This window comes from Pelmatolapia mariae, linkage group LG6 (assembly GCF_036321145.2).
Source record: "Pelmatolapia mariae isolate MD_Pm_ZW linkage group LG6, Pm_UMD_F_2, whole genome shotgun sequence".
In the NCBI taxonomy this organism is placed as follows: Eukaryota; Metazoa; Chordata; class Actinopteri; order Cichliformes; family Cichlidae; genus Pelmatolapia; species Pelmatolapia mariae.
In genome coordinates this window covers 40,328,480-40,400,568 of record NC_086232.1, presented here as the reverse complement: position 1 = coordinate 40,400,568, position 72,089 = coordinate 40,328,480, and the positions used below count along the sequence as shown (strand labels likewise).

Here is a 72,089-nt window from a genome sequence, read left to right as displayed (position 1 = left end):
GCCTACAAATTTGAAAACTGGCCTTTAAATAATATGTAAATGTGTTGCTTTATTCAGCAGATTTTACACTTAGCTTAATGATAGATTCTTGATCTCAATGGGACTAATGAAGACAAATAATGATTACATTTATAAAACCAAAGTCTGGCTTGTAATGACTTCTAAATTTATTCCAGAAACTGCCTAAAACCCAAAAGTCAGCACATGCACGAAAACAAGTAGAAGTAAAGGGAAATCCATGTGAGCAAAAGCAGGCACTGAAAGTTTCAGAGTTTTTCCTTTCCCCACAAATTACTCAACACTCCAACTTTGTGTAACTTTCGAAGACAGAGAAAAGTGAGACATATTATTATTCAGCGCTGGGACAGCAGGGCAGAGACGGGGTGGAGCACGGTGATGATGTGAAATCCCTGTAAGTACGACTCTTCTTAGTTAGCAAGTCTCAGGGGTCTTACAGAGTCTGGTTCTTTTCTGTCTGCATCGTTTGTGAGGATTGGCACGCACGGGTGTGCTGGCATAGTCATGTGTGTACGTGCATGCACGCGTATGGGTGTATTTGTGTTACTGTTGAGGTGACAACAACCAAAAATACACTAGCTCTGCAGGCCTGAATTATTCAGAGAGTGGAGACAGAGCTGCGGGTGGCGGGGGGTGGAGGTAGATGGATGGATGAGAGGTGGTGGCGGGAGAAGAAAAAAAACAAGTACAGCAAAGACGAACAAAGTCAAGAAGAGCAAGAAGCGAGAAAGCTGAGAAAGTGGGCACTCGTCAAAAGCAAAAAACACACATGCCATGTACAGAAAAACATATTTTGTTACAGTCGGCAGAGGGTCTAGAATAAATTCATGCATCTGTAGACTGAAGGTCTTAAAAAAACAAAATAAAGCTATATATCTGTACTTCTTACACAAAATTTTTCTGGGTTTCAATAACTGCACACAAACCATGCATCAGCAATATCTCTCAAGCACATGCATACCTCCTCCTTCTCTTCCTCTATCTCTTTTATTCTATGCATGCAGGCTCCCCATTGCCAATCACTCACATTGAAATTCCATCTGTTTTTGCAATCTGGGAGCACAGCTGTCAAACATTTCTGTCTCCCTGGCCGACACGGGGGGATATATCAGAACCCAAAAGGGAAACTGGAGCGTGGAGTCACATATATCGCCTCTTAGCATGGGAAACGCGTGCATCTTACATCCAAAGAGGAGTATAGGACTGCCAGGGAAGATGTTATTAGCATGGCTGACTCTGCAGGAGGGCTGTTCAGATGTAGTGTAAATAAATTTATATTGTATGAGGAAAAGAAAAAAATAATACAAACTTTAGGATGCCTTTTTATTTGTGTTAACTAATTTTTACAGAAGCACACAGCAAGTCAGATGTTTACAGGTAACATCTGTAGGAGGAGCAGGAACATAATTAGCTACTTGTGTTTTGTAAAGCATCCAGGAAAGGAGAGGTCTGGAAACTCGCTGTTACCGTACATCTCAGCCAAATCCACAGAGTCCTGTTACCAGTGGATGTCTTCCCATTAGTGTGTGGAGGAGGAAAGTCTGCATAATAATGGATTTCAATCCCTCAAGTAGGCTTTGTTTTTCTTTTTTTCAAAATTTCTGCCTAAAAATTATCCTCCAAATCTGTCAGTTATGGCTACACAACCATACGGCCAAAATGAAAGATACGGGGCTGGATAACCTTGGATAATGTTGGAAGTCTCGCCATAGTGGGATTTGAAGTAGTCCAACAATTACTTTTTCAAGAAAACAACATATACCATTGCTTCAGTGATGTGTTTGAAAAATTCAATGCAGCTCCACCAAATTAGATGCAATAGAGGCAAAGCACCACCATCACCACCAGCTGAAGTGATGACAGCTTTATATCTTACAGTACTTGATCTATTCTCTCAGTGAATACTTGAATACGTGATGAGATTAAGATTTCAAACATCACAATGTTCATTTACAATTTCAGAATAAGGCAAAGTTTGCTCATTGGCTAACAGCTTGTGATTAACAAATTTTGTAGTTGTAATACCACTAGTCTATATTACTAATAGTAGTACAAAACGTAGTAATAGTTGTACCAAAATAAGAAGGAAGCATCAGAGAGGCCAGTTACATCCTAGTGAAGCAGTCTGGCAGGATATAAATATGTTTGTCAAGGAGCATTAGCAGAATTAGGTTTCACTGTTGTCCATTAGCGCTTTTAACTGACTGCTGATGAAAAGGGTGGAAGGAGGAGGAGATCGACTTGTTGTGCGTGCGTATGTGCGCTGGATGTGTGTGTGCATGTATGTTTAGTGTCTGTATACAGTACGTCTGAGCGAAGACATCAGCAGTGTGAGCGTATAAACCAGAAGACAGATGCATTAGGAAAAAGCTGCTCCTGTGGTTGTATTTTTTATTAACGGATTTCCTAATAGATTTTTATATGATTTTTCAGTTTGATTTTAACTGGAACATACTTAGTGAAGCTAAATACTAAAGCTACTTATATTATTTTGGATGCAAACACAGTTGCTGGTTCACAGAGAAATGTCCTTACAGTTATATTCTCTCTGGGTAGCATGACTTGAATAAAAGTCAAAAGAAAATATTAGAAGTGGTAATTATTTATCAAGCTCAACTGGTGAATGAAGCATCATAAAAGATGAAAGATAAAAGAGCCTGAAAAGGTATGTTTTCTTAAAACATAATATATGACACTAAAAAGAGTGAAAAAGCACAAACGATCACCTTAGACAAGAATATTCATGAAATGGAGTCTGCCAAAACTCAGTTTCAGAAATCATTAGGTCGGTGGTAATTAATGTTTCTCATTTATCATTTAATAAATGCAATCCATTATTGCACCTCCCAGTTATTGTCTCCATTCATCATTTCATCCATAACATGTCAAAAAATATGTAAAAAGGTCCATTATAGCACCCAAGCTCTACATTATGGTATTTTTGGTCTAGCTTTCTTAAAACAGCAGTCCAAAACTGAAACATATTCAGCTTTAATTATAGAAAAGAAGCAAACAAAGCTGCAACTAATTAGAGAAACAGGAACTAAATCACTTGGCGGGTAGAGGTGGCTTTGGCTCAGGGGTAGAGCAGGTCATCTACTAATCGGAAGGTTGGTGGTATCATCCGTGCTCCGGTCTGCATGCCAAAGTATCCTTGGGCAAGATACTGAACCCAGAGTTGCTCCCAGTGTGTTCACTGGAGTGTGAATACGTGTAAATAGAAAAACACTTTGATATGTTTGGAAAGTGCACAAAGTTACCATTGAGATTATTTTGGTTGGTAAAAAGATATTGTTTTAAATGGGCTTTGTTCCAAAACGTGATGCAAATGCCACAGCTGAGGTTTCTGTTGAATGTTCGCCCTCATCGTGTTACAGTAAAACTCAGCCTGTCTTGTCTGGCAGCTTTTGCAATCAGAATTCGGATCTTAAACCGATGTTGTGCCACACACGTGCTGTAGGGTCTTGCCCGAACACAAAGAAGCTCATGGAGTGGGCCAGTCTCCAGACCTCAATCCTATAGAAAATATGTGAAGGAAGCTGAAGCTTTGAGTTGCCAAGCGTCAGCCAAGAAACCAAGACCAAAACCCTCCTTAGATGTGTGAAAACCTGGTGACCAATTACAAGAAACGTCTTACCCCTGTGCTTGCCGAGGGTTTCTCCACCAAGTACTAGGTCATGTTTTGCTTCAGGATCAAATACTTACTTCACTGACATGCAAGTTAATTAATGACTTTTATGTACTGGATTTTTCCTGGATTTTTGGTATTTCTCATATGATATGATAGATGATATATGATTTTTGATATTCTGTCTTTCGACTAAAATGAAACCACCATAAAAATTAGAGACTGTTCATGTCTTTGTAAGTGAGCAGAAATCAAATTGAGCCGGAGATAAAATAATTATTTCCCCCGCTCTATATGAAGCTATACATCTTAACACTGCTGCAATCTCTGCGAATTAGAGTGAGCTGCACCTCAGATGACGACAATGAAATCTCTAGAGATCCACGAGATACAGTGAAGTTCTCTACGAGACAATGAATGAAACCCAGAAAAGCTTTTACAAGGATTAGATTTGTGTTTTTTGATCTGCAACATCCCTCTGATGTGTTAGCCTCCTTTATCTGCCCTCTGCTTGCTATGCTCTTGATGTCATGGTGACCGCAGGGGATAAGCTGAGGCAGGTGTCTGTTGGTCTTTTACCTCCATCACATGTTGAAGCGTGGGATACCAAAGGAGTGTGAGAATTTAATGGAGTGAGGGAGCACAACTGAGCTAAGGCGTGAATTAGCTCTGTGTGTGTGTGTGTGTGTGTGTGTGTGTGTGTGTGTGTGTGTGTGTGTGTGTGTGTGTGTGTGTGTGTGTGTGCGCGTGTTTAAGTCTTTCCACGCTAACATTCTGCTGCAGTGCATTCACACATGAGCCTTCACTGCAGAATCCAACCATGATGTCATCTTTCCCTTTCAACTTTTTTCTTTGTGAATCTCTAAAGCTGCTGAAGGCGGGGTTTATTTCAGTCGTGATGCAAGGTGAGAGGATTTTTATCAGGCGCGAGAGAGAAGAACAGAGAAGAACACAAGAATTATAGAACACAGGATTCAGATGCACTTGTGTTTAGTTTGAAGACATAAAAAAATCCAAGGTCATTTTACAGACTTATAACTGGAATAACCAAGTTAATGGGGAAAAAGCCCCACAGATATTAAAATCGGTTTTCCTTTAGTTTCCTAAATAAAAACATTTGCTGCCTCTTTCCATCATTGTATGCTAAAAAGAATAAAAATAAAATCCAGCTCCCAAAAGAACAGTTCAGTTTAACGTTTTTAAAAATAAAGGACCATTTTTGTCATGATGGAGTTTATCAGTCTTTCAATTTGATATTATTCATGTTAAAGTTTGGTGTGTGTCCTCTGTATATCTTACTCTATCATCTGAATTTTTATTTTAGAATATGTTTAGTTCTCTCTGTTTTCCTGGTATTAGTTTAGTATTTCAGTTGTCGGTATTCTCCCTCTCTTAAGTTCTCATTTCTGTGTTGATATTGAACACTTCCTGTTTTACATCGATAATGAGTTTCTTCTGTTTAACTCTGTTTAATTTGACTTTCTCCTGTCTCAGTGTTTTGTTTGTCATCACCTGTTTCTTGTTCCCCAGCTGTATCCATTTTCCTTGTCAGCCCTCAGTAGTTCTTGCATAAGTAGCCATATCTTTCAGTTGCTCGTTGTGCAGTCGTACCGTTCCCCCAGGTGCTCCCGGTGCTTGTTTCCCTTATTAAAGGCTTTGGATTCTAATCAGCCAAAATAAACGGTTTGTTCTTCAAAATTCTACCTCAACTCTTGCATTCAGGTCCTAAACCTCCACATTGCATGACTCTTCATATTCAGAAGTGCAAAACTTTTTTTTTTTTTTGGGTGGGGGGGGGGGGGGGGGGGGGGGGGTTGACATAGCTTGAGTTCTGAATGAAATGATTCGATGTAAAAAATAAAAATCAGTTGATCATCTAATTCAGAGAAAACAGAAAAAAACAGACTGAATCACATTATTTCAAACTGGGAATAATAGTATTCCCAGTTTGTTATTTTTAAAAGGTACACATGAAAGAAAATTTCAATGTTGGTAGGCACAATTTCAGCTAAGACATGATTATAAAAAATACGATTCAAATAATAGGAGCATAAATGAATTACATTTTTAATGGGAGCATGATAAATTATATCAACATCTATGGATCATTAATGATTAAATTGCACAAAATCTGTGATATTTATAATATTGAATAGCACAAAATAATATATCAATGATTAAACAAAATATGCAGAGCAACTATTTAAACCATTAATTGCCAGACATGCCAACAAGAATTTAATTAAAGTAAAGAAACTAGTTAGATTCAGGTTAACAATATTAGAAAAAACAGCTGCTATGTGGTGACAATATTAATAATGTCTCTGACTTTTTTTTTCTTTTTTCTGCAACATGTTCGTGGATAGACTGATCAGCGCCTGTATGTGGCTTTATGAATTACAAATACACAACAGTGCCTTAACAGATTTACACTTTTATTACGTTCACAGGGTTGGTGGGCCTCTGCAAATGGAAATTGGGAATCCGAGTTGAGGGTTACGTTCCACATGTAACTATATATGTTTTTTTTTTTTACACATATATGCACTGATGAGCACAACTTGCCATGTTGTTGTCAACAGGTTGTATTCTGATATTAAAAAAAGGTTAATTAAATAAGATGATTCATTAAATAAAACATTTTTTGCAGTTAAATCACCATTCTGCAGCAACTATATCACTATTTGTGAACGTATTTCTAAATTTTTGGTTTAAATTCATGAAGCTGTAACTAGTTTCTCAATTTAAGTGGCTAATATGAATTTCTGTGCACGTAGACATCAATAGATTTGTAACAGACAACAACAACTTTGCACTTTATTACTGTTTGTCACAAACAAATTTGATGTAACTGCTAACTTGTCCCTATTTACTTGAAAACTGATAGCAGACTGACATCTAATTGCTGTTTTCCCTAGCATGACTTTAACATAAAGGCTGTGCTCTCTGATTACTAATTTGTAAGCAATTAAATAACTGGTTATTTGTATAGAACAATCAACACATTACTTTTTCCATTGCAACAAAAAAACAATTTGAATACTCTAATGTGGTTCTTTGTAATCACTTACATTGGAGGGGAAAAAAACTGTGAAGTCTGACAGTGATAATAGAGTTGCTAAACTGGGGACACAAAATAAAAGAAATATGTAGGACCAGCCCTTCTTATCTCACATTTCTAGTTTTCATGGATCAGACTGAAATCAGTAATTAGGTTTCTCATTTCTCTCTCCATGCCTCTGTGGCACTGTACAACAGCATCTATTCTTCACCCATTCTCTTCATCTAATTATTCATATTCCTACCCTGTGCTTAATTTGTAAATCAGCTGCCAGAACAAAGACAGGGAGATACTCCAGCGGGTCAGAGGAGAGATAAAATGTCACAGAACCCATCAAACAAATTCACAGAGCTTGGAGGACATCAGAGCTAGTCAGCTCTAACACTGCCTGATATATGTGATTCATGTAACCAATGGCACAATCTACACAGCTTTAACAAAGCTCACACCAAATAAAAGGAAGCCTGAATGCAAATCTTTATATATATTAAAAAAAAAGCACTTAGATGCTAAACTGACTTTCTGTGCACAAAAAACTATGAACATCAAGGTTTTTTTTTTTTACATTTTATTTATTAAAAATCCCCAAAACATCACAATGACCTCAAAAGTTCAAGCACTTCAACTGAACGAGGTGCACACTCCTTTAAGAATAAATTACAGTTATGCAAAAAACATACCAAGTTCTAGGAACATAATACCATAAATAAAGTTAGTTTTAATGTTTCTGTACATCCCAGCTGGGATGTACAGAGCAACTTTGAATGACTAACAGTTTAAAATCATCCATATTTATCTCATACTGATCCAGTTTGCTCCTCTCCTTTCACTCTAAGACGCTTTTCCTCTGATTAAACGGCGCTCACAAGCAGAACATTTGAACAGATCTGACCATATCAGGGCTCTCACTGACAAGCAAAGGACTCGCAGTACTCATGACCTCATTACTTGGGTCATGTTTAATATGATCACTCACCATTTTAACATATTTGATTACAAATAAAGAAAAGCACAACAGGTCCCCCTTAAAAACCCTGTCAAAATGAAACCAGTGAAGGATGTTTTTCATCAAGTCCTCCTTCGGAATTTCTTTCTTACTTATTGCACACATTTGTAATGGAGGTCGTGTTATAAATATATAATCTCAAGGCCCAGTCAGTAATAAAAATGTAAGTGCAGTATCAGGGACAAACTAAGGAAGGAATCTCTTTACTTAATATTAAACATGTTCCGTCTGGTTCAGCTCTCCTCTCTTTTTGCTACATACAGATTGGTAAAGGCAGAAGAGCCAAAACAACTCTTGAATACCTGCTAAACCTTGATATATTCCCAACCAAGCCAAAGAAATAGGAATGAAAAGCAAGCTCTCAGGAATACACTTTTAAGCAAAATATAACAAAATGCTTCCATGTTCAGTGAACAGTTTGAGGATGATGTGAATCATAGTTTTTAACCTTCAGCCACCAGGCGGCAAGCAAGGACCTGCAGAAGATATCAAGCAGTCCAGTTCCAAATGAGCCAACATCTTTTCGAAAAATTCCCTATATATTTCCAAAAGTTTAAAAGACCTGGAGAAAAATAAAGAGGCGCTAAAGTTACTAAACAGAAGGCTCACAATGGAAACATCAGCTTACTGACCTTTGCTTTATTGCCTTTCCTGGCACAAATATTAAGGACTGTAAAAATCTTGCATTCCTTTCACAATAATGCCCTGGCTGATCTTATTACTGACATTTGTAACATTCGTGCAGCACCTGTTCAGGAACAGTGTCACACGTGTCACCCCAGGCTAGCATAAACTCTGTGTTTTGAAAACAGGACAGCTACATTTATGACGGTGCACTAACTTAAAATCTGTTTGTGTGTATGACTCGTTGTAGGTTGCAGCTTATTCAGGAACTGCTCGTCCAAACAACACAAGTGACTGAAATCATTTGTGACAGCAAAGACAAAAAAATAAATACAATGAAAGGCAAACATGTCAACCTATCTTTCTGAGAACCTGTTTTTGGCCCCGTGAGTGATGCAGTTTTCTAAATGCTAGAACTTTTTGGCAGACACTCATTAATATTTTACACCCTTCAGTCTTTTTAAGCGTTAAGGTGCGAGAGACTTGGAAAACTTGGACTCGTGTCAGTGAATATCCCCTGAGGCCTGTGTGTTTATGTTTGTCCTTCCCCTTACATACTGAGTGGAGACAGCACATGTCACTCTAAAGGGAAAAACTGGTTAAAGAGGACAACTTTAGCCAAATTATGAGAAGTCCTTATCTAAATAACATCAAACTCAGCACAGCAGTTCCCAGCAACACACAGTGCATCGAATGAACTGTTGCTAAGCTACAAGAAGAAAAGACAGGTGGACAGAAAGGGATTTCTTGAATTATTCGTAACATCCAGCAACCAGTTTTTCACTCCAGCCATCTCACATGGTCATGACATCTTGGTACGACCAATTAATGTCACAAACATTTGTGTGTCACATGCTCCAAAGTAACACATTACTGCAATCACCATTTTTAGTGATGCAATAATGTAAATGCAAATATAAAAATCTGTAATCACACTACAGTTACAATCATTATTACTTGTATAACAAGAGTTTATTAGTTATCTGCACGATGGGACGATAGGACGAAAAAACACGTCTTTTTGGAAAATGGTGAAGCAGTTTCTGACTTGAGGATTGGAGATGAGGACATGAATTTTATTTTTATTACACAAAAAGGAAAAGAGTCCAATGGTAAAGTGCAAACTGTGTCAAGGACGGAAACAACTGCTCTATACTTATAAGACAGCATCGGCTCTTTGCAAGCATCTGCGCAGACAGCATGCTAACACAAAGCTAGTCAGGACCCCAGAATGATGTTAAACCCAAGTGTATGCTGACCCCAGCCCAGCAGCCAGAGCCTGAACTGAACAGGTAGCAAAGGCAGCGATGAGCAGTCGACAGAGACATAGTACACATGTAAACACTAAAGAAAGGTCGTATGTGTGCCCTCAATACAACACTGGTTTGTGTCGGTGTGCAGGATGTAGCATAATGGTTATAGTGTTAACTAGTAACTATGTGATAGTGTGTTTCAGGTCATGTTATGGAGTAACATCAAAATAATGCAATAAGTAGTGTAACAATTTACTTTCTCAGGTGAATTATTAAGCAACGTAATGCACAACTTTTAAGAAAAGTAACAAGTAATGTGTAATATATTTTGAATACAACCAGCTGAAATGAGTTTTGTCTGTAGGATGGCAGCGCTCAGCCTTACAGATGAGGAGCTCAAACATCCACAGAGAGCTCAGAGTAGAGCTGTTACTCCTTTTGTGTTAAAAGGAGCCAAGTGAGACAGTTCAGTATCTGATCATGATGCCTCCAGGGCACCTCCATTTGGAGGTTTTGTTGGGCACTTTGAAGACCCAGAAGAAGATCTGGAACCCACTGGAGAGATTATATTGTTGGGACCTCCTGAGAGTTACTGCAAACCCATGCTGGGGAGAAGGACATCTGGAATACCCTGTTTAAACTGCTGTTACAGCAACCCGACTTCAGATGAGCAGAAGATAATGGATAACGAATGGTTTAAATGTCTGGCCCAGTACATTAAAGATAAGATTTCAGTCAGGCTGAACCATCAAAGGATCAGATCTCCACTTCCTCACACTTTGCCTTGAAAATCAAGGCACAAATATCTGTATGTTGTTTGTTGATTTCAACTCAGCACTTTGGCCTTAGCGCCACAATCTGACATTAGATGTTGGACTTCCTCAGACAGGAGCGTCACACCACAAACCTCCAGGGTTGAGTGTTCAGCCTCATCCTGTTCACATTATTCTCCCATGATTATTTCAGAGACACAGAGAGAACTCTATCGTGAAATCTGCAGAGAGCGCAACCGTTCTGGTGAGATTATAAACACTGATGAGAGGAAGAGAGGATTTATATCTAGAGGAAATCAATAATCTTACAGCATGGTACACAGAGAATAACCCACTGCTCAACACGCTCGCTGGAGCTGAGGTGGAGCCGATGCAGAACAAGAGGCTGACTAGATGGTCAGCCAAGCAACCTTTGGATGTGAAGTCCTACCAAGTATGTGCAAGTGTGGGACTGACACAGAATCTGTTTAAGTGTGGGTAGTTATATATATTTGCATCTTTAGTTTGACCTTTAATGTCCATGATGAATATTTGCACACAAAAGCCTGTTTTCATTTTCTATTGTCAAACGTATTCAGTTATTCAGTCTTCCTGTCAGGTTGATATCTTTTTGATTTTGCTTTTTTCATGAGATGTGACTGTGATTTCAAAAGTCTGAGGGATGAAAATTTGCCTGCCAGCGAGAGCAAACAGAACTCTGGACGTAACATCGCAGCTGGATCTATGAAGGAGAAAGTACCTGTGGCAGAAGCCGGGAGAGAACACAAGGGCAATACTGGGAGACACAGAAGGGAATGTGGATGTCAGAGACTGAAAGCAGAGCAGTTGGGCAAAGAAAGGAGGATGAAGAGGGAGGCACCGGTGACTGGACAGAGGAAGGTAAGATTGTCCCTGCTTCTCTCTGATGTCCACATTCAGTCCCTGCTGCTGCCGGCTGCCCCTCTTCCCACCAGCTAAAACACATCACACTTTGATGAAATAAACACACACACACAGGAGGAGGTGAGTTAGCTGCTGCTACTGCAGCTCCCCTGGCGAAAAAACTGATAAAACTGATTTTGAGTGTGTGTGTGTGTGTGTGTGTGTGTGTGTGTGTGTGTGTGTGTGTGTGTGTGTGTGTGTGTGTGTGTGTGTGTGTGTGTGTTTACAGTGCAGTCAGGTGGCTTGCAGTAATCATATGGTGCACTGCAGAAGCACAGCACAGCCTAGTGGCAGAAAGAAAAAGATGAGGTGAAGTTTGTTCCTCCTCTTCCTCAGGAAAACATTTAGTGGTTGTTTTTGCTATTTTATGTAGTGAGTAAAACTTTTAAGACATTTAAAAAAGCACTTAACTTTCTATCCCAACTTACCCTGTTAACAGTGCCAGCATGCACTGGGCAGGAGGCAGAGTACGATATAGCTGAGCAACACGAGAAAAGGGACACTAAAAAATTCATAGTGAACTTAATCGCCACCACTGGGCAACAATTCAGCTCACTTTATTGGGTTGTCTTAAATTTTTGCAGGCTGCAGTTAAACAAAAGGAATCAACAGCACATTGAGCCTCATGCATAAATATTTTTTATCAGTGGCATTTTTAAAACCAAAACCAATCAGTGCAGAGGGCTCATGGGAAATCAGTAATGTCTATCAGAAAAGAAAAAAACATTTGAAATCAGGTAAAAAAAATTGTTGATTGTGGACACACCTCCAGCCTCCGTAAACATTTAATCAAAGGTTTGGTTGCCTCATGGCAGTGTGGCAGCTCAACTGAAACACTGAGAAGAGCTAACAAAATGCACTCTGGCTTAAACTGTATTTATCTTTCACTTTAAGGAGTGATGGAAGTACAAAAACAGCGTCTCACCTTTGCAAAGTAAAGGAGGAAGGAAATTTTGACTAGTGGTGAGGAGAGAACACTTTTATACAAATGTATCATTTTGCATCTATAATTAGCGAAAGACTCAATATTCACAAACCAGGAGGAAACTCTTTAAAATACAAACAAACAAAATGTAACTTAAATAGCAACAGACAACATACCAGATATGCTCAAAACAACCGTAATATTTGTGCCTTTTTATTTGATTTTATTAATTTTGATATCAAGTATGAAAAGTATTTGAAAAAAAAAGTATTTTAACATATCAAAAATTACAATAATAATTAAAATGAAAATGTTCCCTCTCAGTTAAAATATTTAAATAAATAAATATTTAAAATTTAAATTAAAAAGAAAATTGAGTGCATGTTTTGATCTATGAAGGCTTACTTTGTAAGCACAATGCACTCTGTGTCAATGTGGTGAACTGGTGGCACTACAGAGCTGTCATTATGACAGCTGATTTTAGGTTTTTTAAAGTAACCAAAGCATGGTTACATGGCTCTTAGTCAACTAAAAGAGCTTTTACTTGTTGTTGGTCATAGGGAACGTCTACAGTAAGTAAAATGTTATCAGCCTAATTAAAAAAGTTCACTCTGTTCATCATCCATTCATTTCTGTGCATCTCAAATATAATAGCAAAGTATGAACCATATACTTTCCAACTTTGCGAAGATCCTGTCTTCCTTGCAGTTAAAAATATCTTCAGTGTCACACTATAGCTTTGTTGCACTTGTGTCTGACAGCCGGCATCATCTTATCGTTTGAAACTGTCTGCACAGTTTTCTGCGCCGGGGCTGGAATTCATATAAAAATACAGCCAAAATTGGAACATCCCTAATTTGGCTGCATATATTCTTCTTCTCTCCATTTTTACATGTCTCCCAGGCCCTGCTGCCAATAAAGCACTGCATAGCATGATGCTCACACCTCCTCGCTTCACAGCAGGACACTGTTACACAAGTGGTGAGCGCTGCTCGCTCCCTGAAACAGTGTTCTGCTTCTAAGATGAGAAGTTCAACTTTTGTTTCTACTGTTCACAAAAAAGGCTTCTAGCGTTCCTGCAGCTGCTCTGCTGAACACTCATGATGGCTCAATGCACTTTTACAGTGCGCGCGCGCGCGTGTGTGTGTGTGTGTGTGTGTGTGTGTGTGTGTGTGTGTGTGTGTCTGTGTGTGTGTGTGTGTCTGTGTGTGTGTCTGTGTGTGTGCACGTAGGCCCACCTGTCTGATTGGCTCAGGGACCCGGTAGCGGCAGCATGCGTGTGTGAGGCGGACAGCTGTGTCCAGGCTGATCTTGTGGCCCACAGACACGTACACTGGCTTCGAGCTCTTGTCAGAGCTCCGCAGTGCCTGAATTCAAAGACAGAAGTCTGCTGTAACTTTTCACCATTCATCTTGCTCTCCAGTTGTGATCATCATAAAAAATTTGTTGCGTTTGACTTTCAGCAGGGAGGGTTTTCTTTGAAGTCAGCAGCAACAAGACAACACCTTTGTCAGAGGTATTTGTTTCTATTTTCTGTGCATCTGTCCTTTGCCGCACCTTTCCGAGCACTTTGCCTGAGGCGCCTATGAGTGGGAAGCTGTCTCCTCCTCTTTGCAGAGCAGCTATCTGTGGAGGCAAAGAAACAAAAATCAAAGTCAAAACAGATGTACAGCTTGCCAAAACAAATGGCAGCAAGCTGAAACAAAGTATTAACCTCCTGCAGAGCCTTCACACTCGCGTCACTTTGTCTCTAACCTCTGCATGATCCCACTTTCTTGTCCAACTAGAGCTTCAAAATGCTAAAACAGGACCAGATCTTTATTCTACTGAAAGGACGGTGGGTTATGACTTTGAAAAAGAAAATCTAGACAGTCTTGTTCCCAGAAAAAAGCATTGCACAAAAAATATTGTTTTAAATTTTAATCTGGCACAAAAGCGTACAATAATAAAACTCCTAATATAGATTAGAACAATTAAATAAACTGTATTTTGAAAAAATGTTTTTTCAAAAATAGAATTAAAATTAATCTAATTTTTCACAAGTAAATAAATAAAATTATGAATTTAATCATTTAAAAATGAAGGCAAAGATTTTATTTGGACTTTTTCTCTTTTTGGAAAAATGTCAGAATCTTTTTTCTAAAACTGTGTTTTGTCTCAACAAATTCAAATTCATGACATTTTTTAATATTCCTTATTTTTAATTAACCGCCACATATCTAAAGTAGTCTGCAGACTGAGTTTGAGTAAACTAGAGGCTTAGGACCATATTTCAAGTTGTGTTTGAGTTTTGTGAAACGAAAGCATGTGATCGTGCAAAAATATAATTATTATGTATGAGATTCAGAGAGAGAGATTTTGACTCAGCTAGTTACCAATATGTCACTCACCACCAATTGCTAGGAGACGGTCTTCTGTCAGAATCACTTGGATATGCCATCTGTGCAAGCTGTTAAATACAACCTGAAGCAGGACCGTGCAACAGATCGAATTTAGATTTCAGCTGCAATGTTGTCTGCCATCAATTATTAAAATAAGATAATCAAGATAAAATGGTTATTGTGCCACATTCTGCTCATTGTTTTCTGTCGCCGCTCCAACTTTCATTTCCTTCTGTCGCCCCCCTGCCACTTTGATGGAATATAGTTTCTTTGTTCTCAGTTTGTTTGCTGTCTAAGTTTTGGTTTTCTTTATTCTGGGTTATATTTTAGTTTAAGTTACTGTTTGCATTTATAGAGGTTATGTTTTTTCTTCTATGTGTTCCCCTCTTTTAAGCTGATTCATGTCTCTCTGTTCAGTTACTGAGTTATTACTTCCTTACTGTTTTATTTTGGTAGTTATTTGTGTCCTGTGCCTTGTTTATAGTTTCACTTCCTTCCCATCCTTTCCTGATTGCCTTCACCTGTCTCTCCTAACCCAGCTGTTTCCATTGCCTGCATTGATCTTTCACAAATCACATCACTGCCACTCTGTGCCATGTTTACTTTACCTAACAATTCTTTTCAAGCAAATGTTCTGTTAAAAAGACAAGTTTTTGTCTTTTGTTTTTTAAGTTTGGTGACTCAAATATTATTTTCCAAAGTCTCTGAGTAATGGTATTATATAATCACAATTCAATAGTGGCTAAAATACTTGTGATGAGAACATTTGTCCTAACCTAATCTATGTTATAAAGTTTGGACTTAATATTTTAGACACATTAGACAGTAAAAGCAAACAGTTGATGTGATCATTCAGGCGTTAGACTAAGTGTCACTGAGATATAATGAAACAGCCAGACAGGACATAGAAACAGTCCTTGAGTCTGAAAAATCTTTAAATGTATATTTTTTCCAATTAAGCTAGTTTTAAACCTAAAAAAAGAACTAACTCTAATAAAAGACTAGAAAATTATTGATGTACTAACTGTCTCATCTTTGACGTCTCATGAGAGCCCAGACCAGATGCCTCCATTTTTGATTGAAGGATGTTGGACTCAAAGAAAGATTTTAAATAACCTCTCTCTTGATTTCTGTTAGAGCTAAAGTTTTGTTCTCACAGTCAAAGAGACGGTGCAAAGTCAGATGCAGTGATGCGGGCTGCTGTTGACAGGTGTGCTCTGGGTTATGGGCCAGAGCGATGAAGGGAGTTTAGCCTCCATGATGGATGGAGTGTCTGCTCTACTATGACTGATTACAGCAAGCAGCCAGCAGGGAGACAGGAGGGGCCGCACGGGGCATCCAATCCCGGCTGGGATGAGGCCAATAGTGTGTGTGTGTGTGTGTGTGTGTGTGTGTGTGTGTGTGTGTGTGTGTGTGTGTGTGTGTGTGTGTGTGTGTGTGTGTGTGTGTCTGTGAAAGAGAGGGTTCGATTCAAGAATAGGACTGAAGCCAGTGCACCAGAAGTCAGAAACACGGGGTAAGTCATCAATAACACACTAGTTTGAGTTACAGCCAGGCTATCAGCGAGAGAAGAGACAAAGAGAGACAAACAGGGAGAAGGAGATGAAAGCGAGAAAGGGGATAGAGTGTGAGAGGAGGACCGATAAACTGGAGGTTAAGGGAGAGAGGAAGAAAGAGAGGAGAGGCGACGAAGACCTGAAGGACTCTGAGCAACACAAAACTTCAACAGAGATACAATTTTCCAAAAGTGTACTGAGGACAAAAAGGAGGGAAAGAAACATTTTCTACCCTCTTTCATCCTGTCTCTTTTGTCTAAAGCTCGGCTCACACAAAGGCCCACTGCATCACGTCCAGCACAGGGACATCATGTTCAGCTTCAAATAAAAAACAGCGAGCAGAGAGAGAAGGACTTTCATGTTCATGGACACTTCAAGGGGACGCATGCATGTGCTTTAATGACGACAGAAGGCAGGCAATACAACTAATGATTCTCCATCTTAACAAGTTATCCGGTTCTTATTCACTGCTAAAGATGAAGAAACAGCTGTCTGTTTTCAAGGCCTGTGTCGCTTTGCTTTACTGACTATTACTGTATATAAAAGATGAACTTAATCATAGTCACACATTGTATGTGGACTAATGTCTTAAAGCCTCGCATCTGGCATTCTGCCCGTTGTTTTCTTGTTTTTCGGAGTCAGCGGTGACCACTTTTGACAAGAGGCTGGAGGTCTAAAAATCAGCTGATGCTTACTCGTTTGCTTTATTAGCAAAGTGAATCTATAAGTGCAGCACTGTTCATAACACTGCCATATTAAGCAGATAAGCGCACAAACACGACTGGAATTGATGTTAGATGAGGTGAAGCACAGCGTCAGTTTAGCAGTGAGGCCCCTAAAAATGCTATTTTTATACCTAAAATACAATTTAAATAGGCGAGTTACAGAAAATACACCACTCTATGTGCAATAAAGCTGCAAATATAAAGTTGGCATTTTAACCATGTACTGTAGGCAGGTGTAGCTTTCTGAGTGAAGCCAGTGCATGCTTAAGTGTGCTGAAGCTGTTTTCTTTTTTCATGGCAGCAGTGGGTGACTCCTCCAGTTTAAAGTCTGACTGTATAAAACCATGAAATTCCCCTCCTGCTCACATGTATGACTTCAGTAAACACTTTACTGATGAGTTTAAGATGTCTTTGATGTAAATTATGGTCGTCATTGGACTCAAAAAGGATGATAAAGCAAGCTGAGCTTTAGGTATACCTTGTGATTAACAGCCATCAGTATTTGGTGTCATCCACCGTATAAGGTTTCACATTGGCTGGGACTTTACTAACTAATTGCTGATGTCATGTTGGCTATTCCTAACTTTACCATATGATCTTAAGACTGAAGTCTAACTTTTGTATTCAGCCTCAAGCAGCCATTTGATGAACTGCAGTTTTTGGCACTTCCATGTTTCCGTTTTCAGTCTTGGAGGCTGACATTCGTTTACAGGCTATTTTCTTTGAATTTTTAAACTGATTTAAATCAGAAACTTTTGAATAAGTTATTAAAGCAGAATTCATATAATTTTATGCATCTCTATTAAAGGCAACCAAACTCAGAAAAAAATATCCCTGAACAAGTTACATTTAAGTAAAAAAATGGTGAAAATGTTTTGACCTACATACAGGTGTAATACAGGTGTGATCTTTTACATTTTGTACCTGACAAACTTTGGGTGACACCAAGACCACTAATTGCTATCAAGCCCAAAATAAACAGATAAAATTAGAGCGACATTAATCATCTCAGATGATGCATTGAGTATTTCTTCTTCAGTCACCTTTCTCACTCACTATGTGTTAATAGACCTCTCTGCATAGAATCATACTTGTAATTAATCTCTGTCTCTCTTCCACAGCATGTCTTTATCCTGTCTTCCTTCTCTCACCCCAACCGCTCGCAGCAGATGGCCCCGCCCCTCCCTGAGGGGCTGCCGGAGGTTTCTTCCTGTTAAAAGGGAGTTTTTCCTTCCCACTGTCACCAAAGTGCTTGCTCATAGGGGGTCATATGATTCTTGGGTTTTTCTCTGTATGTATTATTGTAGGGTCTACCTTACAATATAAAGCGCCTTGAGGCGACTGTTGTTGTGATTTGGCGCTGTATAAATAAAATTGAATTGAATTGAATTGAATTAAATTGAATAGATGTCTACTGTTTCTTAATGAAACTGAAACCTCCATGCAAAAATATATTTGTTTTACAGTGCGTCTTTAACATGTATGTACATTATAGGTTCTCTGAGCACAGGCTCATCCTGCAACATATTATGTGCATTCGTACATTAACACAATCCCTGTGCTTTACAGTGTTTCATTTTCACCTTTCCAAGGAGGCCTCTATCTGATAAAGACACACATACACACCTTTACTTTCGAGGTTTGCACATTTAATTGCTGCAACTAAGAGAAACTTCTGTAACCTTGAGAGACACTTCTCAGACTGCATATTGGCTTTCAGAAACTCTGTTTGCTGGAAATGTTGAAAGAAACTCTGACATCTGATCTAATCGAGTATGGCAGCGTATTGCTCGTCAGTGGTACGTGGCGGTGTGCTCGTAGCTCCAGTAATGGCTAATCTTGTTTCAAACGAGCTAATTTTCTGAAATTTGGTAGGAAGCCTGATATGGCTTGTGTTTCACAGATTACTTCACAGCTAATTTCCCACCAAGCGCTCAAGCGCCAAAGCTGGTGTTCCCTTGAAGCGTCGCAATCGTGTGCGTGCCTGTAGACAAATTAGACAGAGCCCCAGAGAGTGACAATTACATCAATATGGGCGGGAAGGGACTTCTAAAATTTCACGCTGATCCAAAGCTAATAGCTTGAGCCAAACATGCAGCATGGCCGTGTAATGCCTGTGCTACCTGATCCTGAAAGTAAATGAGCCACATGTATTTGGACACACATTGTTTCAGTAGATAAGTGTGACTGAATCCTCGGGGGTGACCATGATAAGTTTAAACAAAGATCAGATTCCCCCCAGGGGGAAGAGACGGGCGCAATTTTTCTGACGCCAAAGCCACTAACACTAATTCATGAGATGGATACATTGCAGAGAATTGAATTAGCATCTTACACGACTACATGAAGATTGCCGGGGTTGTAATCACACTATGTATCTGATGCTAATTGAGAAGTGGATCGGATGTCTGTCCACTCCTCTCCGAAACTTTGGAGGACCACTCAGCATTAAAATGCTCATAACTGCAGACCTTTAGATTCTATTTAGAATTTGCATAATGGCTTTTCAGAAGTGACCACACTTAAGCTCAGCTAATTCACTGTCAACTCAGACAAGAAGGCCACAGGGTTCGAGCTTTTTCTGTGAGGAATCTGGAAGTTTCCGAGGAAGATGAAGTCTTAAATAATCTCCTGGAGCTGCATGAGCATGTGAATGTGTGAAGTTCATGTAGGATTCAGACAATGCATTTTTATTGATCTTTTTTTATGTATCAATTTTTGCTTGGTCGGACCGCCTTCTGCTCCTCCTGCCTCAAAAAGGAAATAGCTTTCACAGTTTTCACAGGACTGTGCAGTTCTCTGAAAAACAAAATAAACTCCATGAATTAGTACCAATAACTTCCTATAATTTCTATGGATGGAGTGAAGGTGTACTTACACAGATTCCTGTAAAAACCTCTGACTGTATAAGTTGTTTTACTCAGTTTGCGCTGGTTTTGTAGCAGTTCCTTAGTCTATGCCACATGTAGTTTTCGGTTCATTCCTACTCATTAGTTGCATTAGGTTTGACTTGATGTTGCTTTTCATCCTTATTACATTAAAAAGAGGGAACAGTTTTTAAATATTTTCCTATGGCTTTACTGGTCTGTCCCTCTTCAGTTCAGTTTGGCCTGAAGTGAAATGAAACTGACGCACCTGCTCGGTTCATCAGGTAGATTTAACTTTAAAGTGCTTTGTTTTTTTCCTCAGCAGGTCACTGAGCTGCAGACTGAAACAAAGGGAGCATTTGCATATTAATGAAAACCAGGTTTTGCTGTCCCACAGGTATACTTTGACCAGTACGCATTTGTCCCAGCTTGATTTGTATTCAAAAAGTCACATTAGCATTAGCTACACAGCAAGGCCTTGGCTCGCAATAAAAGTCACAGTGAGAACAGAATACACACAAACAAAGCGCACTCTCTCTCTCTCTCACACACACACACACAAATATATAGAATTGGAAGTTGTGAGTTTACATGAACACAAAGTCACACACTGAAAAACAACTGAAGACTCTGTCCTTTGCTTCGTCCCTCTCTGACATTTCTTTGCTTTTCTCTTTAGATGCAGCGAGCAGAGAAAGCGATTACACTTTGAAAACTTAAATAATTCATCCAGTGACTCCTGTCAACACTGGGAGCTCTTTTACAAGAGAAACATGTGTACACAACTAAAAGAAACATTAAATATGAAGCAGGTTTTCTTCATCTCTTTAACATCAAAGAGCTCTGAAGGCCAAACCGCAGAGTGACGAGGCTCTGCAGCTCGGTGGGATAAACAGACGTTCAAGTCTTAGACTTCTTATAACACTGAAAACCACAATGGATACAACAATGCTGTATGACTGGAGACCTGAGCATAACAAAGTCCACACATTGGCTCATCAAACCTACAGAATCTAAGTTTAAAACAAAGAAGATCTTAAATTAAAAAAAGAGGTGATGTTTTCTCACTTGTGACTGATGCTCCTCACTCTTGTTGACTCCTTGCACCTGCAGCAGGTTTTTGGCCACGCCCACACAGGGCAGCCCTGACAGCACTCCCAGGTGACATGCCAAGCCAAACTCTGCAACGATCCAAACAGCGACAATCAAGTCACATCCAAAATTAAACAGCGGAGCGTAAACGTGCTTCACCGAACTGTGTGATGCAAAAAAACGTTACAACAGAGGGCTTCACGGTGATTCACTCAGGATTGATTTTATCAGGTGTTACACCTAACAGTCCCTTTAGTGAAAGCCAAAGTTTATACAGCTTGTCCTCAAACCTCGCTAGACTCACCTTGAACTCTTAGTATTTTTAACAAGCTCGAGTGGAGCTGAATGCAAATCTCTGAAATAATGATCAGTGAAAATCAGACTGAAATTTTTAGCCGTCTCTTTTTTTGAAGATGTGCTGCTGACGAGCGTCATGGTACGACCCAGAGACCGAACAGCAGCATCGGCATGCACGTCATTTTTTCCATTTTCCTTTCACAGAGATGAGTGTACTCTAACATCCCCAGCCGGCTCATGGAAAACAATCACTGGACATAGGTTATGTGTCACTTCTTTGGCCACACAGACATACAATCGTTGGTCACTTCCCTCCACCCTCGACAGATCTGAATCCCTACAGCTGTCTCTTATGTCACAAAATTAAGTTCAAGCTGAAGCTGTGTTGATATAACTAACCAGGGGCGCTCCAGAATTTTTTCATAGGGGTGGCCGTGTGGGGGTGGCACACCAAAAACAGGGTTTTCAATTTTATTGCTGTTGTCAAATATAGGTTACTTGAAAAATACGGCAAAAAAAGAGAGAAAAAATAGAATTATATATCTAGTTAATTTCCTGCTATTAGATTTGATATCACTGAAAATATGTACATATGAAAACCAAATAAGATTTTAAAATCCAACCATCCCTTTAAAGATTCGTCCTCACTCTTGTGTTCACGTTTTTTAAAATTATTACCAACACAGAGGTCACAGAGGCGGCATTGGGGGGCGGGCAGCAAATTTTAAGGGGTGGCCAGTGCCCGTCCTGGCCCCCCTTTGGTGGCGCCTCTGAATCCAGCGTTAATCGCATAGGCCCAGATGGACAAAAAGATGACCTTGAGGGAAAACTGGACGATGATTGTACAGGTACAGAGAAACTAACAAAAACATTATCCATTAAATGTGTGTTTTGTTTAGATTTTGGTTGTTCGTTCGATTTTTTACAGTGAACTGTTAATATTTTTAGCAATGTTATTAAAGGTTTATTACATCATGTTATCTTTAAAGTAAAAACAGAAAATCTAAAATCCTCTGTTCGGTCAGTCGCCTCACCTCTGTAATGAAAGAGACCATTCCCATCCACAAACACCACCTGTGGAGAGAACACACCTGAAATGAGTTCGACTGCAGGAAGCTCGATATTACTCGCTTTTTCCACAGCAGACTTTTCCACGTGTCTGAGGATTGCACAGGTGAAATAATAAACCGGGCTACTTCATCAACAGAGGCATTATTAATCTTTTGCTTCTACCTATCCTATGAATGATATGATCAACTAAAATGTCCAGAATGAAAGATTTTTGTTGTTATCTATTGTGTCTATAACCCTGAGATGGCAGAAGATCTTCAAAAGCCAAAGTTAGTAAGAGCTCCTCAAACTGATATTGGAACGCTTCCAGCTCCAACACACCGATGAATTTTTGATGCCAAAGGTGACTCCACAGACATATTTCTGCTTGAATCATAAGTCACCAGGAACACTCACTTCAAAGGTTGCAGATAAAGGGAGCAGTGACTGCATCTGTCCAGAGCTAAATGTCACTGGAAGTAAATCTCAGTTTGTGTGTGTGTGCATGAATTTCTAAGTGTGAATGTGTGTGTTTCTGCACACCTGCGTGCACGAGGACGACAGAGGGACAGAGTGGGAGGCGTGTGGGCTGCGACAAACAGAAGCGAGTGGGTGAAGATGAACAAGAGGCGTCGCTTTAGAAAACAAAAAACCGAGAGGACAAACAGAGGAGCTTCATCGTCGGAGCTGCACTTAATGTGCATGAACGTGATGCGAGGTTTTAAAGCACTTGTACAAATCCAGTAATGTTAGCAGGTTGTCGGACTTGTTGGATTCATAAGTAACTTTTTCCACCTTGGAGGATTTATCGGTTATTAAAACATTTCCAGCTCACTGTGGCCTGGAGATGGGAATTATATCACTTCTTCTAGTACTACTACCATAAATATAATAACAATAGTAATCACAATAATAACACTCAGGTCTTACTGAAGAAATTTTAACTACTTAGTTTACCCAAAATCCTCAGGCTCAAGGTTTCTAACCTTATCTGTAGGAATTATGCCAAAACTGCAGACCAAGGCTAACAAGCACAAACTAAAACGTTTTCTTTTCACTCTATTCTGAATATGAACCATCAGCATCAACAAAATAATGGAAAAAGAGTTTGTTTTACTTCCTGGTCAAATAAAAATGCAAAACAATATATATATTTTCCTTTGTCTGTGTAGCTTTGAGTACCGTAAATCCCGGACTACAGAGCGCACCTGATTAAAAGCCGCATGCTCTAATTTTAGAAAGAAAATCAGTTTTGTACGCGTTTCACTCGTAATATGAGATATTTACACAGAAATATTACACGTGAGGATTTTTAACGTTTAATTTAATCCGTAAGGTAACATAAACATGGTAACATAAACGTTATGGTAACATACAAAAATACATACTGCAAATTCTTTTTTTCCTCGAACAGCGCCTGTAACACGGCTACCTTTAAGTATACGTACGTGTTGGTAACACACAAATTACGTTGCTTATGGTTTCTTTACGTAACAGTGCACAAACAACATTACAACGTCTCTTAACAACCGATAAAAATATATACCGTATATATACTACTTATCATTTTGATTGGTCTACTGTTATCAGGCAAAATGTTTTTGGCCGCATGAAAAAAAATATGCATTAGCTGCACGTCAGTATAAGCTGCAGTGTTCACAGTGTGGGAAAAAAGTAGCGGCTTATGACCCAAAAACTACGGTAGTTAATCTGACAGAAACGAGTCAGATACAACAAATACAGTTATGATGACATTAAAAAAGTGAACAGAACCCATTTCACTAGTCACTAAAACAGGGGTGGGCAACTCCAGGCCTCGAGGGCCGGTGTCCAGCAGGTTTTAGATATCACCCTGGGTCAACACACCTTAATCACATGATTAGTTCGTTACCAGGCCTCTGGAGAACTTCAGGACATGTTGAGGAGGTCATTTAGCCATTGAATCATCTGTGTTGGTTCAAGGACACATCTAAAACCTGCAGGACACCGGCCCTCGAGGCCTGGAGTTGCCCACCCCTGCACTAAAAGGTCATTATTCAAGTTCTAGCACGTCCATACCTGAGGAAGGAGTGCGGGCTGGTTCTTCTTCAGCCTCTGCAGAGCCTCCAGGAGGAATGGAGTTTCTCTGAATGCCAGAAAGCCGGCTATGTAGGGAGCCGTCAGGGTCACCATCTGACTGTCTTCATACAGCACCTGGCAGGAGGGAGCAGAGACTGCTTCATTTCTTATGACTGATTTTTACTACACTGTCAGATTATCACAATATTGCATTTCTCCATCGCAAGCAACAATCTCCAAAGTCTCCACAGACACCCACACTAACATCTTCATCACGTTCATTCATCATAAAACCTTTTTTTGTTTTTTTAATAACCCATCTTTTTTAAATTTTGTTAGGGGCATGGCTGCTTTGATTGACAGGTGGGCTGACACAGGCCAGTATCTGCCAGGTGTCACTTCTGCTGACCTAACAAGTGTGTTACTGTTATTAACCTTTAAACCACGTTGGATCATTGTGCAGGATATCCTGAGTCCATCAGTCAGATGACCTCAAGTATACAGAGAAGTTCATGGTAGACTCAGTGACTGCGGAGTGCCCAGGTCCTGTGGCTGCACAACAAGCCCAAGCACAATCATCGCCCCTCCATCACCGTGCTTACAGTTGTTATGAGGTGTTTGTGCTGATATGTTGTATTCGGGGGTTTTTCCAGATGTGGTGCTGTGCATTATAATCAAACATCTCTACTTTGGTTCTGCAACTCTTGTGGTTTGTTCAGATGCAACTTTGGGGGTTTTTGGAGAGCAGAAGAATACACTTGGCAACCATTTGAAAAAAAAAAAAACTATCTTTGTTCATTTTTTTTCTTTTAACATAACATTTGCATGCTAATTGAGGCCTGGAGAATCTGAGATGGAGCTCTTGGGCTTTTGCAGTTTCTCTGACGATTGCATGGTCTGACCTTGGGGTGAATTTGCTGTGACATCCACACCTGGGATGTTTATGGCATTGTGTTAACACACACCTGAATCCTGCAGACCAGCAAACTGCCCAAACTTCTGCTTTAACAGAGGTGCTCACAATTGTTGATTAATCAAGTGCATTTGATTAGCAGCATTTGCTGCTTCTCAGCCTTTTATGTTCTAAGGAAGCAGTAAGTCTATACTCAGCTTTTCACAGCACTGCACAGAGTCCTGTGAAAACTTACATTATTGCATGACTGTACATAAATGAGTCAGTCAGGGACACTGTCAGGGTGCTTTGGACAAATGCGTCCACCCTAGTGTATATGTAAGGGTGAGTCCAAAGGCACAGACAAGCTGTACAAGATAATCACCAACATCGCCCATCTGGTACAAAATGAAACATCTGCTCCCTGTTGATTAAAGGCTGTGAGTATATTCTGAACATCTGACAATTTATTTCATTTAAGTGACCTGGTGAATTAAGTGGACACAGTTACAGTTTAACTGTATAAACTCTTAAAATTATTATTTTTATGCCTATTTTGGTGTACATCTAATTTTTAATCTCATCCTCGGGAGGCCTGTAGTGCAGAGCAAGTTCAACAGCAGGATATCTACTCATTGTCTGACAACTACAAGAGGCCACATGAACTTGTAATGAGTCAGCCCATATTTTCTAAATCCCGTTCAAATTAAACGGGCGATCACCAATCATGAACATGGAGAGGTCTAGAGCCACAAATTTCTCAGAAGAATACACAACTATAAGGCTCAACACATACGAGCCAAGCAAAAGCAACAACATTGTTTCTCCATGCTCCAAGAAAGTTAGCTTACAGGAAGAGGATCTAAACTAGTTTTTAATAGGAGACTGAACTCAAGGGCTGCACGGCATAAGATAAATGAGGGTTATTTTGAACTGTGAATCATACAAAGATACTTTTGTGTCCATGAATACAAATCTGGAGCAGAAAAGGGCCCCTTTGTTTATGTAAAACACCATCAATATTGCCTAATTAACAGTCTTTGTATTGCCATGCAGACTACATTTTGAATAGAACCACAGCGGGTTGTAAAATCAGCACAATATATACTGTAAACAGCCTTTCCCATGTTGGCAGGATCCATGTATTTATGTACCTCCCTCGCTGTCCTGTCTATTTTAAGCAGCATCGCCACAGGTAAACATGTCTGCCATGATCTCCTTCCGAGTATCCTGTGAGGTATCAGCAGGGTCCAGCAGACCCTCTGAGACCATATGCAGATTACAGGTGCACAAGCTGTCGCAACTTTCTGACCAGCATAAAAAATCCTGTTCTGCTCACAGTGAAGAGATGTGCTAACATCTCGAATGATGTAACATCCAACAGCATCACGTGTTATCAAGGCTGTTATCGGGCATGAGCTACAAATAAAACACACAAAAGCTGTCCGCTGAGTCGAGCTCGCAGAGCCTCAGAGCAGAAACGTTTCTGAATACCTGCCTTGTTATCTGGCTTTAGAAATGCCAAACACCTTTCAGGATATGTCATTGTCATATTGTCGACTGCCGTGACCTTCATCTCCTCCTGCAAAACAAGCGCTGATACATCGCCGCGTGCGACGCAAGACAGCATTGAAGGCATATTTATTCAGTGAGAAACAATAAAATTATAAAACTTTTGCTTTTTTTCTGTGTAACTTGCAGCAGCAGTGAGCACACAGTGGAACGTGTAACTAGCATTCTTTTGAGCCGCAAATAGCCTCAGGTGGCAATGTTGGAGTAAATTGAAAACAAGCAGGGAACATAATCACATTATTGAACAACATTTCTGAACACATTTCATTAGCCTCACTGGGTCCATGTATCAACAATGTATGGTGACATATGTCATTAATTATAATTGGAAGGTGCCAGCAGGCCGTGTTAATGCACAGATAAATAACTACGAGGAGCAGTGCTGGTGAAAGGCTGCTGGGAAAGTAAATGAAATGAAAAGCCGGACTGGGAAGGTCACTTTGAGGAGCTCTATTGCATATTAACACTTTCACTGCCAGACTACTGTTTTCATGTGTATATTTTAAAAATAAGTGCATTAGGGACACAGGATACATACAGGATGGCGTTCAGGCACAGCTTTCCTGTGTTTACAATTCTATTTTACTATAAATCAGATCATAATTTACAAAATTAGAGATCACGCTGCATTAAAGAAAAATTAAAAGGAGCAGCTGAGTGCATGAACTCACCAGGAAAGATTTTATTCAGGTTATAAATGAAGTGAAACGAAAGGTTATTGTCTTCTTCTACACAACTGGATCAGAAGCTATATCTATGCATGAAGTTTAATTATATTTAACATTGTAATTACTTGACATTAAACGTATATATTTATCAAAATGTTTTTCTCAAGGCCAAAAAAAAAATTTTGTCTTGGAAAAAAGAAGCCAACAGAAGAAAGCACCAGCTCTGAGGAAAACAAATATGTGCTCCTCGGAGTTTGCATTCTAATATGCCTAAAATAACATTGTTGGCATATGACTGTTCATAAGCCCCACAGGCAGAAGCTCACAGGAGAAGTTATCAAAAGGTGAGGGTAAAACATTTAAAATCACTTCAGTGGCTCCCTAGAACATACCGACAGCCCCGGCGAGAGCAAGAATAATTTCTTCCTCATGCCGCCAGCTTTCAGGAGTCATAAAAAAAGCTGTGAATTCAAGGCGAGGAAGCAAGAGGAGAAAAACACCCATAAGTCCTTTGTATTCAGTGCCCAAACAAAGTAAATGCGACTACTTTAAAGGTTAACAGCTGGCCTTGCACAATATTCCAGCTGCACGTATTACAAAGCCTATTACAAAGCCTTCAAAGGCCAAGCATTTTGTAACGTCATGTGTTTCCTTTTCATTAAAGGTGTCACTGGTGAAAAAAAAAGCAGCCTGTGGAATTCAATTTCTGATCCTCAGCCTTCTCCTCGAAGCACTGCTGCTGTTCCCACCTGTCACCACTAGAGGTCAGAAAAGCTTAGATGTTTTTAACTCAAGTGTTTATTGAACTTTCTCACAAATTGAAAAATAGAAATTAAATTTTAATTTACATATATGAGTTTTAATCTGTAATCTTTTATTTATCTTAAACAAACAAAAACATATAAAGGGGGTTAGGGTTATAAAATAACACTAATGTTTTATGAAATATGATATATTTGGCATTACAGGGTTATTTTATCTGTGTTTACTGGATGTAGCGCCCAGGTAGCTCACCTGCAGATCTGGGTAGCTGAGTACCACGAGCTGGGCACAGGCATTGACGTCATCCCCTTTGATGAAGGAGAGGTCCACCCCACCAACTCGCTCCAGACCTGAAAAGTCTGGGCTCCTCTGCCAGTCCTCTGTGTCCTCCTCCAGCACCTGCTGCCTCAGACGTGCCTGCTCACTGCATCAGGAAAAAAATATATAAACACACTGGCTGGCAATTACTTCATGAAAAAATATGAGGCCAGCATGTAAAGTCTATAGCAGACAAAAGGGCTGTTAACAGCAACAAATCTGAAAATCTCACAGTGACTTGATGAACCCAGGTGGTTCGACTCCTGCTGTGGTTTGTAGAACTGCAACTAATTTAATTATTTAAAACAAGGGCTTATCTCGACAGCTTTCAAAACCAGTGACATTCACATCATGAATTTTTAATAATGTCTAAAAGAAGAATCAGTCAGCTGATAATATTGTACTGTTGAAATGTAAATATCTGTAAATGCTGTAATTGTGTCTCTCTGCAGGACAGCAGGAGCTCCACACGCTCACATTAATCAGAGACATCAGGACATGATATAGACTAACATGATGATATCGCTGGTCTTGTCTTTACAAACAAGTAAATCAATGAAAGGCTGATGAGGTGTGGAGGTGGCTCAGCTCCAAGAGCTGCCTGTGTCGTGCCAAAGTAGTTGGCCCTGACAGAAATTGCATCCCCTGCACATCCCCTGTGTCAGCACAGTCGCTGCTTTTTACTGACAAATGACATTTTTACAAACTGTAAGACAGGTAAGACAACCATTTACTGTGAAACAATTACTGCTGCTCTAATGTAGGGTGAACAAACACTGAGTTCTTTAAGATACAGAGATACAGAGAGAAAAGAAGAATATAAACAGGAAATAAATACAATCATGATGAAATTAAATAATATGGTAATGAAAATACTGAAAATATATATTTTTAAAGAATAGAGATCTCTGGTATTTTAAGATATCATCACTCTTCAAGTTTAATTTTTATCATTTTAGGATCCCAAAATATGGATGAGGTCGTTATAACTGTATCCTTGCGTTAAACGATTATAAGTAAAGCCTAATATGATTACACTCTACAGCACTGGTGCTGTTTTGGCATTTCACCATCCACTGAAGCTGACTTCTTCTGGATGGGACACTTTGGAAAACTTTGAAGATAAAGAATCAGCAGCGTTTGGAGCAAAACGCGTCTAATGGACTTAACTGCAGAATAAAAACTGGGTCGTATTTAAGGTGTGCTGTGAGTAGCTGAGACAGAGCAGCACTCTGACCTTTCCCACTGCTGGAGCAGATCTTCTGCGGGAGAAGCGGACATCTGTCAGCCTGCTAATGAAGACACGACCAGCTGTGAAATTACTGTTTTTAAGAAAAGAAAACACCAACTGACAGCAGCAGGGAGCAGGCTGTTTACTTCCGTACTGCTGACGTCGCTTTGAGGGCGGGGTCACTGGGACTATCCGAGTAAATGCTGCCATCTAGTTGTTTAAACTGTGAACTACATCAGGTTTCTGCTCACACCGCATGCAGCAGGATGAATTAAGGTCCGAAATATGGCTCCTCATGTGGCAGTTCCCCATGTTCCGCCGTTCAGAGGATCCCTGTTCGGCTGTCTTCTGGTACCTTCTCCACATACTTGAGACAGCAGGTTAGCAGGTGGACTCGCAATAGCTTCTGTTTCCTAACTGAACAGCTTAATATCCCTGTGATTTTGCCTTTTACCACCTCAGACGCCATGCAGGATGGTCGTGGACTGAGGTTATTACAGTTAACTGCAATTAAAATAAAAACTCAAACCAGCTTAAACTAAAAATGATGACTACATGACATGTTCATGTCCTCCACAAAATGTGGTATTTGAAAATTTCCTCTAGTTACTACGTGAAACTAAACTTAAAAAATTACAGGACAAAAGCTATAATATAAAACTAAATTACTTTAGCCAGGTGAGAATATGGAGCAAATCTAGAATGACTGACTGTAATTTTTCAGTCAAACATTTTATTAATCATTGATGAAAAAATATATGGGCTCTTAAATGAGGACTAAAATAAAAAACACTGGAAGAAACGGTCCGTGCAAATCATTACACAGTGATCATGTTGGACCACCTTTGTTCTTGATAAAACAACTGGATCCGGATGGGACTCATCTCCCGCCACAGCACAGCAGGGGTCACTGGATAGTTTGATGAGGATGAAAATGATGTGAATCATCTGCTACGGCCTTCATAGTCCCCAGATCTAAGCTCATCTACAGGAAACATGTCTCCAACCCCAGTGTGTCAGTAAATAAGAGGATATGTTCTGGAAGAATGGTCTGTGGTGGCTCCATTAGATGTGCAGAATTAGAAAATAATTGTTAAAGAGCACTGAAGTTATTTAAGACCTTACTTAAACAATTTATGTTAGTTTTTGGAGACATTCAAGAGTTAAGGGATAAATTGAATAGAAGATATTTAAGTAGCATTGTTTTGATAACCCTGTAAATTTTTTGTCCATTTTTATCCAGACAGGTTCTGAAATATGAAAAGCTACAGTCTTTGTTTTACAGTGAAAAGCTACACAAACAAACAAGAAATAATACATCAGTGTGGAGCTGCCATAAAATCAAAGTCATAAACTTCACAATCCAAGGAAATAATCAGCCCGACCTTCAAGACAGACTCAATACAATGCATGTTTTTTTTCTTATTTAATTTAATCACAAATCCTTACCAGTAGAGTAAAACATATTCAGCGTGTGTTCTGCATTAGTTGAAGTACCAACACAGATTTATTTACAGTCTACATAAAAGTCTGTGAGCAAGCCTTTCGTCTCTGTGGCAGCGACGCCTCCACAGGTTCACTCCTTGAACTTCCACTCCTGCCGGCACATGGGGCACTGCTGCTGGACCTGCTGTGAGTTCAGCCACTTCAGGATGCAGTGCATGTGGAAACAATGGGAGCACTGACCCCAGACCAGCGGGCAGTCATCCCCAGGCACTTTGCCTGCAAAACAAACAAACAACAACAACAACAAAAAAAAAAAAAAAACACACATTAGAGAGACTGGGCAGGATTTTGCATTCAGTTGCTGATTAGCAGATACTTGTATCCTCTTGTAATACTAAAAGAGGATACAAGTGTTTCCCCACACAGACCACTTAAGTATATTTAAGAACTCATTTCATCCATTTGTGTGAGCAGTGCCATCCCCGATCAATTTAGGCATTTGCTCTTATTTTGAAAGTTCAGTTGCCGCTAATTAGCTACCCGTGACCTTTCCCGTGTTGCCTTTTCTCCAGTGAGTGGCTCACAGGCCTAGCTGCTGTTGTGGCGGTCTTCAACATCAACCTAAAGCACCTACAGACAATACTACAAGATACTGCAGCTGGAGTTGATCTCCAAGATGGGTCACTGGAGCGGCCATCAATCCATTTTCCACCACCACTTATCAGTGATACAGTCAAGCTCTTCATCCTAACTCGGGGCCTCCTCCCAGTTGGACATGCCTGAAACACCACCAGAACAACCTCAACTGTCTCCTTTCGATCTAGAGGAGCTGAGGTTCTGCTTTGAGCGTCTCCTGACTAAAGTGCTCATCCTGTCTGTAAGGCTGAGCCCAGACAACACAAGAAGCTAATTTCTCCCACAGATATCCAAAATCAATTTCTTTCAGTCGCCTCTCACAGCGACACCTTTTCCTCCATGCTACCGTGTCAACAGCGTCTGTGCTGTTAACAACCAGGAAGGTTCCTCTCCTCTTTAGTCCAGAGGATGTGGCGACCATGTTTTCCAAAAAACAATTTCAATTCATCTGACCTAAGAACAGGTTTTCTATTTCCCCTCAGTTGATTTTGAATGAGCCCAGAGGAGATGTTGATCATCATCATTATAGTTGATCATGTTCACATACAGTTTGCTCTCTGGATGACACAAACCTGGATTTGTGGATATTTGTGGTAAAACTGTCTTCACTGACAGTGATTTCTGGAAATGTTATTGAGCCCTTGCAGTGATTTCCATGACAAAATCGCGTCTGTTTTTAAATGCAGTACAGCCCAAAGATCAGAGATATCCAATATTGATTTTTGCCCTTAACCCCTTCACACAGATATTATGTGCTGTAGACGATGCGATATTCTGAGGCATTGCAATTTTATCTTGAGGAACATTTTTCTAAAATTGTTCCACAAGCGTTTTTTTGTAGAGTGGTGAATTTTTGCCCGTCTCTGCCATCGTTCTCACTACTTCGTTTGTATAAACAGGAGGGCCAGGATAAATTTGGCATTTGTCGGTCGGATAATACGTAAAGCGTTATATGTATTAGAAGCAAACCCACCAAAGAATAATCTTGTTTTGTTATGTTTGCATCTTTAATGCAGCCACTCGTTACTTAGTGCTATGTTATTAGCTCTGATACTCACAGTCAGGACAGCAGCCGTTAAAGGCCATCCTGCAGATCCCACAGTTGTCATCGTTGGCCACCCAGAGCCAGGAGGCAACCCCGTTCCACTGTTTGATTTTCACCTTCATCCTGCGGATCTGACAGGAGCACAAACGCATCACACCGGAGCAGCTAACGCTAGCACGATAGCTAATGTTGACACACGATCTCTGAATATTAATGTTCAGCAACACGTTCTTACTTACAAGGCAGCGACCACCGTCTCCTTCAGGTATCTCACACTCGTTAGGTTAGGCCGTTTCTTAGCAAAAAACAAATCATTTAGCGCTGGTTTGACTGACGTCTACAACATAAAAGTGATGTTTTAGCAACCCGGGCAAAAAGCGTTTCTTCTTCTTCTGCTGAAAGACTGCCAGGCTGTGTCCTGGGATGGGGCATGCTGCCCTCTACAGTCAGTTTGGGGGAAAACCTCAAACTAAAAGAGCACCAAAGATCTGTTTTTAAAGAAAACAATCCTCACATCACCAGGTAAGTAACACAAAGGAGCTCCTGCCAGATGTTTCACGAGCTCTGTAACGATTTTGAAAAGGTGATGGTGTCATTCTAATGTTTACACTTGCTTATTTTTTTGACAAACATACTTATTTTAATGAACCTTTATTCCATCATTGAACATTTGAGGCAATCTCATTCATTTGGACCTATCTGATATTTTCTATAATATAAGAAATAATAACAATTATTTTTTTAAGGGGCTAAACAGAATTGAAATTGAAATGCAGCATATTTGGAAATTAATAAATAAATCCTTATTGTTAATGTTTAAAACAACTAGTTTTTGCAGCAACATCAAAACAGACAAGAGCAGTAATATGAAAATATAAAGATACAAACAGCGAGGTAGTATATGCAAAATAATAGTGCATGATGATTATAATATACAGTGCAAAATATGAAGAATGAGGGACACAGGTTAATTCACTTGTAGTTCTTGGGGTAGGGGTTTATTGCAGTAGAATAGGAGAAGAGGGGGGATGTATTTGACTGCCTGTGGGAAGAAGCTGTTTTGTAATTTGTAATCTGTTAGTTCTGCTTCTGATTGAGCTCTATTTCCAGAGGACTGTGGCATCGCTTCAGGTGATGTTGAGGATGAATCCATTAAACTTACAGGTGGCTCTTTTTCTTCTTCTTTTTTTGGCACTCATCCTGCGTAAATCTCACTGAGGGATGGTAGTGTCACACGTCTGGAACCACCCATGCAGGTCTTTTCTGTTTGTGATGAACCACACCATGCAGCACTAGATGACGAGGCCCGCTATTGTTGACTGAGAGAAGCTGGTCAGCGGGTGATGAGAGAGGATCTTTAACTTCCTAAGGATGTAAAGCCTTTCCCCACCCGATGGGAGATGTGTGGTGTGGGTGAGATCGACCAGGATGTGCACACCAAGGAACTTAAAGCTCTCCACTTCCTCCACCTGTACGGCTGGAGCAGAGTGCTCAGTATGCTTCAGTTTTCTGAAGTCTACATTGCTTCTTTGCTTTTTGCTGGGTTTAAGTCCAGATTATTGTGACAACATCAGAGTCAGAGGCTGAACTCGTCACCTGCTATCGTGCCATTATTAGCAAATTTGACAGTGGTGTTGGTATGGTGTATGTGTAGTCATGGGCTAAGAGCGAGCTGAGGACAAATATGCGCACATACATGAAAACCTTGACGCGTCTCCATTTCGTTTTGTTTTCTTTAAAAGCAATTGTAATGATAGATGTCCACTAGATGTAGTCGGTCTGCAATTCAATGTGCTGAGGTAATGCTCACACTTACAGCACTGGGAGCACATCTGGTCTTCCTTCTCTAGGACATCAATGTGTGCTACACTTTCTATTCCTTCATCTTGTTAAAATCTTATGTATCCGTTTCTATTTTTTCTAACATTATTTTTACATTAAGGGAAACAAGCACCACGTGATGACGTTAATTTTCCATTTTACAGAATCTGAGATGATGAACTTTCAGTGATGAAATGCAGGTCACTGAGTGCAGAGAACCTTTGATCATTAGTGGAGCTGGAGATGCAGCATGAGGCCCGTATTTGTAAATTCACAGATTAACCATGTCACTAACAGATGACTGCAAGGAATGTAAAAGCAATTTTTAGTTCTAGGCAATAAAAACATTTTGATACAGAACGTAAAAGACCGTGACAGGAGTCTGCAGTTTCTTATAATTCAAGTTTAATGCTGAAAAATGTAAAGCCACCATTTTCTCATTAATCCAAACACATCCTTTTTACACAATATCTCACACAAAGGTAAAGAGAAGATATGCAAAGATGAACAGGGAGCAGAGAGACTGACGAATGTGATGAACAGTCACGACAGACAGTTATAGCCCTCATTTTTCAGTGAGATGTTGGTGAGAGGTGCTCACCCTCCAACAGCTAAAGTCAGAGAGGCAGGTGAAATTTCTGGTGTTCAAGAGAATGAACTGAAATGGAAATGAAAACCCATCCCATCTGAGCACGCTTATTTATGCCTACAGCTTCAATTTAAAAAAAAAAAAAAGAAAAAAAGGTCCACTCTGCTTTCTAAGATCTACACACAAAACTGGAGTGTGAACGTGTGAGAGTAGTAAAAGGAATATAAAGCAGTAGTCAGTTTTGAACTGTTGCCTCATCAGTCGAACCTGTGAAGAGATGAAGATCAAATCACCTGAAGGAATAACCAGGTGAAGTCAAGTGTGCCGTCTTAGAGCAGGAAGAGAGAAGAGTGGAGAAACACATTTTACAGGCATCTTCCTCCCCCCACTGTAATTAACATTCACCCCTTTACCCCATCACACACCCGTAGCCCTCATCACGAAGAGGGCCACTCAGTAAAACAATTCATGTTATTGCAGTTAATGACATGTAGATACCACAAGTTAACCAGTAACTATTTAAAAAAGCAGTTTTGTGTATCAAAAACAGGCAGGGTCCTTATTTATTTATTTATTTATTTTCGTAGGAGGGAAAACGAATATGAACACACAGATGCCACAGCTGTCTTGCTCACGAGGTCTGAGCATTTCCTGTCATCCAGTCCTATAAATAACGCCAAATTTTGTGCTTCTTTTTGATGTTTCACTGAAAGAAATGCTAAAACCAACTTTCCACAAACGAGAACTTGTTTTACCGTTACGAATGTCTTTAATTTGGTATACTAAAAAGTAGTCCCGAGCTAACACTGTCATATACCAGCTAAAGAAAAGGAGATTCATATTTTATTTATCATTAAATATTTGATCTGATATTCGGTCCGAGTGCTCCAACATGCTCTAGAAAGACTCTAGAAACCCATGTGACCTATACCTGAACTGTAGCTACAGAAACCTACAGAGCTGCTTTAGGTGGGACTTGTTTTGTTTAAAGAGTCCCACAGAATAAAGACAGACTGCAGGAGTGAGAGAAAGACCAACACTGGCTCATCTGCAGCTCTCTTTTCAAGTCAGACTTTGACGGGACAGTAGACACGTTAAAGTGATGGAGTAATCCTGTTGCGTTTTACAGCAGAGTGTCACAAAGAAGCAGCTGCCGGACTGTAACATTATTTTAAGCATTATTAACTGTTTCAGCACATGTATCATAAACACAGTTTTAACGTAACAACCCAAACTGCTCGAAAATCTGTTGAAAATTCAGCGAGGTACAATGATCCGTGATCGTGTGCAGATGTGTGCTCCCCCCGAGCAACATGGTGCTGCGTGGAGTCATTACAGTGAAGAGCAACAACCAGTGTGGCATCTGTGTGTATATATATATATATCTATCTATGAGGAAAACCCCCCGCTTTTATTTTTTTGCCGTTGTTGTCAGCTGCACTGTGTAACCATGGCAACAGCACCCAATGACTCTTGGCAAAGTTGAACATTTCTGCCCTCGACGGGGAGTCTGATCTGTGCGAAGTCATCAATGCTTATCAACCAAATAGAACACGTTTTAAAAAAAGAAAATGAAATGTTCATTCGACTCACGATCGCTTGTCTATTACAGTGGTGACTAAGTGATGCTTACAAAGGCTAAAATGGTATTATTTATTGACACATGGCTCTTAAAATGGCTATATCTTAAATCTTAAATAAGAGATCCGTAAACCCAATCACCGCGTGAGCATGCGGTAGGCCGCCATGCCTCTTCACCCATCAAGTGTCTCCAAAACACAAACAAACCAACACTAGCACTTGTACAGTATCAATGTGGTCTACTGGCGCGCCGTCAAATGATAAATCATAAAGAAACATTCACCCCTAAAGCACACTGAAATCTACATCACTCTGGAAACGTAACGATGGCAGTTCCGCCCAATTCATCACAACCGTCCAAATTCAGGCATTTCATTGGTTAGCAAGCGCCAGCCAATCAGTAGCACATTCACCAATCAGTGACAAGGCATTCCTTGACTGCTTCATTTAACTTGAGTTCCTCAAATGTGCAGACGCTCGACAGAAAGCAAACTAACTGCGGCCGTTCCACGTTAAGATTATTTTTATATATATATTTTCAAAGCATGAGGTAGGGATGCACCGATGAATCAGCCAAGTATCAGCTGATAAGATGGCGTTACTGACTTTTGCGCTGGCTAAATGTTCAAAAACTGTTCCATGAAGAGCTAAAACACATGCATTTTTTTTAAATAAAGTTTTTTTTTTCTTTCCGTTTCACCTGGAACAAAAAACAAAATAAAGACTGGGAAAAAAAAAGTCAGTATCAGTGCTGGATTACGGCCTAATATTTCAGAGTCAGTGCATCCCTTACTACGAGGACAGAACACGTGTCGAGGAGAAAATCTGGCAAATTATTTTTGTTTCACTCCTGACAAAATGTCTGCAGACAAGAAACGGTGGTGCCACAGAATTCAGCCATTTACCAACTCAAGTTTGCCCGTCTGTGCGCCTGTACGCAAGAAAAAGTTCATCTGCAATCAGCACCCGTGATGATGTTGGCCCAGCGGTGCAGAGCAGACTTAAAAAGAAAAAGACAACATTTCACTCCACAAGAAGAGGTAAAGACGTTGTTTTTGAAATACCAGAACCAAAGTCAAAGGACAATCATGATGTACTTTTTGACACGACTTTAAAATAACCTTTCAAACCCTGAAAACACACCGAGATAACAGGGCGGTGTGTGCATGCCGGTTAGGACTGTAGCCAGAGCGCAAACAATTCTTAAGCAAAGTACGGCCTCTGTGTTGTATAACCAAAGATAAAAAGGTAGCACTCGCACAAGACCTCAGGAATAAGTCACCTTTACCAATCATGTCAAACATGAGTCAAGTTTAGTCACATGACAGGAATGACTCAGAAAACGTGGGATCTGTCAACTTACGCCTGAAGTATTGTGAGTGCTGCCTTTTTATCTTTGGTTATTCAGCACTGGGCCTACATCACTTTGATAGTTCAAGTCTTTGACTCTCATAATACTCATTTCTGAATGTCCTTTATCAACTTTTTTATTCCATCCTTTCAAACTTTAAAGTCATGTCAAACTTCTGAAAGTATTACTGAAACAGGAAATGACATCACTCTAACATCAGGTACTTTGGTTCTGCCAATTCAAAAACAAAAATGCATGAAATGTCCCGTTTTCAGAAATGTTACTGGTATAAGTTTTGTCATCCTGTTTTCTGAAATGTGGCATTTTTACTTTTGTTACTGCGTTTTGCACCTTGGGGCCACCGTAAATGATCCTCCTCATACATTTTCACGTTAAATAGAAATATTTCACACAGTAGAAAGTCAAACTTGTGTTATTGCTTCTAGTGGATTTACTTCGCTAAGCGTCAGATCTGGGTCAAATATTCAAAAGTTGTGATGCAACCTGTACAGCAATGCAATGAGTGTCAGAAAGCTCAACTCAGCCACAGGAGCACGCCGGGAAGATTTTACCTGTCAATTGCCAAAGTTACTGACACCTGTACTGTTGTGATACAGAGAGCTGATCTTATTTGACCCAGATCTATTAAAAGATGTTCACCCCACCCACATTTGACCTATATACAGCTCACCAGAGACAATAAACCCTCCAGTAACAATATGGCAAACACTGTCAACTTTTTGCATGTCAAACGTTCTCGTGTGCGTTTGTGCCCGAGTGGCGTTCGTATGTAACAGCTCATCCAGTCTTTATCAGCAGACGCACATGAATGAGGTATGCGTCGCCTCGGTACTGTGTATGTGTGTGCACGTGTAAATGCATATATGTAACAGCGCCTCCAGTGTCGTCATCCCGTTCCTAGCTCCTAGGATGAGAATATTGCTTCTTTCTTTCAGCTTCTGGTGCCTAAAAGGCGCCACTCCTCACCTCCTGACCTTTAGCCGCTCCATCGTGCACAAAACATTCTGCTGATGGTCTTATTCAAACTGTTGCCCAGCTGAGATGCCAGGCATGGAAAATATACGACCCTTTGTGCAAAAATCAGCCCTTTAAATTGTACATTTAGTTTCTTTTTGCCTCAGAATTGTTTAATTCTTTGTCTTCCGTTTGTGCAAGCATGCATCAGTTCCACAGAGACTGGCTGTGCAATAGGAACAGAGTCCAAAGATGATGGTTTAAGGGTATGGGAATAGGAAAAGTTGGCGTCCGTGTTGACGGTATGGGCAGTGGAGGGGGGACGTGGGTTTTGGAAATTGAAGTCCTCTGACACCAGTTTCTACCTGGAGATCATGGAGCTGGACTGGGATTGGTTGGAGTTGGTGGTGGCGGCGCTGAGCTGAGAGAAGCCGCTGTGGCTCGACTCCAAGCTGGTCATCGATCCCCTGAGAGAAGAAACAAACATGCGGTGAACACGTGAATGCACACAAAACTCACACTTCAGCTAATTTCATGTGTACGCGACACCTGTGCAGCCTTAAGACTGCTTGGCACTAACTGAACGCACTATGCGTGCATGACCCGTGCTCATGATGCAGAACCATGCAGTCAGAGCAAACCTAAAGGAGGGAGAATCACTCTGAACCCTACAACATTCAGGCCCTGCCACAGGCTGCAACAACTCGGGGAACGGTTTTACACCAGCCGCTGTGTTTAATTTTAGAATGAAAAAAACAACAACAACAAAACAAAACAAAAAAACAGCCAAAGGTCAGGGCATTTCGTTAAAGGCAGGAGCCACTTAAAGGGGATCCATTGTTCTTTTATCATTTCCTGTCATATCTGTATTAAAAAAAGTTTGGGGGTGGATGTTCATGTTAAATATGGCAACGTTTTCCAATAAGGGAGGTCCATATAACAATCCCTGGAAGCTCGAGACACTGTAATGTTAGCAGTCATCTCAGGCACAGAAGCCACACCCACGTGCTGTCCAAACTGTCTGTTTACAAAAGGCACCAATCAGAACAAAGCTGCTTGAAAGTGGGAGGAGCAGCAAGGCTCAGTATAAGGTAAACAAAACGTACAAGCTACTCTAGCAAAATCTAAAAATAAAATATGCAGCTGGAAATGAGCGAAACCGGCCCACTTTAATGAGGCTTCCTGTGGCAAAGCATGAGGCACCATTTTTCTTCTATTACTTTTGAATGAATAAAAGAAACATTAGGTATTAATTCCCATGTAGTAGGTAGACTGGTTTTGGATTTATATGGATGCAATATAAAATTACCATGTGCACTGACAAAACCAATGTCTGTCATGGTTTCATATGTACCTGAATAAATTCAAAAGGTTGGCTTGTATTAAGCCAAATTAAAATAATTTACAAAATATGACACATGGCAGTTTTATTAACCTCATCCATTTTGTATGAAGTTATTAAATCCTCCATAAAAATGGTTATGGATGATTATGACCCGCGATACCTCAACTTGTATAAATGTTATTCATTTTTGATTCCTTTTAACTGTTAACCGTAATAACCCATCCTAAGTAATTGGAACCGACCTAGATAAGTCTGAGGGACTCACCAGAGAATTAAAAATGAATAAAAAGAGCAGCTTTAAAGAGGATGACTTTAGTTCACAGGAACCCTTTAACTCCCAACTCTACAATATAAGGAGCCATAAAAAGGTAATAGAGGCTTACTGTTATGGCATGTATTAGACATTACAGACATGGGAAGAAATATTGCCCTAAATTCTACATTTACTTGACTCAAGAAGGCATTTCACATACTCAGAAGTGTAAATGTCAACCTTTATCAAAACATCTTGTTAAAAACTACTAGTATGAGTTAGATGATCACGCCAAGTCTGTTTTTGAAGATAAAATAAACTGAAGCAGCATGTGCACTGAAAGCAAAGTGAGACAGAGCTGGTAGTGCAATGTGATGAGTGAAGAAAAGCAAATACAAGTCAGAAAATGACAGTGTGTGTGCGTGTCAGTTGGGCGGCTGTTTGCTGAAGTTAACCAAATCAAGTAATCCTGAGAGTTTTAGTTATGCAAGCAGGGTGATTAATGCCAGCAGGTTGCACCGGATTCTTTCCTCAGTGTGAAGAAAGCAACAACATCCTGTTAGCCAATGCTAACAAAAGTCGTAAGCAAGAACAGATGCAAATTAGCATCTCTTTGCAGCATCAGAAGCAAGACTGCCATGGAGGGAGGGGAGGAGAAGGGCACTCAGATTAGCAGCCAAAAGCAGCGATGATGATGAGCTAGTGCTAAAGAAAAAGGGGCAAACACCGAGCCACTTACAAACTCTGCACATCACAGCAAGCCGTTCTTCACAGGAAGAAGACAGAGCAGGAGGAGGGGATTGTGAGCGATAGAACAGGAGTGGATTGGAAAGAAAAAGCTTGATTAAAGTAGTCTTCAAGGAAGGGAACAGTATCCTCATCTCAAAACTGTTGGCCTGGAAAACTCGTTATACTCCAAAGGCATTTCAGAAAGTCATCTTAGCAACATTACAGATTTTATTCATTCAAGTACCAAATGTCATACGTGGCACTATGTGGAGGATTGTAGAGAGGGAAAACTGAAAGAAGACAGGAGTGAAAATGAGCAGTAATAAATGGATGATGTCTAAAATAAAAACCTTATCACAAACAGCAAAAATAAGAACACATGACATATTTACACATCACAGATGCATATAAATGCCTCCATCGTTCACCCACACACTAACCTGAAGTCCTCAGAGCCCAACACCTCAGTGTAGTACATGACTTTACACTTGTGTGAGGAGACCTGCAGGGTGGCCAGCACGTCATCCACTCTGGGCAGGTTGGTGGCCGAGCAGGCCGCCATGTTGTGGAACTTCCACTGGAGGATGTAGAAACCCGGCCACCTCGTTATGTGGGAACCCTGAGGAAAGGAAGGATTCAAAGTGCAAACAAGCAAAAATGAGGATCTGTAGAAGTAACAATGATCCAAGAAGACATCAAAAGTTCACGACCATAAACCAACCTGCACACTCTCGCCCTCCTTGCAGGTGAGCGGAGACTCGACCATGCTGTAATCCTGACCCAGCGTCCAGGACTTGTCAATGAGCTGCACGTTGTTGCCTCCTGGGGAGGTGATGCCATGGGCTCCTAGGGTATCTTTGCGTGGTACTTGTGGAGCTCGCTTTGAGTGGTAGATGTTGAAAACAATGTCGCCTTTGCACACATCGAAATCCCAGGTAATGACCGAGGAGGCATCGATGATCTCAATCACAATCTGATGGGGGTGGAAGAAATTAAGCAGGTTTACATAAAGTGCATGGGCTGTATAAGATGATGTTTTTGGCATTAAAAGTGAATCAACTGATTGCAAAAAGAAGTATGGCTGTGAAGACGTGTGGGAAAATAACTCTTTACCTGTCACTTTTGACGATCTAGGCCAGAGGTGTCCAACTCCAGGCCTCAAGTGCCGGTGACCTGCAGGTTTTAGATGTGTCCTTGACCCAACACAACGTTTTTAAATGGCTAAATGACCTCCTCAACATCTTAAAGTTCTACAGAGGGCTGGTAATGAACTAATCATTTGATTCCGGTGTGTTGACCCAATGTGATATCTAAAACCTGGAGGACAGCGGCCCTTGAGGCCTGGAGTTGGACACCCTGATCTAAGCACTAGTTTTGATGCTGTTAGTATCCATTAATCTCTGTGCACATATGTAAAATATGTATGTACTCAAATATGTGGGAAAACGGTATAACTTCAAGAGGGGAAAGAGAAGTATCTAAAACATATGACATATGACTGAGAACCTTCACAGACATATGACATATGATTGCAGTTTTTAGGCCCGGTCCTGCTGAAATTAAGATCAAACTTGCTACTAGGAGGAAACTGGCTTGTAGTCTAAAAGCAACTTGAAACATCAAGCTCAGAAAAATACCACATCCTCTTGAGAACCGAGAAAACAAAAAACTGTTTTTGTGTGTCCACTACAGAGGACATAGATGAATAGTTTGGGTCTCAAAAGGCTATAAATGCCAAATCCTTTCCATATACAAGCTTCAGGTAAACAGCAAACTAGAGAACTCAGTTACCAAAAGCAGTGAGATAAAATGGTTCATTTGCGTGTGACGGTTTGAGACCATTAAGATAAAAAGCAAAACCATTTCCAGATGGGTGATTATGTTTGACAGTGTCCCTTTGGTATAAATCATGCAACATGAGGTTACGCCACATCACTGCAGGCAGATTATATTTCAAAGTCACGCTACATGTGTTCCACGTCTGAATTCAGAATCTACCTAAGATGCATTTAACAAGTTACAACCACTAGGTGGCAGAAAGTTTCACAACACCTCCATCAGAGGCACTGTGGGGTTCTCTGTTGTCCTGACCTACTATTCATATCAGAGCGACACAGGCCTTCCATCTTTTACTTTCCGTGCATTCAGCCTCACCTCATGTGGAGCTCCTTTGAAGATGCTGGCGCTTTGATAGATCATCTCAGTCCACAGACGGATGTCCTCGTTCTCGACCTCCTCGGCTGTGCGGTACATGGACTTGGGAACCAGGCCACCCTCCGGTACCTCACACTGCAAAGAAAAAGCACACGTGTACACTGGGTCAGTAAAGGAAATCTCGATGTGGGTGGTGTCATGTTCTAGGATCAAGTTTTACGCTCAGAGTTTAAATCTTACAGTGACACTCACCATGCACTCTCCTCCCAGGAAATCCGGAATGATCTCCTTGTCTATGTAGTCCACGAGACCTCCAGCACCCTGATAGTCATTGCCTGCGTAGATCAAGAACTTCTTGCGGGTGTTTTCATCAATAAATGGGCTCACCTGAGGGAGAAGGCAGATATTAAATGCATGACCTGACTGCAGTAACATGAGGAAATACTGGTGCAGCATATGAAACTTGTGTTTGATTACAGTCCACATTCCTTTCCCACCCTAAACCTTATAAATACTAAAACAAGGAAATTGTTTAACCAGTTTCTTGGTTAATATATTAAAGCAATAATGTAATAATGCAATAATATGCAACAATTCTACCTTTAAATAACCAGTGAAACCCATGTTTAAAATACACTGACTTAATTAAGTGTGACCCTAAAGTCAGGAAGGTAAACACTATAAAACAAACTAAAGTCTTTTGTGACGTGCTTTTTGCATGAGCAGTCAATAGGCAGCAGAGCTAGGTGACCAGGTGTCCTACTTTATGTGTGACTGCACAGCATTTTTATCCCTTGTCCCTCATTCTACATATTGAGTCAGTGCTCTACATTTAAAATGGCTCTACTTTTTAAAAGTCAACACTGCAGGACAAAGCCTGGCTCTTTTCCAAAGACTGTAAAGAAAGCAGGAAAGTTCATCGTGCATCAAGTGCAGGCTAACCTGTAACCTATCTTCTGCCGCCTAAGCTATGTGTAACAGGGAAAACTGAATCCTGCCAATTCAAATTCACAAACTAGACACGTTTTGTCACAATATGATGGAAAACCAATAAAAAAAAAAAAAAAAAAAAAATACAGTGACGGCTGGAAGGTGATTCTTAGAGACAGCTCTTCATTTTTGCCAAGGTAAAGCGATCCTTCACATGCCAAACCTGTAACCTACAAATTTCAGTCTATCTGCACAACTGTCTTGTCCACACTACCAGATACAACCATACTCTGTTTCCTGGGATCCTGTCACCTTAAGTAGAACCCAGCAGAACTTCCGGGACTGGAAAGCTCTTATTTCCATTTGGGGCCAACGATGCTGCTGTTGCCACTGCTTAGCAAATACTACACATTTGTGAATATTGGCAACTTCTGCATGTGTCAAAATAAGGGTGTGAAACAGACTGAAAATTCACTGTACGCATAATCCGGTGCTGTAACAGGATGACCCCACAGGGTCTGAGTTACTCTTATCCTGGGTCTCACCAGTGTCCAAAGGACTGGGAAGACTCTTGGAGCTCTCAATATAAGCAGCCGTCCTAGAGTCTCAGGGTAGTTAGCCTCCACAACCTCGATGATCCTCAGCAGCGCCTTGACTCCTGGTCGCCATAGGTGACGCATGTTCAGCCCCTCCAGATCTACTAGACATGTCCAACAGCTAGAGAAGAGGACATGAGAGGATTAGGGATGTGTGTGTATAAGGACAGCCACAAACCCATAAATGGGGTACGGCCTCTTTTTGACCACTTAGCACTTGTCACTCTGAAGTGAAGCTTAAGTGGTGAAGGCAGTGCTTGCTAATTCTGGAACCCTCCAACCCTTGCAGCACATTCTTCCTTTCCTTCTATCTGTCCTGGCAGAGTGCTGTGACGTGACAGCCTCTCATAGTTCACATGCCTTCCTGCGCAGCTCTTATCCCAGGCACCTCCTCCTCCTCTTGCTGCTGCTTCAGAGAGCTGACAGATGACAGATACCATCTCTGTTCCCTCCCTCTCACTCTGTCAGTTGCCATCTGAATGAGTCCCCTGAAAGGCGAGCCTCATGTGCGCTTTCCATTTTGGGGGAGATAAATTCTGCTCCGGACTCACTCATAGTGTGTGTGTTTGTGTGTTTACCTGTGCCCAGTTCTGACTGCTGAACCGAATCTAAAACGGCTTGCATGTTTTTAAGCTGCTTTTAACCTGCATTTATATTCACCTACGACCACATTCAAAGCCGTTTTACACAAGCACTGGACTATACCTACCACTGATGCTGATTATTTTTCTTTGTCAACACTGACACTGTGTTATTAGTTCATATTAACTGTCTAGATCACAGGCAGTATGGTGAATTCTGTCTTCATACTCTCAACCACTACGGAGGCTTCTTAAAAAAAACCAAAAAACCCCATCTAAATTCATTTAGACTGACATAATGTATAAAAACAGCAAAAACAAACAAAAGAAAAACATGTGAACCTGCAAGTTCTGAAACTCCAGAAGCTGGAAATAAAGTATGCTGAAATGGTTCCTTCATATGCAACAAATAACTGATTAGCAAAAATTACCATTATTAAACCCTCTTTTTTAAACAGGTATTAGATACATGTAAGTAAAAACAAAAGAAAAAAATCCATCTTAACAACACAGAAATGGTACAAAAATAATAATTTTCAGAATTAAGAAAATCGAGGGTGATGACATGTAAATGTTACCTTTTAAAATGTTCTAATAAATTATTTTTTGGTAGTACATTACTTTTCCAAAGCAGCAAAATAATTGAGACCAGTTTTTCTAAGGTCAGTCTGAATAAGAGGTGCAGCCTCTGTCGTACTGTCGTGTGATGTGAGACCGAGTACTGTGTTTAAAAGTAACCAGAGAGCAGAGATAACAGTTTTTGAAATGGAGCCTTTTAAGTCAACGTCACACAGGGCTACTTCTCTTGTTTGTTATGGAGGACTATCAAACTATTGTACGATGCAACATCAAGCGAGAAAAGTATCACTTGTGATGAAGCACAGCACAGTTTAACAAATAGATGTTTTATATTTATATAAAACATCATAATAAACAAGCACAGACAAAACAGGAAATTGTACAACGGTGTTATGAGTAATAGAAGAAAGAGCAATTTGTTTCTGTATATAGTACATATATATTTATATCAGGTCTTTATCTTCAGTTTTCTTGAGTTGTTCCACAAGGAACAACTTGTGAATTGAGCAACCAGTCAAAGCCCTGTTTGAATATGTGATGCATTTCAGTTTTACTCTTTTCTTGAACTAAACTCAAAGGCAGTCTGTAGATTTAAAGCAAGTACTAGTGGAATATAACGTAGTATCACCTTTGAGAGGCAGAGATATATTGGTTTACATATATGGTGAATAATAGAGGTCCAAGATTTTTTCAAAGATCTAACATATTGACAGGTTGTAAAGGTTTACCTGATTGGCCGACCAAACACCTTTGTGTTCTCCTCACAGCGTCTCAGACCCTCCTCATTGATAGAAAGCACCTGCAGTGACATGAATTGTACATTTGACACACTTGGCTCCCAGACTCCACTCCACAGTGACTGCAGCATTATAAATCAGCACCATTTACACATCCTGTGTTCAGTATATAACCTGGTGTTAATTTACCTGTCAGGAAATGCCACCGGACATTAATTCCCTAACCTGTAATCCAAAACTGACCTGACCCAGCGCTTCCACCCGTGTATTACTAACCCAGCGGCCTGCCTGGCCTGAATTGCCCACTTTTTCTCTCTCTTGCACCAACTGCGTGTGTAGAAATGCAACCAATAGAACAAAGCATCAGGTTGATAACAGGGGTAAATTAATGGAGTGCGTTATCAAATTATCCTGTGCAGGTCAAAGAAGCAGGAGTTAACAAATATTGTGGCAGAAACCCTGTCTGACCTATAAACTCATCAACCTGCACTACAAACACAAACCTTAACTGCAGTACAGTGTGTGTTACATACATGTCTGAGCAGAGACTCCTCCCCGAGAGCGCGCACCAGTCCTTTGGTGTCCATCTGGCCAAGCCTCAGGATGTACAAAGGACGGCCGTCTGAAAAATAAAAAATTAAACAAATGTTTACATGATATATCACATGATTTACATTCCACAAAGAATACAAGCTAAGTGGAAAGGTCAGCGTTGCTGGCCATCTGCTCTTGTTACATAAGACAAGTTATTGTGTACACTGAGTAATGCTTTCATGTTTTCTCCCTGTTGATACAAGGCTAATACTTGTGGAAAATTTTAAATGAGAAGATTAAATTGGCTCTGATGTGGCAACATAAAAGCTTTGTTTGACGTTCATTCTTTTCCCAAATAAGGAATCCAAGGAATCTACTCCAAAGAAGACTGTCACTGTGAGTGTGTGTGTACTATTTGGGTAACCAAGGAGCACCAACAAGCTGGATCATTTTTATTTTACACACTTGGCTGAGAGCTGTGGGTTGCTAAGAATGGTTGAGATCTGTTTACACTGTAAAGTCACTTAAGAAAACATTAGGTTGAAAAACTGCAAACACGACTGCATGATTGTGTAAGTGGAGTCTCCTCTACGGAACAGTGCAAGTTTAGCTCTGACATAACCTACACAAGTGTGTGTTTCCATACTGATGCACACACAAGATTTCAGTATGCCTAATAAAATTATCCTTAGGTGCGGCTGTAAATACCAACCCACCTTTGTCGTGGTGGTGCCAGCCGCCGGTGTAGTAGTCTTGAAGAACCTGTGGAGAGCTCCAGGTTTCCAGCAGGTAGTCCACCTGGTGCTGCTTCCTCCAGGTCAGAGACTGGCACAAGATCTCCCGTGCTTTATCCATGTTGAAATCTCTGGCCCGCAAGAAACGAAGGATGTGCTCATCTTTAGGGATCTGAACAGAGTTGGAAATGGTTACACTTGCCACCATAAAACACATCACTGTTATTTAAAGACATTATAAAGCTAATTTGTGAACAGTTAATGTAAAATACAACATTATCAGTAGCCTAGCTAAAATAGAGTAGTAGTGCTAAATATTACTTTTAGCAATAACTAACTCAAATGTATCAAAATGTATTAATAATGTATCCAGTCATATTTTGTTATTATTCCTTTTTAGAAACAGTGCAGTACCTTTCCCTTGTGTGTCTCCTGAAGCCACTTGCGCAGTCTGATCAGGCAACTCTCCTGCAGGGGTGTCAGGTCACCCAGGTAACGTTTGATATAGTCTGCATCCAGCTTGTCTGCAACATAAACCCCCCCCCACAAAAGTTAGACTACTGAATAGTAAATTAATGTGTAATAAACTTTTACTGAAATACCACCCATAAATCACAAATTCTAATCAAAATCTTAGATTCTGTAAACAAAGCCTTGCCCTAGCTGTCAACAGATATGTAATTGGATGTCACGATTCACAATAAGAAATATGTTTTTCAGAAATTACATTCATAACTGTAAACAACTTTTCAAGACGCTGAATTCCATTCTCACACCCATCCCCATTCTTGAGCAACTACTTTTCCTCAGTTATTTAAATTATTCACCAAAGTTGTCTAACTGTTTTTTTCAATGATGCTTGCAGATGACAAACTGTTGCAGCAGTGGTATAAACCAAATAAAATGTCCCTCCAAGTTTAGTTACACAATACGATTTCAATATTAGCCATTTTTTGCAGAGTATAATTATATACACAATTATAAAATAAGCTTCTAGGATTCATTTTCTGAATCTTCAGGTACGGACCTTCCGGTGTCCCCGCCAGAATCTCTGCAAGGCTGTCGTTCTGAAGTATGTTGCTGTCCTGCTTTGCATCCTGTGAGGTTCCATCCTTGGCATCCGCAGACAGTGGGACTGAATCGGCGGGCACGACTCCAAGCTCAGGTTGGTTCGTTGAAAGGCTGGTCGGGCTGGAGAGAGGCAGGGAATGAGAGGAGGGACTCCAGCGGGGCACATGAGTGATCCCCTCATCATCTAGCTCCTTTAGGTAGTATTCTATGATTTCTTTTCCCTGTTAGAAGGAAAGAAAACAAGTGTGAGAATACCGAAAAACATGATCTACATGTGTTTTTATTCAACCAAGAAAGGCCATGTAGCGTTTAGCATTTTCCAACTCAAGTGTCATTTCAAACTGAAGCATCAGTTAATGAAAACAGAAGGAAAAAATAAAAGGACTGTATTCAACATTGTTCATTAATGAAGGTGGATGACTCACTGGGTCCACAACAAAAGAGCCCTGTCCAGTCTAAAAGATTACACAAGCTTATTTATGCAATTACAGTGTGAGATGGACTGAGTCATGTTCCAGAAACATCTCGTAGGACAGATTGATCTCTGAATAATTCATACCGCAGTCGTCGTGTTGTTTAATGTTACTGTGCATCGGTACATTCACACATAAATGACAGGATGAAACAATAAGCACACACAAACACACCTTTTTGATACTGCTGGCATACTGCTTCATAGCAATCTTTTCCACGGTGCTCTCAAAGCCGAAGAAGGACTTGATGTCCAAACTGGCGGTTTGCTCAAAACACGTCCAGTCTTCATTCTCCGGGTGGACCTGGACATACACACAATTTATATTAAAGCTGTAAACAACACAGAACCGCATAACCATGTTACTATGGTAACCATACACCCAGCTTCATTACATGATGACGCACAAAGAAAGCAATTTTCACACCGAGCACTGTGAGTGGGAGTCTGTGTGTCAGTCTGTCCATGTTAAAATTAGCCAGTATTTCACACATGAACAGTCATGAAGCTTGAAATACACACATTCCCCTCAGTGCTGTGTGAAGGTCATCTTCGGCAATAGCAAAAATCATTCTACAATCATGCTCGGCGGCTGGAATTTATTGAATTTAAGTTATGGCTTTTTGAAGTTATTAAAGTGAATGGGAGAGAAACTCAACATTAGTTTCTGTGGGTCAGGGACATAAACATAAGCATAAACAAACTCACCAAATTCAGTGACTTGAATAATTTCATATTTGTCCGTTAGACTTTTATGCACAATCCTTAAAGTGTTGTTTTCAGGCCAAACTGCAGTAGTAAGGACTGGCTGGCCAGTATATAGCACTCTACACTGCATATATTAGATCTATGATGGTTCTAGAATGATTTGTTAGGATGGCACTTATGACAAAGAACATTTTTAAATGTATTTTAACAAAAATGTCATTTTGCATCAAGCTACAATATCAGTAAATGAAGAGTCACACGCTTCTAAAGCCATAATGATGGTAACTTGTTCACCCTTGACTACCAAAATATTTCATCTTTAGCCTGGTCCATTAGCTCAGTCTAACAGCACTGTCCATCCTGGTTACTGTTATCACAGCATGTTAAAGTACACAGTATAAGCCTCTGTTTGGCCTTAGACCTAAAATTAGCACTCCAGTTGGTTGGAGGCTAACACAATGTGCTTGACCTCATTAACTCAGCACACATGCATTCATAAATAAGCTCATCTGGAGTCACAGTTTTGCATAGTGCAGAAAGAAAGTGAAAACATGCTGGTTTCATTTCAGTATTTTGTGAGTAACCAAGCAGAATGCAGACGACTAAATAATTCACAAGGAAAGATGGGCCGAGATAAACAGAAGCAGGCTCAGTGGTAGTCCAAACATGGATGCAGGGAAGAGATTAAAGGAGGCACAAACATCAACATGGCTGTGCTGGTGGCAGCTTGCCATTCAGCAGGTGAACAACAGCGTTACAGAACATGTCAGTGTTTGCTCATTTGTCTGTATGCACAAGTCAGCCTAAATAGCCAAACGGGTTGAGCGTGTCACACTGCCAGGATCTGGGTTTTAGTTTGCCTCTGTAAAACCTGCCCCAGGAATACACACTTTCATGTTACAGGCTGCTTTGTATAATTTATACACACTTCTCCCACCTTAAAATGAATATGTTACTTCAAACCAGGAAATGGTAATGTAAATTGGTTGCAATGTACCTTGGCTGTACAAGACCAACAAAATAAGTGGACACAAGGTTCTGGTACAGGTGGATTAAAGAAACCTTGCAGTCATTTTTAGATCACTCTCTGGAAGCCCCATATTGATCACCTGTACAAACCTTAAACATCTGTTTTCTGAACTAACTCAGTGTTTGTGGTAAGGATCATTACTGATGATGAAAGACATTTTCTTGAGCATTTTTCCAGCAGTTTCAGTGAAAGGGTTGAGTTTCTATGCCAGAAGTCAGCATGCTAGGTGTAGAGCAAAACCAGGGGAGTGGATTCTACTTAGAGCTAAAAACAGCAGCTGCACCGAAACAAGTGCATGAGAAATGACTTTCATTAAAATTAGTGAGGGTTTTTAACAGTTTGTTTTTTTGCTTGAAATGTCTATTGCTGATAGTATGCTACATACCGAATAGCAGCATGTCTCGTGGACGACAACCCTGTTGGAGAAGGTCTCATTATGGGACTCGATGTGCAGAGTCCTCTCCTTTCGATTCAGCGTGTTTTTCTGAATGAAGTAGACATAGTCTACGCCTGCAATCTGTAAACCGCAATAGAACTTGTATTATAAATGCAACTGGCATGAAACACAGACACTGAAAATAAAATTAAAGATAAACTACCTTTGCAAAAAATTAACACTTTTATTAGCTAATACATTCTGTAAAAGAAAACAATCATGGCGAGTACTGAAATGTATTGTTCTCAAAACAATATTAAAAGTCATTAGTAAAGCATTAAAGCTATCTTTATGATACTCAATTGCTGGAATTTTAAAGTACAACAAACCCTTTTGAGAAGGCGTGGGGCATCCACATCCAGGGCACAGCGGCGCTCAATCTTCTGGGTGGAACCATCCTCGCTGGTCTCCTCATTCACGATGTCACTCGCCACAAACATGGGGATGAGGTGACAAGTGGGGAAGCGGCGCTCATAAGCCTGAGAAAGAGAAGAGGAAATGCATAGCCTGTTAACACCAGAGCTTTTAAGCTGGAAACACATTTTTAGATTTCAAGGATAATTCCAGCCTGCTGACTTAGCCTCGCTAATTTTCAGAAGGGTTTTTCCTCTGTTGTTCTCCAAACTGACATCTAGACATGATTAGTCAACAGAAGCCTGGCTTAAATAGAAAACCTGAAGGGCCAAAACTCTTATCTCTTGCCTACAGATTTGATATATTCATATGCCGACATGTTTAGAGATTAAGGGTCGTTAGTCGACAGTGCCTGACATTTATTATTGGGCTCTTGGTAAACTCAGGAAAACTTCAGCAACAATGGCACGAGCCAGTTTACATGAACTCCATTAGAAAACACTTCACATATTCTAAAAAGGGAGGAATTTCAATAGGTGGGACGGGTAGAGCAGAGGTGAGAGGCTAAATAAAGCTCCTTCAACTTTGTACACTTTAAAACTTCTTACTTGAGCTGAACCACAGTGGCATCAAATCAAATGAAGCGCTTTTCAATTGTTTTACAACAAAGGGTTGAACACACAATAGCAGTTTTCGTACTTGAACACAACACCGGCTCCATAATGCGTTTACTCATAAATGCAAAACACAGGCAAATTCAGCTCTATTGCAGGGGCCAGACAGCTGTTATACAACTGGGTTTGCTGGCACAAAGTGCAGGAGCATTACTTCATTTTCTATCATCAACATTCATCCATCTTAGATATGATTACTGTGGTTGCGCAAGGAGCAAGTCCAAACAGAGGACTGGAAAGGCAAGTCTAAAATAAAAACAGTGATCTTCCAGATAACTTGTGCTGGAGATAGTCCAAGTTTATCATAACATTGCACTAGCCTGAAACTCCCTTGTCACGTATCCTACTAACGTGATATTTCCTCTTTTGTACTGTCTGAAACTCGATCCTGAAATTTAATTCCCTAAAATATGAATGGAAGCATTTATCTATGACTCAAAGAGCACACACACACACACACACACACACACACACACACACACACACACACACACACACACACACACACAATAAAAGGACACAAAGAAGGAAAGACAAAGAACCAAAAACAAAGGGGAAGGGAAAACACAATGTCGGGAATGTGGTGGTGCAATCCTATCCACAGCATGTTTACCATTTCATGAAGACATGGCCCGTATGTTTCAAAATATCCAAGCATAGAGTGAAATTCAAGTCTGTGGACAAACTTTACAAGATCAACTGGAGGATCAACTGCTGCTCACAAGACTTTTGAGGTTGGTGGAGTTGGATGTCAGCTGAATCTCTGACAAAAGGAGCTTTATTTTGTGGGGCAAAGGACAACCAGTAACCCTGAGGTCCTTTGAAAACCACAAGAACAGCAAATTGGTGTGAAATGGGCTTCAAATTCATCAAAGCTCAAGTTTAACATTCTTAAAACATTGAGCCATTTGCTTTTGAAATTCACTATTAAAATATTTGTCTTTTCTATATTTAGAAATATAAAAAATACAAAAGAGGAGGTTTTGAATGTTTAGTATGCCGAGTAACAGCAGTTTAGTGTTGGAGGAGGCAGTCAGTGGGGTTCAGGAGCTCCTGGCATTCCTGTGAGGAGCTGCCCACCGTCCACTGACTGCATGAATGCTGAGCTCTGTTTTTCAGCCCCAATGCTCTGGAACACTGGGGGTTTGGTTTTTGTCCTGCCGTCAGCACAACATCACTGACTGTAAATGTCAATTTCATCCCTTTACAAAAAAGAAAGAAAGAAAGAAAGAAAGAAAGAAAAGAAAAAAAAAATCATATGTCAACAAAGTCAACCACAAATGTCACGTCTTCACAAACAGCACTAGGTTTCACTCCAACGACAGGCTTAGATCCTGTATGGCTCAGATCATTCAGCAAACCATGAAGAGGAATACGTTTTCTTCAGAGCCTTCACTTCATGCGGAAACAAACCAGCTTTTAACTGCTTTGTGTTCCCAAAATAGCCAGGCTGTTGTACTATTAAAAACAGGAAACAGAAGGGTCGGGATTCTAGGTTATTCCTGAAAACATTTTTTCTTTTTTCCTTCTGTGTAAGTCAGGGCTTTTCAAACCTTGTTTTAACTCAAGGCACACCAAGGGACATTCAGGCCTGGATTTGTCAAAAAAAAAACCCAAAAAAAGACCACACACACCGTAGTTTTTAAATCGGACACCATCCTAAATCAAATCAGCACCTGGATATTGCATGTGAGCGCATAGACAGTGCAAAAAATGGTTCCAGCGTCCACGGCTAAAAACGTAGAGTCAAAATAAAAAGCAATCCCTTTGGCTCCAAGATAGTCTGATAAGGAAAAGCTGATCTCAGACCCTCTCTTTGTGACCTCAATAAATACATCACTGATGAGTTGTTAATTTCGGGTCATGAAATAAATCATGAAGTTCGTTTTGTAAATTATAATTATTATTAGAATCAGAAGAAAGGATTACCCTGGTATGCTTATTGGCAAATCACAAGTCGTCAGTCAATGAGTGTACGGTGACCTCTGTCTCAGTCATATCCACAGTTTGGTCATCAAGTCATCATCACTTATACTTAAACAGAAAGCCAGTACTACACTGAATATTTTGAACACTGGTGCAACCTAACTATAAATAATTAAAGATTTATCATGACCAATGAGATGCAGGACTGAAAATAAAAACTTCAGGCAAAGGCCAAAACATCTTCTTTTAGAACCACTGCCTGAGGTTATCAAACACTACAGCTTATCTAGGATGTGCCAACGCACCACAAGAGGATCGAAACCTTCCTTTAATGATGTGTCGAAAAATCTTTTGCTGGTGATGCATCGTGTTACGAATTGCTCTCCACGCATGACTCGAATGACAGTTAAATGCATGTGTGCCAGCATGAAGTAAACATTCAGGCTATTTGGCATTTATCCTGATGATTACTCTGTTCTACATTAATCTACAATCGAAAGTTAACAAATAGTTTGGCTTCTGTTATTCCATTAAAGGGGACTGAAAAAGCTTTTCTATATATTTTTGCAACGCTGTTATAGCAGTGGACACTTATATTAAACATAGTTAAAGTTTTGGTTAAAGTAGTTTCAGTGTATCTACTTGTAATCCCTGAGACATAAGATTGGGCTCCTCTTGTCCAATGTTACGGTAAAAAAGGACACCAATAACTGAAAGATAAGAGGCTTTCCTAGATGTTTCAATTGAGTGTATAAAAACAAGTAATGTATAACCATCAACATGATGCGTGTTTTATTAAAGCTGACACCTGCAGCACTTGAAATCCAAACCCAGAAGTTTTCTGTAAGAAAACAAACCAGCCGGAACAAGACAAACATTTGCCCGCCCTCTATTGAGTCACTGAAATAAAAAGCAGGCACTGATGACACATCAAGCCAAACATACATGGTAACCAAACTCCACCACTGTAAATATTCATTTGCCCTTTGCCAATACTCTTTCCTGGAACATAACAGAACAAAATATTTCCAAGTTTCCAGACTCCAGGTATTTTAAAGAACAAGTTTAAGGACACCCTCCACCCCTCCTCCACCAGCTTCCATGGTTTAGGGATTCAGACATACCTCAAGTGGCCAAACCATGAGTAATGGTTCCTGGAATTTGTTTGTTGTTTCCAGGAGTGAATGAGAGAAAATATATAACAATATACTGTTACTTACATCCTTCCTGCATACACAAAACAGTTTCTCCATTGGAGAAAAACAGCAGTGTTGATTAAGGCACGGGTCTGGAAAATAAAGCTAATCCTGCACAGGAAGGGAGATTCAGGAAGTTCCAAGAGTTCTGGGGAGTACACAATCAACTTTAAGACTACAAAGGACCACATAGTGCGTGTGTGTAATATAATACCAGGCAAGAAGTAGAAGTTCTGGCAGGTAGCCCAGCTATTATCTGGCCTTTAATGGTGGGATATAGGAAAAAAGAAAAGAAAAAAAACCTTAAATATAGCTGCAAATCCAATCCAAACAAATTCAGGAAAAAAGTCAAGTAGTTAACCACCTGACTAATCTGCCTTTTTTGTTGTCTTATTTCTTTTATTTGGCTCCAGTTCCTCAAACAATTTTATCTATTTGGCACATAAACATCAGGAAAACAAATTCCCAAAATATCTTCAACAATCAAATTACAAGCAACTGTGCAGAAGCACTGCAGAGGTGTTTTGACATCTGACCCAGTTTATGCCCAGTGTGCATAGTTTCTGAAAATGAATAGCTAACTTAGCGCATCTTTACCTAGCACTGACCTAGGTCGATCGGAGATGTAAGATTAAAACAATACTGCTAAACAGAATCATGTTATATCTTGTTACAGTATGTTGTTAACATCAGGAACAATTTAATAAATTCAAGCCTGAAAGTTTTGCAGCAGATAAATCCTTTATTTTCTGCACAAATTGACTACTGCCTCTGACCGTTTAAGACCGTTTGGATGCATTTACACCAGAGAGAAGAGATTCGCTTTCTCCTCTTATCAGCAGTGAGATCTCTACCTACACAGATCTGCTGTTCAATTTGTGCGACACAGACTGTACATGCAGCAGGTGGATAGTGCCATGTTAAATCTCTCAACCCCCACATAATAAAAGCTGCTGAGTCTAACAACTTTTCTAGCAGAAACCACGCGTAAGTATCAAGGGTGGCAGAAAATGACCTAGTTTTGCTCTTAAGATTGGAAAAGAAACACGACTGGGAACATTTAGTGCAAAAACATCAGCGCTATCACTTTATCTGCCAGCTAAAGCCCAGGTGCAGACTAGAGGACATGTTGATGACATCGAGTCACGTTCTTAGCCACAACATAAGAAAATGCTTAGTACTGAACTGGATGAAGAGACAAAGTAACCTACCGCCTAATATATATTTTTTTATAGCTCTGTCACGATGTTTCTACCTACTTAAATCTGTAATTTCAAATAAATAAATAAATAAACAAATAAATAAATAAAGGTAAATTACAGATGATAGCAAGCATGAGCTAATTTCCTGTTAAATGTTTTAGTGTATCGGATTTCATAGAGCTTTCAGGGCTTAGAAACCAGTTTTTGGTTGACACCCTTCTCTTTTAGCTGCCAGATTTTACATGGCTTAATCCCACTTCTTGGGTGTGCTGCGTCTTAGATAAAAACGGCACCTTGTCAATCCTGAGAGACACTAGGGTCAATCTGCTAAAGACTAAGTCGAAAATGCTTGGCCTGTAGGTCTCTGGGGACTAACACTAATCAGAGAACACTTCCAGCTTCCTCGGCAGTAGTGTCACATCTCTGGAGCTTATGAAAATGGTTGTGTAATAGAGACGACAGTCGCTCAAGGGTCAGACTCGGCTATTTTTAAATAGCTGTCTGGGAAAATGGGAACATTTTCGTTGAGGAGGTGGGGCAGGGTGGGGGGCTGCATTATTAAGATTAAGATACTTGATTACGACAGATTAGAGACGATGTCAAAACAAACCAGCACACACAGCACACCAAAGCTGACATACAGCAGCTAATCTGGCTGCGCTGCCTCAGAGGAAATTCACAAGAACCACTTTAATGTTTTATTCACAGGGCCATTCAAGTGTACACACAGTAAACTGTGGCTTTTTTCCTCTTCAGTTACAATGACTAACACAGTTTTTTCTTCTGTCATTTCTGTGTATTTAAGTCACGCTTATAATGAGGCCCACTCTCAAAAGGTTTCCTCTTAAAGACCCAATACATGTTGCGTAACAAACACCACCCTTGACGTAAGACAAACAAAACCTGGTTTTGTGTGAGGGCCGCTGGCACGGGTGTGACGCTGGTGAGCCTGTATTTGGTAGCAAAAATCATTAGGAGTTCCCTCCCACCACCTCAGGCTATCTGGGGTTTGACCCGTTATGGACGTCATTATATAGCGGTGGGCATCACATCCTAGCCCAGAACCGTGTTTTTTAACTTTTGTTTGACATTGCCCACCACATCCATATATATTTAAATTGGGGTGGTCGGGTTATGTTTGCCGCTCCTTGCAAAGAGGATGCCACAAACCATTTGAATGAAAGCCATTAAGGATGCAGATGAGTGTTCCAGTTGTGGCTATTACTGGGCACCAACGAAATGCCAGTGCTGCCAAATGACAGATAACGTCATGTTCATTCATGAGACAAGTTTTCAATGAAACCCAAAACCTGCCCCTGAAAATAATGGCCCTGACGCACAAGACCTTGCTGACTTGCGTTTATATAATTTGAGGTGACCAGGTGACGGAGAATGAAGTAGGAAGAATGGAAAATGGAGACAGGGGAAAAAAGAAAAATCCTGATTTTACTTCAGAGAGCAAAGCTTAAGCAAAAACTAGGTCATTACCAAAGAGGAAAGTTACGAAGGAGGCAGCCTGAAAATTGTGGGTTTCTTCTAGCAAACTCAGACACAGGAGATGCTGGGAAAAAAAATGTCAATGTTAAATATATTTAAAAATCATTTTCTCTGATAAATACTTTACATCCAACAAATCAGGGTGTGCATTAGGGATGCACAGATTGGAGAAAATTGCTAATAGAACCTTAATTGTTTTGTAGTAAAACGTAAGAAATCTCTTTCATGTCTGCAATGTGATTGGTTTTAAATCTTTCAGTTTATTTAGAAACATCAAAGTACAGGAAGCTCAAAAAGCAAGAAAGAAAGAAAGAGAAAGAGAAAGAAGATTATGATTAGTTATGATTGGAATTTAGAGTCTAAATTTCACTTTCACCTTAGAGATTTTATACCATTTTATCTAATGTGTAAATTTGTTGAAATAATTGCTGAAAAGCATAGAAAAAATAAAAAACCAAAAAAGATTTGATTTTTTAAATTATTATTTAGTAAAACTTTTTTTTTAAAAGGCCCAAACCAGTTTGGTGAAACAGAGCTTTCAGTGAGACTGGTTTAAATATGACTCACGTTACCCTTTGAATGCATATGTAGAGATGGAGCATTTGAATAGTTTGTAAGAGGTCAAGTAAGTGAAAACATTCTTGGAAACTTATCCTGCATTTTCTTAAGCCCTTCCATGAGTTCAGTCTCCGATGCTAGGCCAGCTAGTTTAACAGCTTTAAACCAGTAACCCTACAGGAATGCTGTGCCTCTAGCCTTCAATGTGTATCTCTGTGCTTACACAGTACTAATCCTGCAAAGAATTTATATATACTAGATGCATTTTATTCTTCAATGGGAAAGATGAACGTGTAGTGTAAATGGGCAATCGTGGCACTATACAAAGACGGTGATTTATGATGAAGATTTTGTTTACCTTATTTTATTGCCAGGTTAAAAGTCTGAGCCTAGGTATAGTCTTATGAAGGGCAGGAGCAAGAACAAGCTGTTGACTGAAAACACAACAGAGCCTTTGGTCCGTGCATGCCATACCACCCACTTCTCTCCTTGCAGTGATCTCACTGTGTGCATTGTAATGGCAGAACCGCCTGGAACTACCAACTCGGAGGGAGGAGGGGAAATCTGCCAAGTACACAGACCTTACATAAAGCTCCTAAATTTTTGCTGGCCTAAATAATATGCTAAACTGTATTGCCAGGGTGTGCATGCATGGCTTGTTAAATGCGTGCACGAGGGAAGAGGAATCAGCAGATGGCCATCTGTCTGTAATCAAAAACTCATCACAGTAAAAAAAAAAAAATAAGAAAAGCTCAGCTATAGGCATATTTTGCTTGTGTAAGAATTACTGAGACACAAATCTGTCAAGTAAGCTTCAACACTGTCAACTCACAGAGATACAAAAAGTGCTGAAACAATTATGTGTCAAATTATGAAAACCCCTTACTAAGACTCTTTTTTGTGAAATGTATCATCATTTCACAACAATGTATTCCTGTGTTTGGTCTACACTGAACGTTATGAGTAGACTATAACTTATGTAAAAACAATAACAGTTACCCTGACCAAAAAAGAAATGATTTCCTACACCCATTTCTGCAGATTACAATTAACTAAAGACCATACTAAAATTAAAACTAGGTGTAAAAACATTTTCTTTGACTACACTGATTTACAAAACGACGACTCTCAAGTCCAATTTAGTTGTACTCTTTCATAATTTGGTCAGATTTGCCAACACAAACACTATGAGGATGATTTGGTACAAAGCTGATGGTGTGTTTGTGTACACTGTCAACATGACTATGAGGAAAGTGCTGTGTTCATATTATAATTCCCATTCTGAAGAAAGAAACCCCCATTCTATAATAAAACCACAATGCCAATAAAACGGTAGCTTAGTCACTGGCCATGAAAACAACAAATTGGACGTTGACCTTGAGCAGTTTGGGTGAAGACACATTAGGTGATCAGTGTGTTCAAGTCTGATTAAATTCTATGAGTATCGTTTAATTGGAGGAGCAGCAATTGTTGCAAATTGTTTAACGGGTGGACAGATACAGGTAGATTACTGGAAGCCAAATTTGATACATGAACTTTTATTTGATGAGAAATTAAATTAAAAATTCTATTAAAATTGTCTGGTCCTACATTAAAAGTAAATGGTAAATGGACTGCTTCTTATATAGCACTTTTCTGCTCTACCTGAGAACTCAAAGTGCTTAACACAACTTGTAAAAGAGGCACTTTTTCTATGCTTAAGTGCTTTAACACTCCTATGGACGCATCAGAGAGCATCCTGGGATTAGTATCTTGGCCCAGTGATATTTGGCAGACCAACTACTGATTAGTGGATGGCCTGCTCTACCTCCTGAGCCAAAGATACCCCTATTATAATATGAAGCACACATTATTTTTAGAGGTCATTCCCCCCCAACACAAACACACACAAAAATCAATTTACAAGCACCTGATTCTGAAATGAAGAGTGAAAAGATGATGAAATCTGCCTCTACCTGTGCCAACATGCTCACCATCCGACTATTTGAAGTAGAAAGCATTGCATAAAGGCTTATGAGAAATCATTATTAAAACTGGGTTACGGGAAACTGAAGCTTTATTAACATCCCACTTTACAGTAAAAGAAAGAAGTGCTGGCACATTATATTTACTGCTGCCATTGCTCATTCTCCTATCATGGGTGCAAGATTCAAATTAACATTTTATTAGGCAATTTCTGTAAATGCTGAAAAAACATCACTGATTTATTTTAGACATGGCTGAAATAACTGCAGTGCATGTAAAGAAAGCTAAAAGGCATTCAAAGCAAGACTTCTTGGACTATTTGTCTGTAATTTCACTGGGGGTGGGACTACTAAACATTAAAATTATGTAATTCGCAAGTGAGAAGGAGCTTTACCCAGTCCCTAAAATTATGAGGAAACATGGCAGTGAACGCAAACATACTAAAAATTTTATAATATACTGTACAAATACTCCTAATGTCACATCTCTGCCACACAAATCTGAGTCACAGTTTCTTGCCATACTGCAGGATGACTGCATTTTAAACAGGCAAAAGGGTCATTGTATAAGAGTATGAGTGAGCGCGCTCATTTCGCAAAGGAGAGCAGGGTGGGGGAGGGAAGCTACAGGGGCAGCATCTCGACCTTGCAGCAGGAAAGAGGGTGAATGAGTGTCTTGATGATCAGTGAATGAAATCAGCTGCAGAGTTTTCTCATTGGCTCACACGGTCACATGGTGGTGCCTGATGGTCCTCGATTAATGCCGTTTGAAGCAGCACACCGGACGATAAGAGCCTCTGCCCAACGCAGGCCATAACTCTTCACTGTTTCTGGCAAACATCATCTAGTCGAGTAAGTGAATTACACACTGCAGGAGTGGATGAAATACTGAATCAGAAGAGCAATGCTGGGAAAAGCTAATGATAAAAGCATTTTTAGATAGCTCAATAATCAAACATTTCACTAGAGCAGGCTAAATTCTGTTCTGATGCATCTCCCTTGAGGTACTCTGTCTAAATTGCTGGCATGAATGAATTAACTGTGCTCTCATTTTCAACAGAAATATGTCATGTGAGAAAAAAGAAAGAAAGAAAACAGGTGAATTAATAAAATGACCCAATTCCTCTGTTAAAGTATGACATAAAAGAAGGGCGTTGGTTATACAAGTAGATTCCTTTACATGTGAGACCATTAAGTGATACAAGCCACAGTCAATCCTATGGCTCAAACAGGGATTAAAACAATAGACTAAAGATCAGGATGCTTCTGCAAAAAAGAAGTGGAGTGAAAAATCCTTTAACCAGACCTGGTCGTAAATGGGTCAGAACATGGTAGGACAGGACACCACCCTGGCAGAGCTGCCCTGCAACGAGCCAGGCTAGTCAGAAAAAAGGGGGACAGTAGGATGAGCCAAGTTTAGAAACTCTGGCGAGGAAGCAAACACTCACTAAACAGTGTGTTGGCAAGTCTGGAAAAACGTGTTAGGAATGACCTACATCCAGACTGTGAGAGGAAGCACAAGATGCTCAAAGAATAAAATCACCTGTTTGCAGGGAATTAAAAGCTATAACATTTCATTAACAACGCCTGCTTTGTTCACACTCTACAGCACTGTTATCTCAAACATGTGGGTTTGGTGGTGTTATGTAACCATCAGTGGACACACGTACATCCTTGAATAAAACGTTTTTATTTCCAATTTGCATGACGGAAGAAGAGACTAACTGAACTATTTCCTACATCGAATTTGAAAGCTCATCTCATGTGCCCTGTTGGCAAAGGTTTCATGAACCAGTTTTTGAGAAAGGCCCTAAAAAAACAAAACAGTAAAAGGAGAGATGGTGAGCAGGAAGAAAAGCAAAAATATGGGACACCAAAAGGGAAGAGAATATGTATTCGACTTGCACAGAGCTACTCTGGTTTTTCTTTGGGTGCACAACAATTCTGTGCATTTACTTGACACTTTTGCCCATTTGATAAACAAAATGTATGTATAGGCTTGAGTTAATTATGAGCCACTGTATGCAAAATCCCCAAGTGTGCATTAAAAAATAAATAACATCGCACCACTCATGTCTGTGAAGGTTCTCAGTCATCCAGGTCATCACAGTCTATGGTCCTTAGATCGCACCGCTCAGCACGTGAGAGGGGGTACTCATTTCATTCATAGGTTTCTGTTTAAATGTCATGTGTGTCACACTGCTGGCTCTAACCCATATATAACTAACACCAAAGAGCTAGATAAACAGCATTTTCAGGCATACACGAAGGGCCTCATTAGGTACCAGCTTCACACACAACAAACACCAGGTTCCGGTGTACCTTTGTGTTGTGTGTACCAGTGAAGTAAGCCTGCGATACATGCTTTCACTCTCCAACCTCAACCTTCAACTCTAACAGTGTTCGTCCCACAGAGAGAAAAAGCAAAAAAAACAAAAACTGAAATTCAGAGAATCGGAAGTCACGCTGCTGTAGCCCTAGGTGACTGTATTTGTAGGTCAAGTTCAGTTTAGTAAGTAGTTAACACCATCCGGGCCCCTCATTTTTCTCTTCAGTCTCCTCCGCCCTTTCTTCTTGTGGCATCCTTTAAGACCCACAAGTTTAGTTTACCCTGCTACATTTCCTCTCGTCCTTTGTATCATCTGTTTACAAAACTTTCTGTAATGTATTTATGCCACATTTTGACAATTTTAAAATGTCTTGTTCATATTCTGATCATCTTTAAAACAATCCAATTTCATTCTGAAGCTCACCGTGAAAACATTAATTATCTAAAGTACACTGTATCTTTTTGGTGCTCTAACTAATAAGGAGAGTTAAGTCATTAAGAAGCAAGTGTCCCCCGTCGTTGCTGCCTGTAATTCCAGTAGGTATTGTACCAACATGGAACATCCTGTTTTTTTCTCCACAGAAACACTGCTGGGATTGGAGAACAGGACCAGAGCACTTTGTCTTTGTGGATTAGCCACAGACGCATACGTTTCCATGGAGCAGGTCAGGCTAACGAAGGGCTTTCATTCGCTTAATACCCTCTCTCCCTCTGTAGCATGAGTATTAATCTGGGAGCTGAGGGACTTCAGGGATAGTTATTGTCCTTTAAGCTCAACTATAACAGCATGGACTTAGTGGATAATAACTACTCCAGGGTCAGCCAAATTTTTATTTCTCCTGTGGCTGTTGAAGTCATTCTTCATCTGTGGATGTGTTCTAGAAACAACCCTCCCCGCAGGCATAAAACAGCAGCAAGGGGTGTATTGCGTTGCATTTTTGACATTCCACTGTGACTCCCTGAGGATAAACTAGAGGCTCTGAGACTGGACTGGTGCGATAACAGCAGCAACAACTATATTTCCTGTTATTGAGATGTGGACAGAGAAACAAGGGATTGCTGTGGCCAAGGGAAATTTAAAAAAAAAACATAAATGCTGATATATTTCCTTACTTCAGTAATAGAGAAACAGACCAACTTTGTGGAGAGATAAGAAGGTTATCAAGGTCAATACTAATGCACATCAATGTTTGTGTACTTTTAGACAGCTCAAACAAACCCAGTAGGCAATTGCTGATACAAAGCCACCAACTGAGCTGTGCTTTCCAACGGACAAGAGGTTTTGTGATTGAGTTACCTACAAAAGAAGTTAATTATGTTTTATTAGGATGCATACTGAACATTTCTCACCAGTGACTCACAATTTCTTAAAAATCAGGGAGGAGAATACAGCTGAAGCTTTTGTTACCTGCCATGTGTAGTTCTGACAAGTTTATTTGGATAATCTTTGGCAATTACACTGCAATGTGCTTCACAGTGCCAACAAAACAAATCAAAACAGGTATAACACCACTCTATGATACACAATATTCTCTTAACAGTTACTTTCAAATGACTTTCAAAGGACTGATTTAAAGTCAGATTTGAACAACAACAAGCAGAGTTGGGCATGACTGCACATTTAAAGTCAACTGCATCGCATTCCAGCTCCAAAGCAGCTGCAGGAGCTGATACGTGCAATAACAGAGACAATGCAACACAAGTCACCAACACTGGGAATACTGAGAATCCATGTTCAGAAGAAGGCGCAGTAAACGCTGCAGAACAAAAACAGCTAAAGGGCATCTGTGAGTCGAGCCTGATTTATGCAACAGCACAATGAAGCCACAGCAGTGTTAGATAGATCTTGGAAACTCTCTGATAGCACCTGTCAGTGAGCCGAGTGGCTTCTCAGGGTTAAGAGAAGAGAGACGGTATTTCATCTTCACAAAAAGAATGCAGTGTGTGGCTTTCAGAGGAGAACATGGAGCCTTAGTTTTTAGCTCAGTAAAAGGGTTTTTCAAAGCACTAACAGTACCCAAACAACAGAATCAAGTGGACAGAAAGCACCAAATTCCTCAAGGCTAAGTGTCAAATATAATCCCCTACCAGGCGAGAAGAACAAGCCATTACTGGCAAATTTTTCAGAAGCCTCTGGCAAAAGGAACCATAAGAACGAATAGCACGGTCAATACAGTGCTATTCATTTGGTAGTTATTTGTAAATACCCTGCATAATGCCATGTAAAGCATGGGTGTAAAACTCATTTTAATCTGCATGCCACAGAAATCCCAATTTGATTTTGAGTGGGCCACACACTACATCTATTGCATAATAACCAATAAAAAGCCCTCTAAGCTGATTCCCTTTCTGTTAGGGTAAATATGTTTAAGTACACACAGAAAACACTAACATTTCTTTAGCTTTATAAACCTGATGAGCAGTCTAACATATGTCAAATTAAATATGTCCCAGTTTTTCCACACTGCAAAAAATACAACTGTATGGAAGCAAAAAAAATCTGTTAGAATGGCTCCCACACTTTGTTTGACATCACGGACGTAAACCAAAAATGAAAGCGGTCCTCACACAAAGAACCTGGTCTGTGTTGGTACAGTGCATCAGAAGTAGACATCGGTGTTCATGTTGGCTTCCCACAAGCCCAGGATGTTCTTATTGCTGTAAAACTGTACTGCTGTGGTGACAGACCTACTACTATAGCGGAAGTGAGAGGAGAGGCTTCACTGGGTTTTCAAAAAAAAAAAAAAGAGCCACCAAGGGTTGTGACGCACCATTAAGTCCGCTCTGCAGTGTCTGCAAAAACACTCACTGCAGAGAAAAGTCACAGGGAGGGGAAAAGACTCCAAATGCAAACTCAGCTTCAAACTGACTGCAATGTCCATTTTACCCCAGCAATAATTCAAATTACCAACACCGTATTGTGCATGAGTCATAATGTCATACAATACAAAATTAAAAGCTAAAGAGGTCCGCCGTCTGTTGCTGGCCTAGTTTAAAAACATCAAGGGGTTACTCCATTAGTTTTGTCCCATCTTCAAAAAGCACACGGGGTGGGTTATCTGGGGCCTACAAATTACATACAAGTCAGTTTCACTATTATTACCGTTTCCCCCCCTTTGGCTGCGTGTGTACAACCAGGTGTGGGTACGGGCCTTCTATTTATAGCCATCTCTTTGCCTGCTGCTCAGTCCAGCCTGTACTAAGGAGATTTAGTGTTCCTGCATCCTGGTTCTTGTCCGTGTCGAAAGCTGATTTCCATTTAAAGAAAACTGCACCTGCAGCACAACACAGTGCTGAAGGGAGGTGAAACTACAAACCAACTTCCTGCAGGAATTTAAATAGATAATTAAGAAAAAGTACATATTGCTGACGTTATCAGCACAGTAGAGCTGTTTGTCTAAAACTGGTGGTTGTATAATCAGAGCGAGTGCCTGCAAACGTGTACTGATACCACATTACTGACAAGCAGCAGCTGAGGTCAAAGCACTGCTGAGCAAAGCATCCATTGGGCTTGTTTTTACAGAGCAGTTTGCCTCATTCTTTTCTCCATGTAAAAGCAAAACAGGTCTCACTTAAATGACAGACCATTGCTATGACAAGTGAATCTGATTCATGTTACAGACCCAGAGCTGTCATGACACCACAGCAGGAAAAGACATTACACCATAGGGGTTTAGTCAGTTCTGTTTTCCTGTGAACATACTCTTACATCAACCAATCTCCTGCCCCTGCAGCTCTCTAGCAAGGAGAGATTAGTGGATATGTGAGGCAGGCTAAATGCCAAAAAAGGGTAACAGAACAAGTCCAAATTTGAGGGATGGAGAACTAAAATGGCACTAGGAACGCTTCTAAGACACCCATTTAGAAAAGCGCAAAAAGAAGAGAGGAACAAGCAAATCCATTCTGTGCACTTGACACAGGCACCCGTGGCTGACAGTGTACAAAAAACACACTAAAAGCAAAGCAGGGCAGTGAATTTTTTATGCTGCAAGCAGACTACTGGCACAAAGACTGGTGGGACTTTCAGTTTGCCATAAAAGCACAGTCTTGTTGTACATTCAGCCACCAACAAGTGTGCACAGTGGTTCTACATCTTACTGAACAAATGAACAGATCTTAAACCACAAGATGACAAGCCACATGAGGCAGTCAGTTGTTTCGGGGGGCTGCATGGCCCATGAGTGTGAGTGTTCCTTGCATGGGTTTGACCTCCTAATTATCTACCAAATCTAAAGCTGAGTGGGAGGCATCCTTTAGTGCCTTTTATCTGTCTCTTCACAGGATTACTTTGAAACGACCAAGCCTACGTCTGTAAAAACCTTGCGGAGAGGTCTACAAACCAAACAGGCTATTGAGGATGTTCTCTTCTAGCTACCCTACAGTTTATCGTTCCAATTAATCGTTAATCGCTTCTTCAAGACAGTAACACAAAACAGACTGCATGCATTTTCAATCTCTGAGCTACTCACATACAAGGTGCATAATTCAGTGACTAACTCCAAACCTTTGAAGCAACCACCTGTGTACATTGCATAACTGCATCTATTGCATACAAAATACATGTGGACAGGTGGTGTACTGCGAGTAAAGATAAAAACACTTACCGCCATCACCAGCTCAAAGGGATGCTTGTACACCCGCACAGGTGACTGGTATTTCTGCACCATGATGGGGATTATGCCAACGATCTGAACAGAAGAACATAAGATCAAAATCAATCAGCAGTGATTACAGACATTTGGGGAAGAAATTTAAGAAGCGGGGCTGTATCCGAGTCATTCTTAAGAATAACCACTTGCTAAGTGCTAAAATTACAGCATTATAGCTGCATCTGGTCCTTCAACGAGAGGCTCGGTGTGCAATTAGGATGAGCTGTGTTTTGGCTGACTGATGGCGTGATGCTGAGTGAAGCCAGGTGCTGTGTGTGTGTGTGTGTGTGTGTGTGTGTGTGTGTGTGTGTGTGTTTCGTTATCTGAAGGGAACTCTCCTGAGCTTTGACCAAGGACCTCGCTGATCAATGGATGCAGCATTTTTTACTACTTTATCACATAAGCAGTGCTGCTGCAATGGCTTATCACTGCAAACTACCGGGGTATAACTATGCCAACATCAGCTGCAGAAGCTTGGGTCAAAGCTGCACATGACAGCACTCTAACAGGGTTTTTCCTACCCATCAAAAATTTTTGTGCACAACAGAGAAGCTTTGGGGTTCCAAAGGAAAATCACCAAGATGGATAAAAATAAATTTTTAAGGGTAAATGCAGGAAAACTGCAAAGACCTTTCCTTATCTGAAGACCAATCGTGGATATGCCTGTTTTAGTCCAGGAAAAAAATCCTGTCCATTTAAATATAAAACAGCAAGGTAAGGTAAACAACTAGAGCAGTGGTGCATCAAATATGCAGCCCAGGGTATTTCCACTTCTTTGAACTGTAACTTACAGCTGTGACATGAGGAAAACCTGAGATTTCTTCCACTGTCTAAAAAAAATTTCTTAAAAAAAAAAAAAAGAAGGATTTAACAAGTAATAACTAATGATATCTGGCATTTGTTTTTCTGGGGAGTAGGGTAAGAGGTCTTTCACATGGGCTTATAGTTGTAGCTTTTTTAAAAAGTTTGAATCTGACCCAGGAGTTGTGTTGTGTTATTTGTCAGGCCCATTTGAGACCCACAAACTGGGTGTGACACTCCTGACCTAGAGCACTAACACAGAGAGAACTGCATGAGAGTAAATTAAAAAACAAAAACAAAAAAACAAAACACGAATAACCTAAAATAAAAAGACAAATACATGGTCCAAATCCCTTTACTCCAGGTAATTTTGCACAAGTACAGATCAGTCCCTTGGATTTCATGTGTTTTTGCTCAGCGTGTAGCTACATGTCTGTAACTCCTGCTATCCTTTGATGGGTATATGTCTGCAAGGGGGGGTGTGAGCCAGTGTCCCTGCACTACTTAATAAAGGGATCAGGGCGGACAGACTAATAATAACCAGTCTAGGTCACACAGGATACATACTGCTACAGTATCCCTTTGCTAAACACCACATGTCTTGACGAGTGCTACTGCAGTACATAATTACCGTCATGCTTCAGGATCTGTTGGCAACTTCAAAGACACAAACAAGACAATTACTTCAGAATGTGCCAATTAGGAGACTTCAGTGACAGAGATGCCCGTTAAGTTTAGTACCCAACCATCTTTACTGATCGCTTCCCACTGATTTTAAGCACCCTCTTCTCACGGTTTACTCGTTTTTGTTTTTTGTTCTAGCTTGTTTTGGTCTTCTGCTTAAAGGAACTATTTGTAACGTCACAGTTTTAACTAATCCAAAAGTGACTTTTTTGTCCTCGATTTTCAACACTTTAAAAAAATATTAAACAAACATTTTTTAAAGAAAAAAAAGATGGGGATTTCGGTACTGACTCATAGTGGTTAACAGCATTTGAAACGACGGTTTGCTAGCTGCCACACAAACAGCGCTCGCTGAGACTAGCCGCGTAACTACCGCTAATTTTATAAGTCGATATTATCTTGACACACATCAAATTAACGGATCTTACCTGTGATTTAGAAAGGTAAAGAAATGTTGTGAACAGGTTGATTCTTGTCAGTGGTCGTTTCTTCTGTGAGGGCTATCCGAGGGAACTCATGCTATTTCCCTCTTCGGCTCTTCACTTCTCCGGCTCCAGCGGCTAACAGCAGTTAGCTTTGTTATGCTAGCTGGCCATTAAGCCGGAATATTTATCAAACCCTTTGGCGAGTCCTCCTCAGAGCCTCGCAGCGACGAGCATCCCAAGATCAACAAACTGAATATCCCTGATAGCTCGCTGTTAAATCACGCCTATAAGTAGATGATGTTTGGACACAGGAGACGGTCTCCCTCCCTCGCTGTCATGCCTGTGGTACCGTCGCTCCTCCCCGTTTTCTAAGCTCAGTTTTTTTCCACCTCTTTCATAAAACCCGCAGCGTGCCCGACCTCTTCTGTTCAAGTGAAGGACACACAGCAGAGGACAGTCAGTATTATCATTGCAATTCTGAAAACATTAAAAAAAATGTTTCTCTGCTTTTACATTTTAGCTCTAAATATTGGGAGTTTTACGGTACAGCAGGTGAAACAAGCTGTGTTAATCTGACAGATGATGCTGCGCTGGTTGCATAAACTGTAAATGCCCCTTATGGCCTGTGCAATGTAGTTCATGTACTCTGCAATAAAATGATAATTCAGTTGACATGAGGACGTTTTTATTATTATTCTGACTTGATTCTTTATTTAAAGTTTACGTAGATCGGGGTGATTAAAGAATTTTCAAAAGGGTTTGTGTGGGGGGTAGAGGGGCACAAGAAATTTGAATATTTGATCATTCACTGACATAGAAAACATATGCAGGTGACAGGTAAAGGGCCTGGTTTACTCTAACTGCCTATTTGGCTCTCACTCTGCCACAGAGGCCAAATATAAATAAGTATGAATAATTATTAGGAGGATGTAAAGAAAGAGAGGACAAAAAGGAGGAACTTATGTGCCAAAAAGGGCGCTACCACCTTATCTGTCCAGATTAGTGGTGTTTCTGTTATGAGTTAGATCGTGTAAATTTGTGAGTGCAAACGGTGTCCATATGTATTTTAAGTTGCTTATATAACTTAAATTTTAGAGTTTTTGAGTTTAATTACTTTAACTTAGTTGTCTACACTTTCTGGCCTCATCCTGAGAAGTTTACCCTACAAACAAAAGTTGTTTGGTGGTGGCCTGGTGCTGGTCTCTTACAGCTGCTTTACGTGTGTAGTACTAACAGCATTGTGTAATACTAACACAAAGACGTAAGATCAGGCACTGTCTCAGCGACGCTGCAAAATAATGTTGTGAATACATTACAGTTATTTTCCAAAAAGTCACTTTTCACCAGCCCAGCACCAAAGTCATTTCTAATCACCTGAGTTGGCTCAGGTGATTAGAAATGAATACATCTGAGGGACAGCTCAGGTTGAGCGTTTTGAAAAATAAAGTACGAGAGGTACATTTCAGATCATTTGGACATATGTTAAATATGGAACTGCTAGGAAATAGAAAAAGAGCAAGATAGAGAAGATTCATGGATGCTATGAAGGAGGACATGCAGAAGGTTGATGTGACAGAGGAGGATGCAAGGGATGGGGTGAGACTGAGGTCACCTCTAAAGGGAGCAGGTGGAAGAAGAAGAACTCAATTAGTTGTTTAACACATTAGTTAATGAAGATTAAATTAAGTCAAGTCAAATCAAGTGGCTATATAGTCATTTCAGCCATGTACAGTGGTACAGTACACAGTGAAACAAGACAGCGTTCCTCCAAGACAATGGTGCTACATATAATAGACAGTCCACACAGAACTACATGAAG

The 72,089-nt window shown here is 40.2% G+C and overlaps 3 protein-coding genes across 7 annotated transcripts in view; all 3 read right to left on the bottom strand.

The window, feature by feature from the left end:
- The window catches only part of LOC134628767 (endonuclease V-like), a 71,392-nt gene extending 41,571 nt beyond the window's left edge, over window positions 1-29,821 (bottom strand). The window contains exons 1-8 of one of the 3 annotated variants that reach the window (XM_063475526.1): window positions 29,685-29,821; window positions 28,382-28,553; window positions 24,236-24,370; window positions 22,162-22,201; window positions 20,807-20,919; window positions 13,767-13,835; window positions 13,448-13,576; window positions 9,348-11,331 (exon numbers count right to left, since the gene is read on the bottom strand). In XM_063475526.1, the coding sequence (XP_063331596.1) occupies window positions 11,317-11,331; window positions 13,448-13,576; window positions 13,767-13,835; window positions 20,807-20,919; window positions 22,162-22,201; window positions 24,236-24,370; window positions 28,382-28,553; window positions 29,685-29,728 (717 nt within the window). In that variant the 5' untranslated portion in view covers window positions 29,729-29,821 and the 3' untranslated portion in view covers window positions 9,348-11,316. Of the gene's footprint in view, window positions 1-9,347; window positions 11,332-13,447; window positions 13,577-13,714; window positions 13,836-20,806; window positions 20,920-22,161; window positions 22,202-24,235; window positions 24,371-28,381; window positions 28,554-29,684 lie in introns of those variants that run through there. The other 2 variants (XM_063475525.2, XM_063475527.1) reach the window with 2 other exon arrangements.
- Window positions 29,822-31,119: 1,298 nt separating this feature from the next.
- Window positions 31,120-33,222, bottom strand: anapc11 (APC11 anaphase promoting complex subunit 11 homolog (yeast)). The gene is made up of 3 exons (XM_063475524.1): window positions 33,045-33,222; window positions 32,819-32,936; window positions 31,120-31,400 (listed from the first exon to the last, which is right to left on the bottom strand). The coding sequence occupies exons 2-3, from the start codon at window positions 32,925-32,927 to the stop codon at window positions 31,255-31,257; spliced, it is 255 nt and encodes an 84-aa protein (XP_063331594.1). The 5' UTR covers window positions 32,928-32,936; window positions 33,045-33,222; the 3' UTR covers window positions 31,120-31,254.
- Window positions 33,223-35,009: 1,787 nt separating this feature from the next.
- Window positions 35,010-70,615, bottom strand: si:dkey-237i9.1 (SEC14-like protein 1). 3 transcript variants are annotated; one of them, XM_063476944.1, is made up of 18 exons: window positions 70,274-70,615; window positions 69,793-69,818; window positions 68,316-68,399; window positions 52,341-52,490; window positions 51,961-52,092; window positions 50,013-50,141; window positions 49,322-49,586; window positions 48,709-48,818; window positions 48,277-48,466; window positions 47,560-47,648; window positions 47,018-47,088; window positions 45,079-45,250; window positions 43,856-43,990; window positions 43,604-43,738; window positions 42,171-42,422; window positions 41,890-42,068; window positions 41,460-41,486; window positions 35,010-39,589 (listed from the first exon to the last, which is right to left on the bottom strand). In XM_063476944.1, the coding sequence occupies exons 2-18, from the start codon at window positions 69,796-69,798 to the stop codon at window positions 39,484-39,486; spliced, it is 2,232 nt and encodes a 743-aa protein (XP_063333014.1). In that variant the 5' UTR covers window positions 69,799-69,818; window positions 70,274-70,615; the 3' UTR covers window positions 35,010-39,483. The 3 variants fall into 3 exon arrangements, with proteins under 3 accessions (XP_063333014.1, XP_063333016.1, XP_063333015.1); XM_063476946.1 differs by lacking the exon at window positions 69,793-69,818; XM_063476945.1 differs by lacking the exon at window positions 41,460-41,486 and having other exon boundaries at window positions 70,274-70,614.
- Window positions 70,616-72,089: the final 1,474 nt, after the last annotated feature.

Excerpts from the sequence above, each read along its gene's own strand:
- anapc11 (XM_063475524.1), bottom strand. The coding sequence starts at position 32,927 with ATGAAGGTGAAAATCAAACAGTGGAACGGGGTTGCCTCCTGGCTCTGG. Across the intron at positions 31,401-32,818 it reads TAACGGCTGCTGTCCTGACT|GCAAAGTGCCTGGGGATGAC; the intron begins GTGAGTATCAGA and ends TTTGTTTTGCAG.
- si:dkey-237i9.1 (XM_063476944.1), bottom strand. Across the intron at positions 49,587-50,012 it reads ATGCCAGCAGTATCAAAAAG|GGAAAAGAAATCATAGAATA; the intron begins GTGTGTTTGTGT and ends TCCTTCTAACAG. Across the intron at positions 45,251-47,017 it reads GTGTTTGGTCGGCCAATCAG|CTGTTGGACATGTCTAGTAG; the intron begins GTAAACCTTTAC and ends CCTCTTCTCTAG.